The sequence below is a fragment of the Sminthopsis crassicaudata genome, chromosome 2 (genome assembly GCF_048593235.1).
Source record: "Sminthopsis crassicaudata isolate SCR6 chromosome 2, ASM4859323v1, whole genome shotgun sequence".
NCBI classification, from domain to species: domain Eukaryota; kingdom Metazoa; phylum Chordata; class Mammalia; order Dasyuromorphia; family Dasyuridae; genus Sminthopsis; species Sminthopsis crassicaudata.
In genome coordinates, this window is record NC_133618.1 from 446,648,621 (window position 1) to 446,720,709 (window position 72,089).

Genomic DNA, 72,089 nt, shown 5'->3' on the forward strand with positions numbered 1-72,089 from the left:
TTTCTTTCTTTCTTTCTTTCTTTCTTTCTTTCTTTCTTTCTTTCTTTCTTTCTTTCTTTCTCTTCTTTCTCCTCCCTCCCTCCTTCCCTCCCTTCCTGTCTCTCTTTCTTTCTTTCTCCTTTTTTTGTCCTCCTCCTCCTCCTCCTCCTCCTCCTCCTCCTCCCTCCTCCTCCTCCTCCTCCTCCTCCTCCTCCTCCTCCTCCTCCTCCTCCTCCTCCTCCTCCTCCTCCTCCTCCTCCTCCTCCTCCTCCTCCTCCTCCTCCTTCTTCTTCTTCTTCTTCTTCTTCTTCTTCTTCTTCTTCTTCTTCTTCTTCTTCTTCTTCTTCTTCTTCTTCTTCTTCTTCTTCTTTTCTTCCTGTCTATCACTGTATCTATCTCTCATTCTCTCTCTCTCTCAAACACTAAGAAGAATTGGAAATACTTTTTCCAATTATGTCCAATTATTGCCAAAATAGTATGTGTCAGAGCCTAAATCTGAGTCCAATTTTGTCACTAAAACCAGATCTCTACATAGTCTCTCTCTCTAGCAGAAGTTTTTCATCTTGCATGTACATGTGTGTGTGTGTGTGTGTGTGTGTGTGTGTGTGTGTGTGTGTGTGTTTCTTGAACTTTTCTGGCAGTCTGTTAAAGCCACTTCATTTATTTTATATTTATTTTAAATTTTCATTTCCTTTTAACACATGTTTCTTTATGAATCATGTTGGGGGGAGAAAAATCAGAGCTAAAGGGAAAAACATGGAAGAGATAAAAAAAACAGAAAAAAGAAGTGAACATAGCATGTATTGATTTACATTTAGTCTCCTTAGTTCTTTTTCAAGATACAGAGGCATTCTCTGTGCAAAGTCTATCATAATTGATCATCTCACATTCTTGCTATTATTTTATTCCTGGTTTTGCTTGTTTTACTCAGCATCAGTTCATGTAAATCTTTCTAGGTCTTTCTAAAATCTGCTTGGTCATTTTTTATAGAACAATTTACCATAACTCGTTTGGACATTACAAAATTGATGAGAATTCCAGTTCTTTGTTACCACAAAAAAAGCTGCTACAAACATTTTTTGCACATGTCAGTCCTTTTCCCACTTTTACTATTTCCTTGGGATGCAAAGTAATAGCACTGCTGGGTCAAAGGTTATGGACAGTTTTATAGACCTTTGGACATAGTTTCAGACTAATTTCCAGAATGGTTGGATCTTTTCACAATTCTACCAACAATGCATTAGTATCCCAGTTTTCTCACATCCCCTCCATTACTTATCATTATCATTTTCTGTCATCTTAGTCAATCTGAGAGTTATAAGGTGGTATTTGAGTTGTTTTAATTTGCTTTTCTCTAATCAATAGTGATTTAGAACATTTTTTTATTTTCATTTAGAACATTTTAAATGGCTTTAATTTCATCATCTGAAAATTGTATGTTCATATCATTTATCAATTTTGACCATTTATGAATTGGAGAATAACTTGTATTCTCATAAGTCTGACAAAACTCTTTACATGTATTAGAAATAACACCTTTATCAAAATATTATCTGTAAAGGTTTTTTTTTTCCTCAACTTCTCTTTAAATCTTGCTTCTGTTGGTTTTGTTTGTACAAAACCTTTTTTAATTTACTGCAATCAAAGTTGTTCATTTTCCCTTTTATAATGTTCTCTAGTTCTACTTTGGTCATAAATTCTTCCCTTTTCCAAAGATCTGATTGGTAAATTACTCCTTGTTCTAATTTGTTTATGGCATCATCCTTTATGCCTAAATCATGTATCCATTTTTACCTTATTTTGGGATCACATTTGGAATGTAAGTATATGCTGGGATTCTGACATATTATTTTCCAGTTTTCCCAGAAATTTTTGTCAAATAGTGAGTTTTATTCAGAAGCTGGAGTTTGGGTGCTTATTAAATACTAGTTTACTATAGGCCTTGATTATTGTGTCATGGGTATCTTATCCATTCCACTGATCCACTGCTCTATTTCTTAGCCAATACAAATAGTTTTGATGACTGCTACTTTATAATACAGTTTTAGGTTTGGTACTACTAAGCCACCATCCTTTGTATTTTTCTTTTCATTAACTCCCTTGATATTCTTGACCTTTTGTTCTTACAGATGAGTTTTGTTGTTATTATTTCTGGGTCAATAAAATAGTTTCTTAAGAATTTGATTGGTATAGCTCAAGCAATCATTTAGTTATTCATTCATTAAATATTTATTGAGCATCTATTCTAGGCTCAATGCTGGGACAAGGAATACCTTGAAACATCTGTACTTTCTACTCTACTAAATTTCACAATCTGGGATATGAAGGTGGGAAGGAGAAAGATGATATATATACAGAGATGTAACAATTATTCTTTAACTACTATTAATTGCAAAGAACATAAGTAAAAAAAGGACCATGAAGTAAAAAGTTAAAAATATATATTTCTTGATGTAAACGGGGGAAAGGAAATAAATCAGGAAAGGCTTCCTGAAAGAAATAGCTTTTGTGTTTCACTTTGAAGAATTAGTATGATTTCTGTGGATAAGGATGAAAAGTTTAGAAGCACAGAAAAAAGGAAAAGGATATACAATTAGAGAAAAGTCTATATGAGCCTTTTAAGAAAGAGTATTGCAGGGTTTCTGAAACTTTTTTCTACTTGCAAACCATTTTCACTCAAGAAAATTTTATGTAACACAGGTATATAAGCATATACAATAGGTATGCAAATAAAATATTTACTGATAATAAATCATAATTTCACAAGTCCCACATTGTTATAAGACTTTATATGGAGTGTTGAACCACAATTTGAGAACCTGAGCTACATAGGATGTAAAAGAACTAACTTGTTATCTTGCTCCTGCTACCTAATCATCAGATTTCATTGGTTTCAACTGTAAGGTAGGGGTGAGAAGGACATAGGCAACCACAGAATAATTTTGTTCATGAATCCTACAGCAAAAATTCACTTAACTCATTTTTATTGAAAGGTAAAACTTAAGGAATTAGGCAACCTGAAAGTTCAGTATTATAGTAAACCTGAATGAGAATTGTAAGAATAAGTCTGTGGTTGTGGTCACATGTCTATCCTTTTTCTGAGTCTCTTATTTACAAGTCAAAAGATTATTTTTTTCCCTAAGTACCTTACCATGGCTGCAAACTCACCCTGAGATCGGAAAATACAGCTGTGTTCTTTCTGCTCTATGCATTACAACGTTTCCGCAATCAAAGGAATTTCACTGATGAAGCTATTGATGATACATACATCAGGCGGATCTGAATTCCACTTTGCTCTCCCAAAGGTATGCAGACAAATGGAACCCAAGATGGAAGAATATCTGTATCTGTCATTTAAAAATGCATATCCAATTGGAAAAAAATAGATTGGGGAGAGATTTTGAAGGGGTGATTTTTCAGGAAAATAACCAAGCACTTAAAGTCTCTATTTTCCTGCCAGGTGAAAATCACCATATTTCAAGAGGGAAGTTGGGTATTGCAAATTGAAACACCAGTGCTCACTTTCTGTGACCTTTCCAAGGGAGGTGAGAACTGCCAACATGGCAGGGATAGATGCATTATGACATTGTACATACTTCATATTTTCTTTGGAAATGGTCATAAAATTAGGAAAGGAAATAGAAATTCACCATGTCTAACTGCAGAGAAATTCATCAGAATTAAGAATAAGTTTGGTTTAGGGAATATTTTAAAAGAGAATTTCACTTAAGTTACATATTATATTAGAAGGAGAAAGAAGATTAGATTCTTGGTTTGACAAAAGTAGAAGATAGAAGGAACTAATCTCTGACAGAGTAATAATTATGTTTCACTGCAACATATTGCTCTCTACTACAGATAGAGATAGTAGTAAAGTAGATATCTCACTGGAAATAACATCCCTAAAGCAATAGAATTAAAAATAACTTCCCTAATATTACCTGTATGATACCATGGAAATCAATTAACTTCTTTGGGACTAACCTTCTTCTGTTGAAAAAAAGGGGGAATTGGACTAGATGACCCCATTGCTCTCTGATATGCAGTCTTGACTGCCCCTACTATGCCATAGGACCTTTTCAACCAGGAAGTTCACTCCAGACCTGGAAATCACACATAGGAGTATCCTACACTTTTGAGTGCCTTTCTGTTTGGATATGTCTTCTGAGAACCTATATTTAACTAATATGCCCAGGCCAGCCATGTCTTGTTACTCTCTAAGTTTCACTCTGGACTTTGTAAGTGCCCCTCTCCTTTCATCCTAACTTTTCAACTCCCTTTTATTTGCTATCTTTTTCCTTAGATTATAAATTCCTTAAGGGTATCCTGTTTTTCTCTCTGCTTATAAATGTTTGCTATCCCATGGCTTATAGCACAATACCTGCTATTTAATATGTTTATTGACTTGTTGACTCTAAAGTTCTTTCCACATTTAAATCTGCAATTGAGTTTCCAGGAGTAAATAGCTTTCTCTAATAGAGATTTTTAATGGTTAGAAGAAAATATCAATATATCAATGGCTAAGTCATCCTAGAGAACAATTTTTAACCATGCTCAAAAAGTTATCAAATTCTGCATACCTTTTGATTCACCAGTGTCTCTAATGGGCTTATATCCCAAAGAGATCTTAAAGGAGGGAAAGGGACCCACATGCACAAAAAAGTTTATGACAACCCTTTTTAGTGCCAAGAAACTGGAAACCGAATGGCTGCCCATCTATTGGAGAATGGCTGAATTGGAGAATGGAGGATATGAATGTTATGGAATATTGTTGTTCTGTAAGAAACGATCACCAGGATGAATACAGAGAGGCCTGGGGAGACTTACATGAACTAATGCTAACTGAAATGAGCAGAACCAGGAGATCATTAGAGCAACAACAAGATTACATGATGATCAATTCTGATGGACATAGTTCTTTCAGATGATTCAGATCAGTTCCAATAATCTTGTGATGAAGAGAGCCCAGAAAGAGGACTGTGGAAACTGAGTATAGATCACAACATAGCATTTTCACTCTTTCTGTTGTTGTTTGCTTGCATTTTGTTTTCTTTGTCATGTTTTAATCCTTTACTATGGTAAAAGGGAGTGTAGTGCAGTGTAGGGAGCATCTAGAAAAATCAGAAGCATGCTAAAACCATGAAAGCCAACTTTAAAGCCTGAGTCCCAGAAAAAGTCTGAATCAAGGCCCTGTGGCCTTGGCCAAGCAGGTCAGTAACCATATCCTGCAGCCAAAATGCAGTAAGCCAGTGGTGAGGCCCTGGGCCTTTGGAGCAGCAAGTCAACAACAAGGATCCAACACAAAAAGCTTGCAGCTCAACTTTAAAAGTAATGAAATAGCAAAAATAAGCAAAAAGGGGGGGGGAAGGTTGATACACAAAATCAGAATAGGGAGACAATGTCAAAATATGTAAATGTAAAATTTCAAAGAAAAAAATGTGTATTGATCTTAAGCACAAAAAGAATCCCTGAAAGAGTTCAAAATTATAAAAATCATACAGAGAACATTCAAACATTCCTTATGAAATCACAGATGCACAGAAAAATTGATTTTCAAACCCAAGACTCAAGTGAAGCATAGAAAAGTAAATAGGGAAGAGAAAACATGAGGGATTCAATAAGGTGAAACTGTTTACATTCTACATAGGAAGATGATATTTGTACCTCTTAAGAACTTTATAACTATTACAACAGTTAGAAGGAGTATACATAGAGGGTGCAGATGAGCTGACTTGATAGGATAATATTCTAAAACAACCAAAGTATGAGAAAGAGGATTTCATTGGCATCAGAGTGAAAGGAAAAGTAGAATGAAATAAAGTGTCTCACATGAAAAGCCACTAAAAAAATCTATTACAATGAAGTGCAAGATTGAAAGATGGTCATGGTTTGAATTTTATTCTCATCAGAATTGATTCAAAATGGAAGAACATAAAATACCAGTTGCATATAGAAATCTATCTTACATTATAGAAAAGTAGGAGGGGAGAGACAATAACAAGATGAACTGATAGAAGAAAGGGCACATTGGAAGAGGAAATAGTCAAAAGCAAAACATTGGGGAGGAGAGATTGGGTAAAAGGAGAGAAAAAGAAAGATATGGGGAAAAAGACAAGATGGAGGAGGAGGAGAAGGAGAAGGAAAAGGAGGAAGAAGAAGAAGAAAAGAAGAAGAAGAAGGAGGAGGAGGAGGAGGAGGAGGAGGAGGAGGAGGAGGAGGAGGAGGAGGAGGAGGAGGAGGGGGAGGAGGAGGAGGAGGAGGAGGAGGAGGAGGAGGAGGAGGAGGAGAGGAAGGAAGGAAGGAAGAAAGAAAGAAAGAAAGAAAGAAAGAAAGAAAGAAAGAAAGAAAGAAAGAAAGAAAGAAAGAAAGAAAGAAAGAAAGAAAGAAAGAAAGAAAGAAAGAAAGAAAGAAAGAAAGAAAGAAAGAAAGAAAGAAAGAGAGGAGGGAGAGGAAGAAGAGGAGGAGGACAAGTAGTAGGGGAAGGAGGAGGAGGGAAAGGGGGAGAAGATGAAAAGGGGGTGGAAAAGGAGAACACAAAAAAATAAAGGTAGCAATCATGATCTCAGATGAAGCAAAAGCAAAAAGAGATCCAATTAAAAGAAATAAGGAAAGAAACTACATTTTGTCAAAAGATACCATAGACAATTAAGTAATGATATTATTAAATAAATACCAAAATTGAAGAGCATCCACCTTTTTAAAGAAGTTAAATGAATTATAGGAGGAAATAGGCAATAAATCTATACTAGTGCGGGACATCAACTTTTCCCCATCAGAACTAGATACATCTAACCCCCCAAAAAATGTTAAGAAGGTGGACAAAAGTTTAGAGAAGTTAGATATGCCAGATCTCTGGAGAAAACTAAATGGAGATTCCACCTTTCTTGGTGGTACATGATGCATGAGCAAAAAAAAAAAAAAAAACAAACAAACAAAAAAAAAAAACATTTATTAAGCATAAAAACCTCATAATCAAATGCAAAAAGGCAGAAATATTACTGGTATCCTTTTTGTATCATAATGCAATAAATATTACATTCAGTAAGAGGCTATGTAAATATAGATTAAAATTAATCTGATCCTAAAAAATGTGTGGATCACAGAACAAATCATAGAAACAATCAATAATTTCATTTAAAAAATCACAATAATGAGACAACATACCAAAATTTATGGGATGTAGCCAAAACAGAACTTAGGACAAAATTTAATATCTCTAAACACATCAATAAAATAGAGAAAGAACAAATCAATGAATTGGTTACACAACAACAACCAAAACAAATTAAGTCTTCAATTAAACACCAAATTGGAAATCCTGAAAAATCAAAGGAGAAAGTAATAAAATTGAAAGTGAAATACACACACACACATATATATATTCATATATATATACATATATATATTAATGAATAGAACTAGAATTGGTTTTGTGAAACAAAAAATCAATAAAATAGATAAATTATTTGGTTAATTTGATGAAAAATAAAGAAGAAAAACTAGTTATCTGTACCAAAAATGAAAAGCATGAATTTACAACCAAATAAAAATAAAATTAAAATAATTACTAGAAGCTATTTTGCACAAGTATATGCCAATAAATCTGACCATCTAAGCAAAAACAATATTTGCAAATATAAAAATTATTCAGATTAACATAAGAGAAAATAAAATTACATAATGCTGTTTTAGAAAAAGGAATTGAATGAGCCATCAATGAACTCTTTAAGAAAAATCACCAAGGTTATATGGATTTACAATTAAAGAGCAATAAATTTCAATAATATATAAATAATTTGGAAAAATATATGAAAAAAGTACTAGCAAATATTTTTATGACATAAATATGGTGTTGACATCTAAACCAAAAAATAGGAAAAAAAATAAGATCAATTTCCCTAATTTTTTTGATGCAAAATTTTTAAATTTCTAGCAAGGAGAAAACAATATATCACAAGGATCACACACTATGATCACATATAAAATTGCCCAGGAATACAAGGTTGGTTCTATATCACAACATAATTAACTATATCAATAACCAAACCAACAGAAATAATATGATTATTGTAACAGATGCAGAAAATGGTTTTGATAAATTACAGCACTCTTTCCTATTTAAAAAAAAGTGGAGAACATAAGAATAAATTGAGTTTTCCTTATCTAAAACTATCAGCAAGCATTATCTGTAACAGTAATGAAGTGGAAGCTTCCCAGCAAGATTGGAGTGAATCAAGAATGCCTATTATCACTACTTTTCAATATTGTACTAGAAATTTAGCTTCATCAATAAAGAAGAATTTAAGGAATTAGATTGGACAATGAGGAAACAAAAGGATTGCTCTTTGCTGACTATATGATGGTATACTAGAGAATCCTAGAAAATGAACTAAAAAGCCAGTCTAGATAATTAACAACTTTACCAAAGTTGCAACTTATAAAATAAGCCCACGTAAATCATTAACATTTCTATATATTACAACAAAGTTCCATAGCAACTGATAAAAAGAGAAATTCCATTTATAATAACTTTAGAAAATATAAAATATTTGGGAGACTACATGCCAAAACAAACTCAGAAACTATATGAGCACCATTTCACTTTTCAAACAGATAAAATCAAATCTAAACAATGGGGAAAATATCAATTGTTCATGGGTATGCTGAGGCAATGTAATAAAAAAGGACAACTCAAAATTAATTTACTTACTCAGTGACATAACAATCAAAGTATCAAGAAATTGTTTTATAGATGTAGAAGACTAATCTTAATCTGGAAGAACAAATAGTAAAAATATCTAATGAATCAATGGAGAAAATGTGAAGAAAGATGGCCTAGCAGTTATCAGACTCAGATCTATTACAAAGTAGTCATCATCAAAACAACCTCATATGGGCTAAGAAATAGTGGTGGAGCAGTGGAATAGATTAGGTACACAAGACACAGTAATAAATGACCATAGTAATATAGTATTTGATTAATCCAAAGACCCAAACTTTTGGGAGAAGAATTCACTTGACAAAAATTTCTGTGAAAATTGGAAAACAGGGGCGGAGCCAAGATGGCGGAGAAGAAACACACGATTCAGTGAACGTCCTCACTCCCTCACAACCAATTAGATAAATTAAGTCTCAAAATTAGCTCAGGACTGATAGATACCACAAGGACTGGAAGCACGACTTACCAGCTGAAGAGAATCTGGAGTTTCAACAGGAAAGGTCAGTTCTCAGGGGAGGAATAAGAAAGACCAGCACAGACGGTGGGGTAGGGGCACACTGCGCCCATTGCACTGGGAAGGGCTCTGGGATCAGAGAAGCCACTGAGGTAAAGGAATCTGGCACAGGCTGTTAGCTCTTCTCTGCTAATTATTTAGCAGTTCAGAAGAGAAAGCCAAAATATTTTAAAACTCAGATTAGATTTTCCCCGGACCCTGGGGGTGACTCAGGCACAGATCTTGGCACCAGGGGGTGTGGCCTCAGCTACCTCCTGAGAATAGTTAAGAGACTGACAAGTGGGTGGATACGGCCCAAGGCAACACACACTGCCTAGCTTAGCTGGAGGGAGTGGAACTCAGCTCCAGGAAGTCCCAGAGAAGCGGAACCTTTGAACTAGGGACCGCGGTTTCTGGCAGACACTTCCAGTTTGAGCACAGGGGCTTCTCACGTCACCTGCTGCAGACATCCACGCCCCACCCGGACACATAGGCTGGGCTTCTTGCTGTCTTCACTATTCTACGCCCTCGAAGCACAGTAGTGCTAATCACCTCTGAGGCACTTCCAGGGAGGGGGTGGGGAACTCTCTCCCAGAGCTCTCTCTTAGCTCAGGCTCAGGAGCCGCTGCATCCATCCGGTCTGGGAGGAAGCTGGTAAAGAAGTAAATAATTTCCTACCCCAGAGACAGACCCCAAAAGATTTTTTTTAAGTATGAGCAAAAAAGCTAGAAAAACCATAGATTCCTTCTATACAGAGAAAGAGCGGGTGTCCAACCCCGAGGAAGTTGACATCAGAGAATCAGATAACAACCTAAAGGGGAACGATTCCTGCCCCCCATCACATAACTCTCTCCTAGAAGAAGCTCTTAAAAAATTGAGGGAGATCGAAGAAAAATGGGGAAAAGAAAGGGAAGTTATGATAGAGAATAACAACGTCCTGAAATTGGAGTTGGAAAAAATAAAGAATTCACAGGAGATGCAGGGAAACAAAATTAGTGAATTAGAAAAGGTTAAAAAAACACAGGAAAGTAGGATTTCTGAATTGGAAAAGATAAAAAAGTCTCAAGAAAATAGAATTTCTGAATTGGAAAAAGAAAATAATTCTCAAAAAAAAAAAAATTAGGGAAATGGAAAAAAACTCAATAGAGCAAAATAATTCATTTAAAAACGAAATTGGGCATTTACAAAAAGAACTAAAAACTGTGAAAGAAGAAAATAACTCCTTAAAAGTCAGGATGGAACAAATAGAAATGAATGATTCACAGAGAACCCAAGAATCAGTCAAACAAAACAAAAAAAATGAGAAGCTGGAGAACAACGTCAAATACTTACTGGGAAAATCTATAGACCTGGAAAATAGATCTAGGAGAGATAATCTGCGGATTATTGGACTTCCAGAAAACTATGACCAAAAAAAGAGCCTAGATTCTATTTTACAGGAAATTATCAAAGAGAACTGTCCAGAGATAATAGAAACAGAAGGGAAAGTAGATGTGGAAAGAATTCATCGAACTCCTTCTGAAATAGACCCTAAAAAAAGAACACCACGGAATATTGTGGCTAAGCTGCAGAATTACCACACAAAGGAGAAAATCCTGCAAGCAGCTAGAAAAAAAACAATTTAAATACCAAGGTGCCACAATAAGGGTCACCCAAGATCTGGCTGCCTCCACATTAAAAGATAGAAGGGCCTGGAACCTGATATTCCGAAAGGCAAAAGATCAAGGACTGCAACCAAGAATGAACTACCCAGCTAAGTTTAGCATCTTTTTCCATGGAAGAAGATGGTCATTCAATGAAACAGAGGAATTCTATATGTTTCTAAGAAAAAAACCAGACTTAAACAAAAAATTTGATCTACATCCACAAGACTGAAGAGAAACAGAAAAAGGTACACAGAACCCTTGAGAACTGTAACTCTGTTGTGGGTATATAAAAAATACTCAAGGATAATTTGATTTTACTGATATAAAAGAAAAAAAAGGGGGGTGTGGTAAAGGGAAGGAGGTCGGTTCAGAAAAAGGGGAAGGAGTGATAAAAAGAGGGAAACTACATCCCAGGAAGAGACATAGAAAATACACCATATCTGAGGGAACTTAGTGAGGGGGAGAATCATTGTGTGAATCTTACTCTCATCAGAAGAGGCTCAAAGAGTAAATAATTAACATATTTGTTTTTCAGAGAATTTTCTCTCACCTCATTAAAAGGGGGGAGAGGAAAAGGGGAAAGGAAAAGGAGAATAAGTGAAGGGACTTGGAGGGAGGGGGGAGGGATCCTAAAAAAAAAAAAAAAAGAGGGAGGGTTGCGCGTCACAAGGGGGGTCTGTAAATTAAATATCGGGGAGGGGGATCAGGGGGGTCAAGGGAAAAAAGTATAATCTGGGGATAATACGATGGCAGGAAATACAGAATTAGTAATTTTAACTGTAAATGTAAATGGGATGAACGATCCCATCAAACGGAGACGGATAGCAGATTGGATCAAAAAGCAGAACCCTACAATATGTTGTCTACAGGAAACACACTTAAAGCAGGGAGATACATACAGAGTAAAGGTAAAAGGTTGGAACAGAGCCTATTATGCTTCAGGTAAAGCCAAAAAAGCAGGGGTAGCTATCCTTATCTCAGATCAAGCAAAAGCAGAAGTAGATCTCGTTAAAAAAGATAAGGAAGGAAACTATATCCTGCTGAAAGGTAGCATAAATAATGAAGCCATATCAATACTAAACATATATGCACCAAGTGGTATAGCATCTAACTTTCTAAAGGAAAAGTTAAGAGAACTGCAAGAAGAAATAGACAGTAAAACTATAATAGTGGGAGATCTCAACCTTGCACTCTCAGATTTAGACAAATCAAACCACAAAACAAACAAGAAAGAAATTAAAAAAGTAAATAGAACATTAGAAAAACTAGGTATGATAGACCTTTGGAGAAAACTGAATGGCAATAGGAAGGAATATACTTTCTTCTCAGCAGTTCATGGATCCTATACAAAAATTGACCATATATTAGGACATAAAGATCTCAAAATTAAATGTAGGAAGGCAGAAATAATAAATGCCTTCTTCTCAGATCACAATGCAATAAAAGCTACATTCAGTAAAAAGTTAGGGGTAAATAGACCAAAAAGTAATTGGAAACTAAATAATCTCATCTTAAAGAATGACTGGGTGAAAGAGCAAATTATAGAAACAATTAACAATTTCACCCAAGATAATGATAATGATGAGACATCATATCAAAATCTTTGGGATGCAGCTAAAGCAGTAATAAGGGGAAATTTTATATCTTTAGAGGCTTATTTGAAGAAAATTGAGAAAGAGAAGATTAACGAATTGGGCTTACAACTTAAAAGGCTAGAAAAAGACCAAATTATAAACCCCCAACCAAAAATTAAACTCGAAATACAAAAATTAAAAGGAGAAATCAATAAAATTGAAAGTAAAAAAACTATTGAATTAATAAATAAAACCAAGAGTTGGTTTTATGAAAAAGCCAATAAAATAGATAAACCTTTGGTAAATTTGATCAAAAAAAAGAAAGAGGAAAATCAAATTGATAGTCTTACAAATGAAAAGGGGGATCTTTCCACCAATGAAGAGGAAATTAGAGAAATAATAAGGAGTTACTTTGCCCAACTTTATGCCAATAAATTTGATAACTTAAGTGAAATGGATGACTTTCTCCAAAAATATAGGCTCCCTAGATTAACAGAGGAGGAGATAAATTGCTTAAATAGTCCCATTTCAGAAAAAGAAATAGAACAAGCTATTAATCAACTCCCCAGGAAAAAATCCCCAGGGCCAGATGGATTCACATGTGAATTCTACCAAACATTTAAAGAACAATTAGCCCCAATGTTATATAAATTATTTGAAAAAATAGGGGATGAAGGAGTCCTACCAAACTCCTTTTATGACACAGACATGGTACTGATACCTAAACCTGGTAGATTGAAAACTGAGAAAGAAAATTATAGACCAATCTCCTTAATGAATATTGATGCTAAAATCTTAAATAAGATATTAGCAAAAAGACTTCAGAAAATCATCTCCAAGATAATACACTATGATCAAGTAGGATTTATTCCAGGAATGCAGGGCTGGTTTAATATTAGGAAAACTATTAATATAATTGACCATATTAATAATCAAATTAATAAGAACCATATGATCATCTCAATAGATGCAGAAAAAGCATTTGACAAAATCCAACATCCATTCCTACTAAAAACTCTTGAGAGTATAGGAATAAATGGATTATTCCTTAGAATAATCAGGAGTATATATTTAAGACCGTCAGTAAGCATAATATGCAATAGAAATAAACTGCAACCTTTCCCAGTAAGATCAGGAGTGAAACAAGGTTGCCCACTATCACCATTACTATTCAATATAGTACTAGAAACGCTAGCCTCGGCAATAAGAGCCGAGAAAGAGATTCAAGGAATTAGAGTAGGAAATGAGGAAATCAAACTATCACTTTTTGCAGATGACATGATGGTATACTTAGAGAACCCCAAAGACTCTGCTAAAAAGCTACTAGAAATAATTCAAAATTTCAGCAAAGTGGCAGGATACAAAATAAATCCACATAAATCCTCGGCATTTTTATATATCACTAACAAAATGCAACAGCAAGAGATACAAAGAGAAATTCCATTCCAAACAAATGTTGAGAGTATAAAATATTTGGGAATCCATCTACCAAAGAAAAGTCAGGAATTATATGAGAAAAATTACAAAACATTTGCCACAAAAATAAAATCAGATTTAAATAATTGGAAAGACATTCAGTGCTCTTGGATAGGCCGAGCGAATATAATAAAGATGACAATACTCCCCAAACTAATCTATTTATTTAGTGCTATACCAATCAGACTCCCAAGAAACTATTTTGATGACCTAGAAAAAATAACAACAAAATTCATATGGAAGAATAAAAGGTCAAGAATTGCAAGGGCACTAATGAAAAAAAACTCAGAGGAAGGTGGTCTAAGTGTACCTGATCTAAAGCTATATTATATAGCAGCAGTCACCAAAACCATTTGGTATTGGCTACGAAATAGACCGGTAGATCAGTGGAACAGATTAGATACAAAGGACAAAAAAGGGTACATCTATAGCAATCTAATCTTTGACAAACCCAAAGATTCCAACATTAGGGATAAAAATTCATTATTCGGAAAAAACTGTTGGGAAAACTGGAAATTAGTATGGCAGAAATTAGATATGGATCCACACTTAACACCATATACCAAGATAAGATCAAAATGGGTCCATGATTTAGGCATAAAGAGGGAGATAATAAATAGATTAGAGGAACAGAGGATAATCTACCTCTCAGACTTGTGGAGGAGGAAGGAATTTATGACCAGAGGAGAACTAGAGATCATTATTGATCACAAAATAGAAGATTTTGATTACATCAAACTAAAAAGTTTCTGTACAAATAATACTAATGCAAACAAGATTAGAAGGGAAGTAACAAATTGGGAAAATATTTTTAAAAACAAAGGTTCTGACAAAGGTCTCATTTCCAAAATATATAGAGAACTGACCCTAATTTATAAGAAACCGAACCATTCTCCAATTGATAAGTGGTCAAAGGATATGAACAGACAATTCTCAGAGGAAGAAACTGAAACTATATCCACTCACATGAAAGAGTGTTCCAAATCACTACTGATCAGAGAAATGCAAATTAAGACCACTCTGAGATACCACTACACACCTGTCAGATTGGCTAAGATGACAGGAACAAATAATGACAAATGTTGGAGGGGATGTGGGGAAACTGGGACACTAATACATTGCTGGTGGAGTTGTGAAAGAATCCAGCCATTCTGGAGAGCAATCTGGAATTATGCCCAAAAAGTTATCAAACTGTACATACCCTTTGACCCAGCAGCGCTACTACTGGGATTATATCCCAAAGAAATACTAAAGAGCGGAAAGAGACATATATGTGCCAAAATGTTTGTGGCAGCTCTTTTTGTTGTAGCTAGAAACTGGAGGATGAATGGATGTCCATCAGTTGGAGAATGGTTGGGTAAATTGTGGTATATGAAGGTTATGGAATATTATTGCTCGGTAAGAAATGACCAGCAGGAGGAATATAGAGAGGCCTGGAGAGACTTAAATCAACTGATGCTGAGTGAAATGAGCAGAACCAGAAGATCACTGTACACCTCAACAACAATACTGTATGAGGATGTATTCTGATGGAAGTGGAAATCTTCAACATAAAGAAGATCCAACTCACTTCCAGTTGATCAATGATGGACAGAGGTAGCTGCACCCAGAGAAGAAACACTGGGAGGGGAATGAAAATTGTTAGCACTAATATCTGTCTGCCCAGGTTGCATGTACCTTCGGATTCTAATGTTTATTGTGCAACAAGAAAATGATATTCGCACACATGTATTGTACCTAGACTATATTGTAACACATGTAAAATGTATGATATTGCCTGTCGTCGGGGGGAGGGAATAGAGGGAGGGGGGGTAAATTGGAAAAATGAATACAAGGGATAATATTATAAAATATATATATATATATATATATATATATATATATATATATATATATATATATATATATATATATAATAAAAAAAAAAGAAAAAAGAAAATTGGAAAACAGTATGACAGAAACTAGGAATAAATCATTGTCATGATGTCTAGCAAGTTAAGATCAAAATGGTTACATGATTTAGATCTAAAAGATGAGATCAAAGACCAATTAGGAGAAAAGGGAAGGGAATATTTTACCTGTCAGATCTTTGGAAAGAGGAAGAATTTGTGACAAAACAGAGAATGTTTAAAAATGCAAAATAGATAATTTTCATTATTTATGAAAGCTTTTATACAAACAAAGTCAATGTAACCAAGATTAGAAAGAAAGCAGAAAGCTGGGAAACAATTTTTATAGCAAGTATCTCTTATCAAGGTCTCATTTCTTAAATATTTAGAGAAAAGAGTCAAATTTATAAGAATATAAGTCATACCCCAATTGATAAATGATCAAAGGATGAGAATATTCAGTTTTTCAGATGTAGAAATCAAACCTATGTATCATTATATGAAACATAAGTCCTCTAATTCACTACTGATTAGAGAAATCCAAATTAAAATACTCCATGTTCACACATCAGATTGTCTAATAAGATATAGAAAGAAAATGATAAATACTAGACAGGGATATGGAATAATTGGGACCCTAATGAACTATTGGTGAAGATATGAATTTATCAGACCATTTTGGAAAGCAATTTGGAATTATGCTGAAAGTGCTATCAAATTGTGCAGATTTTTTGATCCTGTAGTACCCTACTAGACTGTATCCTACAGATAAAGGAAAAGGAAGAAAGGACCTACATGTAACAAAATATTTAAAGCAGGCTCTTTTTTTGTGAGAACAAGAATTAGAAATTTAGGAGATACCCATCAATTAGGGAATGGTTAAACCAGTTGCAGCATATGATTGTAATGGATCATTACTGTGCTTTAAAAAATAGCAAGCAGGCAGATTTCAGAAAATCCTAGAAACATTTATATGAATTGAAACAAAGTGAAGTGCGCCAAATCAGAAGAACATCATACACAGCAGCATTAATATTGTAGGATGATCAATTTTGAACAACTTAACTATTCTCCGTAAAAATGATCCAAGACAATTTTTTTTTTTTTTTTTTGCTGAGGCAATTGGGGTTAAGTGACTTACCTAGGGTCACACACTTAGGAAGTGTTAAGTGTCTGAAGCCAGATTTGAACTCAGATCAGGGTTGGTGCTCTATTCACCACTCCAATTAGTTGCCCCTAGAAGTGTGTGTGTGTGTGTCTATATGTGTGTGTGTGTGTATGTGTGTGTTTTGGTTTGTGTCATCTTTAATAACATGAATAATATAGAACTATTTTGCATAATTATGCCTATATAATCTATATCAAGTTGCTTACCATTTCAGGGAGAAGTTAAGCAGGGAAGGAGAGAAGAAGGGAGAGAAACTACAACTCAACATTTTAAAAATTGAATACTACAAATTGTCTTTAAGTGTAATTGGGAAATATAAAATATTGTTTAAAAAAAGAAGCAAGCAAGATAATTTCATGAGCCAGACAGGTCAAATATTTAAAGCTAACAGTCATGTTCTTCCTAATTATATCTTCTCCAAACTTCATATTACCCAATTCCTTCCACTGATCTTTCTATGACATTATCTGTATTCCTCTCCAAGTAAATCAGCTTCAAGTATGAGTAGATAATTGAAATATTTCTTTGATGTTTAGAGTTTTCTCCTCCAATTCATTCACTCATTCAGTTAATTTAACCAACTGTTTTCTATGGCTAAAATTTTCTTTTACTCAGAGAAGTTTTTCTAGATGAAAAGAATAAGTAGTTCTAGTGTTCACTGTGTGACCCTGACCTTGTTTGGCAGATGACCTGGGATATGGAGGCCTTTGGGCACCTTAGGGGAAAAAACATTTAGCCTGAAGGAATTTATTCACAGAAGGACTCCTGCACAGTTTTTTAAACATCTGAAAGGCATCTTCCCTTTTTTGTATTTTCTCTATTTGGGTAAGCACTGTTCTTCTCTGTCAACTTCTCTTTTACCCTGACTTTGCCCTGGATGTCCTAATAAGTTATTGAGTACTAAACTAACTTTGGCTAAATAAAATTCACTATGAGCAAACCTATTTCTTACAGATAGAATCTGTCATTATTAGAGAAAAATCTTTTAGTACAGAGTATTCTAAAAAGAAGTAAAAAAATTTTTTAATTTTGTTATTCCCTTGTTTTTGTTTTAATCTTTCAATTACTTGAAGGTCTTACAACTAGAATAACTGATGATTAGTAATATGGTAAAAAAAAAAATTGGAATCATGTGAAGCCCTGTCATTTTATCTTCATAGAAAAATCTTGATTGGGGGTAAACTAGAAAGCCTATCTAGCATGCTAACTTTACCTCTTGTTACTTAACAAATACATCCTAGGGAGTAGACTGGGACTTAAAGGGGTTAAGTGCCTTCCCTAGGAGTCACAAATCTAGTGTCTAAGGCTAGACTTGATCTTAGGTCTTCTTGATCCCAGATCCATCACTGAATCATCTAAAGTTTACTTATATGAAAGAATGAATATGATTTGCTTTTCATTAATGTCTTCCCCTGGGTGTCTTATCATTTCACAGAAAGCCCTGGGATATACTGGAGCAGCACTACTTTGGCTAGCTTCTCCAAAACTGGAAAAAAGATTTATACAGACCTTGTTTTGGACTTTGCTTATGTCTGATACCTGGGGATCAACTTACATACATCTGGAAAACTAATCACCAGGCTGGACTCAAGGTGAAGACATTTTTGGCAAGAGGGTGGCTAGTAGGCAACTCTCAAAGACCAAAATTATTCACAGGCAGCTTTGAATAGTAGCTAGAACACAAGATTTGAAGTCAAGGTATCTGGGGCCAGATACTGCCACAGATCTTTTATTAGCTTTGGGACAAAAGGCAAGTCACTTAGTTCTCAGAGCTTCACTTCCATCATGTGTACAATAGAGATGATAATCCTTGTCTACCCTAACCAGAGGAACAAAGTGCTTGGTAAATTTATAGAACACTCTATAAGTGTGAATTATTATTATAAAATGATCTGGATCATTGCAGGGAATGAATACAGATAAAATTATTCTCATTGACTAATTCAAGTAAAAGTTCATCTTTGATGTCTCATGGTGATATGAATATGAATAGAGACTCTTGAAGCCTATTTGAGTAAAGTCCAAATTCTGAAGATTAACTCATTGTTGAGAAGCTTGACATCAAGGAACTTATTTTTATGACTACTCTGAGAAGATCTACCATTTCCTTTGGAGGAGTGAAAACCCACCTTGATAAAATCATGATTCTTTTGAAATACTGGTATCATAAGCTTATAGACTTAGAGTTGGGAGGGATCACAGAGATCATTTGGTCCAGATTCCTCCCTTTATAGATGAAGAAACTGAGACACAGAGTAATGTAGTGACTAGCCTAAGTTTGCACAGTTAATAATCATCAGAGATGGAATTTGAACCCAGAACCTCTGATTCTACAGTATTCTTTTCACTGTATCATTTGGTTTCCTCTTATTGAGAATTTGTTTTCATAACTGTTATAGCATTCATTTGATGGAAATCATCTTTCTGATATGTTTAAACTTGGGAAATACTTCCCAAGAATCCTCCAATTAACTATTGTTCCTCCATTAAGCTAAAACCTCCTTGAGGGTCAGGATGATCATTTTTCATCTTCATGACCTTAAACTAGAAGAGCAGGCTTTGTGCATAATAGAAGCTTAAAAATACTAATTGAATCTTTAATGTCCTTTAAAGCATAACTCTGGTGGTATTTTCTCTACAATGCCTTTCCTGAAGATTATCTTCCTCCTGGCTATTGACAGTGTCTCTCAAAATTATTTTGCATATTATTTTGAATTTGTTTATCTGTATATGTCTTGGAATCTCCCAAGAGCATGTGTATATGCACATGCCAATACATATATTTTATATATATATATATATATATATATATATATATATATATATATATATATATATACATTCATATAATATAAGCTACTCAAGGGTAATGACTTTTATTTTGGTGTCTGTATCCTCAAATCTCAAAACAATACATATTACGTAGTAGGTACTTTCCTTTAGAGAAAAAATAAATGCCTTCATTTTAAAATTACAGTCATTGCCAGATATAGTCCCTCATCCTCAAGTTTTCCCTATATACAAGAAATTTTCCCTTACATAATGGATATTTAATATATTCTCATTGATTTAAATTAAATTGTTCACTTTTTTAAACAATTCCATGAAGTTACTTATGTTAGTCCCAGAATACTCATTCCATTTGTAGATGTTTCAGTTCTACCTGGGATTGAATGTATTATTATTGTTCCTATAAACCTTGTTTACACTTGCAACCTATGGTCTAGCAGCTGCCACAGAATATGAATTCAAATACATTGGTTCACATCATGGAACAACTCAAGAAGAGTCATTTTCTTGATTTATCACCTCACCTAGAAGTAGTTCTAGGAAATATCTGAATTTAAGTTCATTTACATACCATGCAGCTAGGTTTCCCCAGATGTAAAAAACAAAATTAACAATTCCTTCATAAACACTAATAATTAATACAAATGGAAAGAGGACAGCTATTAGTTTAGCCCAGATAAATGCTATTGATGAGAAAGAGTCACAGGAGCCTATATATAAACAGATATTTCCAATATATGAGGCACTCAGAAAGATTCATATAAACAAATTTCTATGAATAAAAACAGTAAACACATTCTCAGTCAAATAATCTTCTGTCACAAAGGAAATATTCTTTTGGGAAAACCAAACAAACAATTTCTCTCCTTTTGGACAAGCACTGTCCAAATAACTCACCATAACTGTTGCAGACAGGGCTAATTCCAAATCTCATGCTTCATCAAACCAAGTGTCCCCTTCCTTACTCCTCCACTTAAAGATGCTCAAGTAGATGATCTTTTTCTTTCTCTAGGCAGTATGGTTACGCACAAAATTGCCTTCTTTCTCTAAAAGAACTGATTCAAACTTAGAAAGTCTTAACTCGAGGATTTTATGTAATGCAATTTTCACAGCAGTTGATGCTTTGGAAATATCTCTTATCTCACTAGACAGTGAGATTCTGATATATTACATGAAAGTGAAAATCCCTCTCTGCTTGACACAGAAAGTTGGGGTTTCAGGAACAATTCTTTACTGGGGCAGAGTGAACATGCACATGCCTCAGTTAGCCATGTGCTTCTTCAAGAGATCTCTTAGGATTTCAGATGTGACTGCACTGTAAGAAAAAGATAAATATGAAGAATTTAGAGACCCATGGGAAAACAAATGTAAACTAAGGCAGAGTGGAATAAGTGGAGTTAGTTAGAAAAATATTATACACAATCAATAAGTAAAAAATTTTAAGTCTTGTCATGCATCAGGAATTGTGCTAAGCATTTCTGAGATAGAGACAAATAAAAACAACCATTTTCTTCAAAAAGTTTATATTCTAACAAGAAGGCAACATGTATAAATATAAGTATATACAAGTGCAAAGGACTGAAGAGTTTGATTCCATCCCAGATATATAAAACAATTGCAAACATTTGACATATATTGAATTGCTTGCTTGCTGTTAAGGGGAGGGAGATGGGAAAAATTTTGGAACAAAAGGTCTTACAAGAGTGAAGACTGAGAATTATCTTCTCATGTATTTGGAAAATAAAAAGCTATTATTCAAAAAATAAAATAAAGGTCCCTTTCTAATCAGTTGAAGGCAGTCCTGGTAAAATTCAGCTAAAAAGGAGAAATCCAGCTCTTGAGAGGGAATCACTGGGTGGAGTAGAGTGGAGGATTTCTCTTTCATCTTCCATCCATTGGCTATGTCATCTAGCAGACCTGCTTAAAGAGAGAGAGAAAGAGAGAGATGGTAAGAGAGAGAGATACATAGAGACAGAGACAGAGAGAAAGATAGAAAAATACAGAGACAGAGAGCTCATCTATCAGTTGGAAAGAGTTAAAGTCACAGGTAAAAGATATTAAAGATTGTCTTCAGAGAAGCAAGAATAGGGGCAATTAGGTGGTACCAGAGCACCAGCCCTGAAGTCAGGTGGACCTGAGTTCAAAATGTGACCTCAGACAGTTAACACTTCCTAGCTATGTGACCCTGGGCAAGTCACTTAATTCCAATTGCCTCAGGGGGGAAAAAAAGCAAGACAAAACAGAGAAGCAAGGATAAAGAAAAACAGTCATTTCAAACAGGATGTAACTTCAAAGAGTATGACCTCTGGCAGCAAAAAAAGAGAGTAGATTATGGACTCAAGAAAAAGCTAGCCTGGCAGTTATGAGTTGGGCTGCTGATATGACTGTACAAGGTGAGAAAGGAAATGGCGGTATGGTAGAAGCAGAAGAATAAATAGTCTTAATCACTTGTGTTCCCTACATATTTACCACCACAGAGGTCATCCATCCCAAGAATTATATGGGTATTAGTGGAAAGTATGTCCCAGCTTTATGAGGAAAATGTTTTCTCTATACTGTTTTTATTAGCTTATCTTAGTAAATGCCTTTGCAGAGAGCTAATTGTGTTTACTGCTTATCTGTTGGGGAAAGCACAATAGTATGACATAATGTGTTATACCCTTGAACTGGAAATAGTAGCTGTCCTCTTCAGGTTACAGCTACACCAGAGAGGATGATACATCAGATAAACATAAAGTATCTATTGCCATTAGATGAGAAACAACAAGAAACAATAAAGGCCTTTGTAAAAGATACATTTATGAAGGAAACTAGAAATTGCAAAAGGTATACAGTGAAAGCAATCTAGGAATATGAGAAGAACAAAGATAGAAGAAGGGAACAGAGATAGAAGATCTTGGGAGGAAGAAGAATAGCTGGATCATTGGATTAATGGAGGGGAATAATGTGAGGGAAAAAGACAATAGTAAGGATGAGCTGTAAACACTTAACAGAGGAGTCTATATTTTTTATCTTAGAAACAACATGGAGCTGCCAGGACTTTTTGACTTTGGGGAGATAGGAAGAGGAAATGGCCTGCACTTAAAGAATGAATCTCTTTGGCAGCTTAGTGAAACATAGATTAAACTGGTGGGAAATAAGAGACTAGGCAGAGAAAGAGACTGAGGCAGAGAGATAGATTTAGGCAAAGACAGACAGAGACAGAGAGATAACCTGAGTTAGAGAAACAGATGGAGACAGAGAAACAAACTGAAGAGACTGTGGAGAAACAGAGGGACAGACAGAGAGAGAAACTGATGCAGAGAAAGAATAGATGGAGAAATAGAAACAGACAGAAAATGGGCCACTGAAGTAGCTACTGAAGTGATCTAGGCAAGAGGTGATGATGGCTGAACCAAGGTATTGACTCCAACAGTGTAAATTGAAAGAACCATTACAATAAAATATGTTATATAATGTTGTGTAATATTAATATCCAAGAGTTTTCTAAGAGATAAGGAAATGCATCTCCCTTCCATTCTTATAGCTGATTATGTGTATGGAATATTGCATAAACTATCAGACTCCATTGAGGTCAGAACATGGGGAAGCCAGAGGAAGTGCCCCTGTACCAGAAGTACTTCTTCCAATTTTTTCCTTCCTCCAAAGCAAGTCTCTCCAGAATTTTAGAGAACAGAAGAGACTTGAAAATCAAATATTTCAGCTTTCCCCATCAGTATTCTTCCTTCCTGAGTAGACAATGACTTCTTCAACCCTAAGCTCTTCAAGAAAGAATCCTAAAACTTAATTCTCAATGGGCCTTCAGACCAACTACATTCTTCCAATGGTGATTATCTGGGCCTTTATAGATTTTCCCCACTCTGCAGAGTGGCTATGACTGCTCACACTATTTGAATAAGGTAGGAATTACCATCTACATCATTCTAGTAAGATGAAGATCATCCTGTTCTTAAATTTCCTCTTTCTCAGGGCTCTCAATGTATTCTTCTCACTCTTTAACTTTTCAGTTTACCTCACTGAAAAAAATGAAGTAATTTACCAAAGGCTTGCTCTTTTCCCCTTCTCATGTCATATTCCTTTGATACTTCCTTCACTATCCTCTCCTCTCCTGTCTCACATGAAGAAGAAACCCAAGAAGTTTGAAGAAATTTGATGTTTGAAAAAGTTTGGCAAGACAAACTCCTGTACAGAAATTCTTGATCACATCCCATCAATTCTTCTCCAGAAAATTGGTCATTTGGCCACCTCTACTCCAAATAGTCAAATTGTTCCACTTTTTTTCTATTTAGAGTTATTATTACACAAAAATTATGATAATTAATTTCAACCCAATGACATGTGCAATGGAATTTTATAAAATAATTTAATCAGTTTATTGACATAACAGTAAAGAATAAGAAAATTATAATCCTGATTCAATTCAGGTTTAATACAAACTTTATAGAAAGTAAAATAAAATATTTAAAACCTAAAGATTATGCCTGAAGATAAACCTAGCCTGATATAATGGAAATTAATATATATATGTTATATACATATATATTAATATATAAGCATATGTGTATATATACATGTATATGTATGTGTGTATGTGTATGTGTATATAGAGTTCATTTTTTATATATTGTCTTCTCCATTAAAATATAAGCTCCATGAAGATGGATCCATGTGTCTGCCCCCTTTTTTGTACCCCCTAAAATTTAGTACAGTGTCTAGCAATTTGGTAATAGTTAATAAATGTTAACTGGGGACTTGTGTTCAACTCCTGCCTCTGATACATTCTCTGAGTGACTTTAGTTAAAGTATGAAATCTCTTTAGGTCTCAGTTTGTTCACTATAAGATAAGGGAGTTGGATGGAAAGTCTGGTAGCGCTTTATTTTCATACTATCAATTTTATGATAGTATAATTCTTCACACATCCCTATAAACCTTTGTATTTTAAGTCCATTTAGAAGTTCATCAGAATAAAAGGTCACACAAATACACATTTTTATCTTCTAGTTCTTTTTCACTAAATTTCTCTGATATGACCTCCAGCTTACCTTCTCCACTCAGAATAAAGCCTATCAGAAAAAATAAACATTATTCAAAATGGAGAAAATATAATCCAGCTCTTCTTTTCCTCCATAAGTAGGTTCTTCTCTTAAGAAGCCTAAGTATAAACATTTTAAAAAATTATAAAGAAGCTGATTATACATAGGAAGCCCAGGAAGAGTTCCCACCCCTTCCCCTATGTGGGACCATCAGTGTCTAGCAAGGAAATCTACAGGACTGGTGTGGCAACTTCATCATAGTGATGTGGATGCAGAGTTGACCAGCTGGGAAAATACTAAGGGCCAAGTTCCATAATCATTATGAGACTGACACAAAATCTTTCCCTTTCCCTCCCAGCTCTCCCTCTCGCCCTCTTTCTCTCTGTGTGTCTCTCTGTCTCTGAGTATGTCTCTCTCTATCTCTGTCTCTCTTTGTGTCTCTCTATCTCTGTCTCTATCTCTTTCTGTTTCTTTGTCTCTGTCTCTGTTCTCTGTGTCTGTGGCTGTCTTTTTGTGTCCCTTTCTCTCTCCCTCTCTCTTTCTTCATGTGTATGTATGTCTGGGTCTGTCTGTGCCTTTGTCTCTGTCTTTTCCTCCCCTAGTGATAGGCTTACTAACTCTCTTTTCTCCCTCCCTCAATCTGGACCATTTTCAAAATTGTTTGTAGGAGGCAAATGCCACTTGGCTTGAGTCTTATCAACCTTTGAGGCTAGTAGAAATTGACCAACTTAGACTATGCAACCTTCCAAGCAAGGAATATCTTTTCACTGTGTATAGAAAGTATGTGTAACACACTGGATTTGAAATCATAAGATCAGGGCTTGAATTCCAATTCTGCTACTTTCTAGCTGAGGCAACCTAAAATAATAGCTTCCTCTCTTAAGCCTCAGTTTTGTTTTTGTTTTTTTTTTTTTTTTTTGTTTTTTTTTTTCCCCATATGTAAAAGGGAGGGGGTGAACTAAATGTTCTCTAAGGTCCCTTCCAGCTCTAAACTCTATGACCCCACCAGAATGAAGTGATTCCAAATCTTCCCCCACATCTTACTAGGTCTCCTACAGCAAACCCTCAGAGCAGTCTCACAGACTCATCAGAAAGTGAAGCCTAAGTATTAATTGGTTTCCATTTTCCCTAATTAGCTTGTCATCCTCCTGGATGGCTGCTTTGTAGCTGGTTGGCAGACCTAGTGCCTTCCCAGCAGATTTCACAACTCCAGAGTTAGCAGTTTAGAAGTGTGATTGTAATGACAATTCAGGATGGGTGTGTACATGCATGCACGAACACACACACTTGAACCCACACAGACACAGACACACATACACACACCTTCATATGAAGATATAGCATATATAGCATATTCTCACAGTGTTACTAACAATCTCATTAGGCTATATTGTGTTGAGAAGCAAGAGATTTTTTTCTAACTTTGCTGTAATAATATCTATGCCAACTCCAAACGTACATCCTCTTTCAGAGTTGGCTGGCAAAATTCTGGGAAGAAGAAGCCAAGTTTCTGTTCCTAGCTCTGAGGTCTCTGCATTTGTGGCAATCCCACCCATTGCTAAAGATTTAGTGACCATAGAGCAGGCCCTCAAGGAGACCAGCCTTCTGCCCATCTATGCATGGCTGGCTAAGACAGACTCATCAATCACTAGAACCTCTCCCTTTAACCTGCCTAAAATTTCATGGAACTTAGAGTGGTCTCTCTCTCTCTCTCTCTCTCTCTCTCTCTCTCTCTCTCTCTCTCTCTCTCTCTCTCTCTCTCTCTCTTTCTCTCTCTTTTTCTGTGTGTGTGTGTGTGTGTGTGCACGTGTGTCTTTGCTGTTTAATAAATTGGAATAGATATCTCAATCCCTTCATTTTACAGAGTAGGTAACCAAGATCTGAGAAAGGAGCAGGGATCAATCCCAGATTGCCTTGGTAAAGTGGAATGATGGATTAACCATCAAAGAACCTGGACAAAAATATCATCTGTATTTTTAGTACCATTTAGTTATTTTTGTGACCTTTAGAATGTCCCTTAACATTTCTGGGCCTCAGTTTCCTCATCTATAATATCAAAAGGTTGTGCTAAATGACATCAAAGATTTCTCCAAATTCTAAATCCATGATCCTCACATTACAGTGACACTGAGTAAGGACTGATCTTAAGATTCTCACAATTTAACTAAGGAAGCTTGGATATGGCCCTGGAAGGAAGATCCCAAATAGAGTATGGAGATGAAGTAGACCAAGGATCTGAATGGGAAAGTTTAGATATGACTTATAAAGTTTTTTTTGGACTAACCTTCATTCAGTCTGCAGCAAAGTTAGGATTAGAATCTTGTACTACTTAGCAAATCTATTTTTTTAAGTTTTTATGCTGTTAGTAGTTTCTTCCCTCTATCTCTTTCTATTTCTTACTAAATTCCTCATGGCAAATTGGAGTCTGCTTTGGCTACATCAAAAGAAGTAATATATGTACACGTGACCCCAGCTTCCCCAGCTGAAGAAAAGGAGAGAGCAGCACAGTCCTATGGACTTGGGGTGGTCAGAGCTTATAACCTCAGTGTGTGAGTGGGAACTTTTATTTCTGCCAAGGGTCATTTGGATATTTATGACATCATTCAAAGGCCATATAAAATTATCAACTTACAGAACTCAAGTAGTGGGAAGGTTTTGTACCCAGATTTCAGTTCATCATTGCTTGAAATTAATCATGCAAATAATTTTTGGGCCTTATATGGCCCATGGCAGATTCCTCATTCTTGCCTTAGTACCTATAGATATAGCCTGCTTTTAGAACCAGAAAACTCCAATTCACATCCCACTACTTCTTACTCCCTATGTGACCTTGAACAAATTGTGATCTTTCTGGTTCTATTTTTTCCTCTATAAAATGAAGAGTTCAGATTACATGACGTAAAACATCCCTCTCAGCTTTGTATTTATGACTCTCCTTTTGAAAAAGCCAGGTGGAAGGAGTTCTGGTGGTGAGAGAAGTTTCAGGATATTTGTGACTTTAAGTGGGGACAATGGGGAGATAACATTTTCATTTCAGAAAAGTTGTTTTCCTTTATAATCCCATATATTTTGTTCCATGAATTTTAATATTTTTCTGAGAAGGGATTATGACATAAAGGCTAAGAATCTCTGCTCTAGCAGAATTCAAAGTCTTGGATATCCCTGAGAAAGTTGAGGCAGCAACAGTGAGAGCTTTCCCAGAAACAATGGAGTTGGAGGCCTCACTCTGCTGGAGGCTGAAGCCCTTTTTTTGCCTGGATGAAATCCTCTCCATTTCCTGATTCAGCTAGTTAAACTTCCTGACCCACAGAAGTGGGCTGGTGCCAGGGCTGATTTAGGCCCCCTTTCTGCCAAGGCAGGTGACTCATTCTACTGGATCAGTAATTGGGGGGAAGGGGGTAGAGCTGGGAGAGACTTCATCAGAACTAAAGCCAGACCCCTTGCTGAGCAGAGAAAATAAGCTTGATCAGCTATTGTTTTTCTAAGTGCCTGTGTCCCACATAGAGAACTCCATTTCTACCTGTACCTATTTAAATTAAAGTTCATTGAGCAATTCAGTCTATTTCTTGTATTTAGGTGCTGAATGCTTTTGATTTGTTTTTTAAGAATCCTATTTCTGGGTGTGGTGACACATATCTATAATTCTAGCTACCAGGATGACTAAAAAAGGAGGAAAGGAAGGAAGGGAGAAAAAGAAAGAGAAACAGAGAGATAAATAGGAAGACACAGAGAAAGAAAACAACAGGAAGAAGAAAAGAAGAGAGATAGAATGAAACAAGAAAAAAAGAAGGAAAAACAAATTGGAAGGAAAAAGAGGAAGAAAGAAAGAAAGAAAGAAAGAAAGAAAGAAAGAAAGAAAGAAAGAAAGAAAGAAAGAAAGAAAGAAAGAAAGAAAGAAAGAAAGAAAGAAAGGAAGGAAGGAAGGAAGGAAGGAAGGAAGGAAGGAAGGAAGGAAGGAAGGAAGGAAGGAAGGAAGGAAGGAAGGAAGGAAGGAAGGAAGGAAGGAAGGAAAGAAGGAAGGAAGGAAGGAAGGAAGGAAGGAAAGAAGGAAGGAAGGAAGGAAGGAAGGAAGGAAGGAAGGAAGGAAGGAAGGAAGGAAGGAAGGAAGGAAGGAAGAAGAAAGGAAGGAAGGAAGGAAGGAAGGAAGGAAGGAAGGAAGGAAGGAAGAGAGAGAGAAAGAAAGAAAGAGAGAAAGAGAGAGAGAGAGAGGGAGGAAGGGAGGAAGGAAGGAAGGAAGGAAGGAAGGAAGGAAGGAAGGAAGGAAGGAAGGAAGGAAGGAAGGAAGGAAGGAAGGAAGGAAGGAAGGAAGGAAGGAAGGAAGGAGGGAAGAGAAGGGAGGAAGAGAAGGGAGGGAGAGAAGGAAGGAAGGAAGGAAGGGAAAAGGAAAAGGAAAGGAAAAGAAAAGAAAAAAGGAGGAAAAGGGAAGAGAAATAAGAGAGAAAAGTGAATATAAATAATCCTTTAATAGATTGAAATGAATTATAATAACAATTTATATTGCTAAGGTGTTTAATTATGTAAAAGTAAAGTTCTATACTCTACCAGGGGAGAATGGACATTGTGTTCTCAATTATACATGTTAAACTGAGTCTAAGAGAATTAGGGATTTCCACAAGATAATATGAGAGTAATATTGATTGGTCCTGAATCTAAGAATGTGTTTATTCTAGTCTCTGGCTCTTCACATACTTGGGGTTAGGAAGACCCAAGTTTAAATTTTACCTCAAACACTTAATAATTGTTGGATTCCAGCCCAATCACTTAGCCCCTTTAAACCCCAATTCCCTCAACTCTGAGAGATCTACCTCTAGCTTGAATGACCTCTATGATTCATCTTAATTCTAACTCTATAATTCAATGCTTTTATGATCTTCCCCTAATCCTTATACCCCCAGGCAATCATCTCTGAAGTAAGCAAGTAACACATTTGGCTGCTGGGTCACTTGGCTCCTTGTGAGCTTTGGCCTATGCAACCAAATGGTTATTCCATCCTAGAAGAATGCATACTACCCTGTGTAACCCCCTCACCCTCCCCTTTTCCTCCAGCACACACACACACACACACACACACACACACACAGAGCTGGAGAATTAGAGCCCTGGGTCAGATTTGGTCTTATGATTGAGGGGTCACTTGCTCCTGATGAAGTAGCCAAGTCCCAGAGAGGAAACAGACCATTACTAGATCTGTCCAAGTCAGTAACTTGGGCTCAAATGTGGTTAAATTAAAGTTTTCCTCATTCCTGTAGGAAGTTAGTGAGGTTATGGAAAAGATGACTTGGAAAACATTAGATTTTTCTAGCTGGATGGCTGTCAAAGGCAGACAAAGCAGGCGTGCAATACAGTGGAAAGAGCTTTAGATTTGCTATCAGAGGACCTGAGTTTGAATCCCAATTTCAACACTTTCTAACAGCATCACTTAGGGTCACATCAATTAGTTTATAAGGCTCAGTGTCCTCATATGTAAAATGAGAAGGATGTCCGAGGTGATCCCAGAGGTATAAGCCAGTTCTACATTGTAGGAGCAAATGAGGAAGAGAATTTACTCAATTCTGTGATTTGAAACTTTTTTTTTTCTCTCTGTATTAAGTGGGAATACACCAGTAATAGATAAACCCAAAACTGCCCTCAGGCTTCAGACTTGAAGAGTAGGATACTTTAAACAGAAACAGATTTAATGGCTGAATATTACTGGGCTGTACAAATATGGACTGAAGTAGAGTGAAGTGAACAGAACTAGGAAAATGATATATGTGATTTCTACAACAATGTAAATAAATACAAGAATAACAAACTAAAAAGGAGGTCAAATATAATTAAAATGACAAAACTTTACCCCAGAAAAGAATTTTTAAAGTTTGTTTCTCTCTTTTCATTGTAGGAGTGGAGGACTACAGGTACACAACATTGCATACACCATCAAATGCAGGAAAGGTGAGAGTTTTATTACATTTTTTAAAATCTTTGTTATAAGGGATAGTTTCCTGGGCATGGGAGGTAAGCCTGGAAATACCTATATGTAACAATAAAAGGCATAAATTAAAATATTTTAAAAATAAAAATAAAGTAAAATTTCTGGGTTTACTAGTAGGATCAGATCATCCATTTCTGGAAGGATTAGATAGTGTCTTAGGCTGTGAAAAGATGGTAGATTTTATCCATGTTGACAAGCACTTCGTAAATACAATACTTGTGAGTTTCAAGTCATAGAAAATGGGAGTGACAAGAGGCTTCTCCTCCATTGGTTAAGAAAGATGGCTATAATCCCACACATTTATAAATGCACTTAATTTGCCATGAGTTTAGTCCATCGAATAGTCTTTTCTCTCTTGAATAATAATGATTAGCATCTATATTAGTTTTCAAGTTTACAAAGCACTTTATACACATTATCTCATTTTTACTTCATAACAACCCTGTCATTGTTATTACAAGTATTAATATTCCCATTTTAGAGAGAAGTATACCAAGGTTCAGATAATTTAATGGGTTTGCCCAGTGTCAAACAACTAATCACTATCTGAAGTGAGATTTGAATGAAGATCTCTTTGGCTCCAAGTTGAGTACTTGATCCACTATTCGATGTACTTCAGCATCCCCTGTGAAAATTAATTGATCAATCAATAAAAACACTTACTACATGATAAGGCATTGTGTAAAGCCCTGGAGATACAAGTGGCAAAAGACAATTCCTGTGAAGTGTAAATCTTGGCATAGACTTGTGCTTTTTTGTTTGTTTGTTTGTTTGTTTGTTTTTCAGTCTCAAGACCACTGATTGCCTGCAACCTCTGACATAGATATGTACCTAAAATTGGGAAGACTTCAGAAATTATTGTAAAGGTTGTAACTCAAAAAAAAAAAAAGGTTGTAACTCTTCTTCACCTTCTTAAAGAGTCATCACTTCTTAGTCTTCTGGTATATTAGGTTCTTGACTACCCCCAGACAACTGAAGGAAGCATAAACACAGAAATACTAGGAAAGCTGTCTAGGTAATCAGACTCCCCAGAGCCATCTATGGATCTCATCTGTGCCTCTTGTTCTCCTTTCTCCCAAAATACATAACTCAACTACTATAGTTACAGTAAAAAAAAAAAAAAAAAAAAAAAAAAAAACATTAGCTCAAACACTTAAGCTTTTCTTGCTTTTATAAAAGCAGCTTCAGAATGGAAGAAAAGAGGCCTTTCTTAAGAATATTGGCAACTATTAACTGCCTTCTTGACTTGTCACAGGTCAGCTGCCCTGACTCTGTTTATAACAACATTCAAAATCCTTCTTCTTCTTCCCCTTCCTCTTTCTCTTGTTTCCATAAAAGACTTTCTTTGGATGCATGTAGAACTGCCTAGTGTGGCATGGGAACTTTTTAATTTTTCTGTTTTCTTCATCAAAATGTACCTATTCTTTGATCCACTTCCCTAATCCAATTCAATGCAATTTAGCAAACTGGCCAACAATGTTCTGACAAACTGATCCAAAATGTTTTAAAATGGCTCTACTCACCCTAATTTGTTTCCCTCTCAGTGGCATATAAAAAAAGAAGAATCCACCATACACTAAATGTTGAGGTACAAACAAAAAAGTAACAAGAGCTTTTGCCCTCAGAGAACTTATATTCTAATAAGGGACCACATAAAGAAAGTTTTGGTCTGGGGATTCACAGAAATGGTGGGTACAATCCTAGGAGAGTCAGTAGTGATGGCTTTTCCAAAAACAATGGTAAGATTGATTTTATGACCATTTGCAGAAGGGTGTGTGTGTGTGTGTGTGTGTGTGTGTGTGTGTGTGCACATTCCAACAGGGACTTTCAATCCCTGGACCTAAATGACTAATGGGAAACATTTTCAGGCTTTTTGAAATGGTAGCATTTCAAGATACCAGAAGAGTAAAGAGTAGGAAGGGAGGAACAAAGCATGTCTGTATGGAGAATCTCAACTCACTGAATATAGGAGGCAACTAACTCCTACTATATGTAGGCTGCCCCTTTCCCCTGCCCCATTTTTCCCTTATTTACACAGATGGCAGAAGTGAATATGTAAAAACAAAACAAAACAAAACAAACAAACAAAAAAAAAACCATTGCATGATACCTGGTGGGAAAAATTAAGCAGGTTAAGTTTGAAACAGATCCTCATAGATCCAAGAATGGGATACAGGAGTATTCCTGTTATTCTTGCTTCTCTTTTCCTAATGGAACTTATCTCTATTTCCCATTTCTATCTTAAGCCACAAAAATTCATAATTAGACACTGTGACTAATAAATAGATATTAACAGTGGAGAGTCAAGACTGACTATAATCTACAGGTAGTAGATTCAATATGCCCTAACTTAATTAAATTAATCATCCTGATTTGAATCTATAAGATTCCAAAAGTGAAGTACTCATAGGGAGGCCATGAAATAAGCCATTTTGTCAATATCTATATCACTATATTTCACTATATTTTCCCCTTTCTCTTGAATATTTCAATGGCTCATTGTCTCCCTCCTCATTCAGTTCTATGGGTCTTCACAGGTTAGTTCTCCTTTCTGGTAACTGAAATGACTAAACCTGGAATTCAGTGTAGAAATATAAGATGAGAACTGCCATTTTGGCTCCTCAGATCCTATCTCAAGGTATTCAGACCTGTTTTCTATCTAGGGGAAGTAACTAAGGCTGATCACTTTGGTTCTGTTAGCCTTAGACCTAAGGTCCTTTCCCAGTGAGCCTGCTGAATAATCCATCTCTGGATAGGATGATGTAGTCCATGGAGAATTCCTGGCCTGTATAAATGCATCTGGTGAAGGCCTGGGCTCTGAGTGGAAAATGAGATGATCATGAGTCAACCATGGAGCCCTATTATTTTTATATGTGTGTATTAAAAAGGCTTGATTCTGAGATGCAGAATAAGAAGCAGACCATGTATGAGCCATGAGGTAATTCTCCCATTGAACTCCTGGCCACATCCTTAGAAGCAGAGTACAGTACTGAAGTGGAGAAATTAGGAATAGAGGCATGAAGCCCAGTCTCAGTTCTGCCATTCGCTATCTAGGTGACCCTAAATTAAACAGTCCCTCCCTAAAATGGAGTGGATCTTAGGTGGTCAATGACTTAAAGAGCATGTCAGAGCCGAATGGACTTGAGAGAGTCCTGAAAATTGCATCCAGTTCTTCTCCCGTAGAGGGGGATAATGGAAGAGAGCATAAAAATGATTACAGGGTTGGATAATATGATGTATGAAGAGAGATAAAATAATAACAGTTTCTTTCAACTAGGATTATTAATCCAAAAAGCCAATAAGGGTTGAAGTGGAATACCATACTTAAAGTAGTTAAAAAGCTAATATGGTAAATGAGGTATGTCTTTACTCCACCTCTCCTAAGTCCAGTATAATTGAGAATGGAATTAAATAAACTGTATTGGGAAGGATTGGAGAGAAAATAAACTAAAATTACTAAGACTTTCCAAATACAACTGAAAAGTAATGAATGGTGTTGCTTGCTTTTAAAAGGAATTTGATTGAACTTTTGGGGCAGAAATATCAGATTAGAAACTTTGCCTTAAAATAAGTTTAACCCAAATTGTGACCCAGCATTGCTTCTCTAATGAAAAATTCAAATTCTCTCCCTCCTCCTTTCTCCTCCTTCCTTTCTTCTGTTCTTTTTTGTATCTGTTTGTCTTTATCTTCTCCTCTCCTCTCTTGTCTTCTTTTCTCTCTTCTCTTCTGCTCTCACCTCTTCTCTCCTCACATCTCCTAACTTCATTTTCTCTCTTCCCTTCTTTTCCCCTTCCTCCTCTTTTCTCTATTCCTTTTTCTGCTCTCCATTTCCTTTTTCCTCTTTTATCTCTTTTCCTGTGCTCTCCTGCCCTCTCTTCCTTTCTAATCTTCTTATCCTCTGATCCCTTTCTTTAGTTGACAAATGGAGATCTCTGGCTGTTTCTTGTCACTGTGTTATGTCATGTACAGAAAGTGGAAATTGAAATGAGCCTTTAATCTGGTTGAAATAAGTCTGAATTTAGCAATGGATCAGTCAGTGAATCCAGAAATGTCTGGGAGGCAAATTGACAATTGGATACAGGAATATTAGAAACTTGGAAATAGTTAAAAGCAGGGAGGCATGAAATTTTCAATAGGTTCCTCCTTTATATTTGAAAAGTCATTATTGGAAAATATAGATTGCTTAAATTAACAAAGGAGGAAATAAATTATTTTAAAATCCCATTTTAGAAAAAGAAACTGAACAAGGTAGTAATGAACTCCCTAAGAAAAATAAAATCTCTAAGGCCAGATGGATTTACAAGTGAATTCTACCAAACATTGAAAGGACAATTAATTCCAATACTATGCAAACTATTCAGAAAAATAGGAGAATGAGCCCTACCAAATTCCTTTTATGACATAGATATGATGCTGATACCTAAACCAGGAAGGGTCAAAACAGAGAAAGAAAATTATAGACCAATTTCTTTAGTGAATTTTGATGTAAAATTATTAAATAAAATATTATCAAAGAAATTACAATAAATTTTCATCAGAATAATATACCATGACCAAATAAGATTTGTACTACCAATGCAAGGCTAGTTCAATATGAGGAAAACTATTAGCATAATTAACTATATCAATAACCAAACTAACAGAAATCACATGATTATACTAGATATAAAAAAGCATTTAACAAGTACAACATCCTTTCCTATTAAAAACACTAGAGAACAAAGGAATAAAGGGAGTTATCTCTCTGCCATTTAGGGTCAGAGTGAGGAAGACATCACATTTGAGACCAATAAGAACAAGTTAAGGAAAGAAGTTTCTGTGTAGTTTCCATTTATGTTTTTAAAATTCCTAAAAAAGAAGTTTGTCCTTGGAATATGTGCTCTTGGTGTGTCCCCAATATTCTAATCTCTATTGTTAATTAACCTGGCACAACTTCATGGCAACTTAAGAACTGATAACAAGCTATAAATAGCATTCAACACGATGTTTTCTTATTCAGATTGTGCCAAAGTATTTAATCTTGGTTCCTTCTCATTGTATGTGAAGGTGGAAACAACAGAATCATGGAGTAATGGAAAGAACACTGAATCTGGAGACTCATCTGTACAGAAAGGAGATAGCATTAGATCAAGTGGTCTTAACCTCTGATCCATGAACTGTTTACAAAAATATTTTTATAACTGTATTCAAATATAATTGATGTTATTCATATTTCAATGTATTTTATTTACTACATTTAAATCATGTTATTGGTACATGGCTGTGAAAAGACACACAAATGCTTGAGCTCTGTGTTTTCTCTCAGAATTTACTTCATGACAAGCCTTGGAATTAATGCTTGACCAGAAAAAAAAAACCCACAAATAATTACCAACAGAAGACATCCTTGAAATTCACCAGAAAAGGTCTGTGTTTGCTTGGGGGAGGAGACAAACATTCTGGGCACAGACTGAGGGCAAGCAGCAAGAGCAGGGCAGGCAGCTCAAACTGCTCAGACCGGAGGGGAGAGGGGTGCAATTTCTTCCGTTTCTGTGAAACGACCTTTACCCCAGTGTGGATATTCTATCTTGGCAGCAAGTCAGGAGCAGCAGAGAAGGTATAAACACTGGAGGTAAAGAATAAAACCCCAGAAAGTTAGAGTCTCTCCAGACCTGGCTACCCCCACCCCCACCTGAATTGGCTCAGCACATTCTTAAAGCCTCAGAGCACAGACTCAGTGCAGCCATTACTGTCCTGTTAGTACCTTCCTGCTGTCTCCCGCAGTCTGTAAAGTAAGTCTGGAAACACCATCCAGCCCCATTCCCCCCCCCCCAGAAAGAGACCAATTATTTCTCTTGTCAATTTGTTTTCTTCAATTCCCACTCTGACAAAATGAACAAAAATTTTAAAAGGGCTCTAACCATTGACAGCTTCTGTATGGATAGAGAGCAGACTCCAAACCCTGAGGAGATTAAAAGCAGATTGTCTCCACAGGAATCCCCTAAGGGGGATATGATCTGCTCCTCAATACACAAGATTCTCATAAAGGAAATCAAAAAGGCTCTCACAAGAGAGCTAGAAGAGAAATTGGAAAAGGAAAGGGAAGCTTGGCAAGAGAGTCTGGAGAAGTCATCCAGAGTGGATAAAGAGATCAAATCATTTAAAAATAAAATTAGTGAGTTGGAAAAAAAAAACAGCTCTCTAAAAAATAAAATTAACAAAATGGGAAAAAAAAATTCCATAGAAGATAAAAACTCAATTGGACAATTACAAAAAAGATTTTAAAAAAAGTGAGTGAGGAAAATACACCATTGTAAATTAGAATTGAACAAGTAGAAATGAATGACTCAAGGAGAAACCAAGAAGTAGTCCAGCAAAACCAGAAAAATGAAAAAATTGAAAAGAATGCCAAGTACCTTATTGGAATAACAACAGACCTGGAAAACAGATCCAGAAGAGACAATTTGAGAATAATCGGACTCCCTGAGAAATGTGAGGAAAAAAAGAGCCTGGACACTATTTTCCAGGAAATTATTAAAGAGAACTGCCCAGACATTTTAGAAACAGAGGGTAAAATAGACATTGAAAAAAATTCATCAATCACCTGCTGAAAGGGACCCTAAAATTAAAACACCAAGAAATATAGTGGCCAAGTTCAAGAACCATCAGACAAAGGAAAAAATATTGGAAGCTGTTAGAAAAAAGCAATTCAGATGTGGAGGAGCCACAATAAGGATAACCCAGCATCTAGCAGCATCCACATTAAAGGAACGAAGGGCCTGGAATATGCTATTCCAAAAGGCTAAGGAACTTGGTATTCAGCCAAGAATAACTTACCCAGCAATAAGGAGCATAGTTTTCCAGGGAAGAAGATGGACATTTAATGAAATAAATGAATTCCATCTATTCTTGATGAAAAAATCAGATCTACACAAAATGTTTGATCTTCAAATACAGTGCTCAAGAGATTTCTAAAAAGGTAAAAAGAAATCTTGAGAACTACATTTGTGCCATAAAGATATGTAAAGAACACATGTATAATTTGTCCTAGAAACTAGAGGTGGAAAGGAAATTATATCATAAAAAAGGGTAAAGTGGTGGTACTATATCTCATGAAGAGGCAAAGGTAACCTATTATATCTGAGAGAAAGAAAGGAGGGGGATGAATATAGTGTGTATCAATAGACATATTCGATTTATGGTGAAACTTCTACTTCATTGAAAAGTGGGAGGGAAGGAGTAAGCTAAGGGGAAGGGAATACATAAATTGTGAGGAAAAGGAGTAAAATAGGGGGAGGAACTTTAAGGTGGGGGAGGGATACTAAAAAAGGAGGGCTGTGAAAAGCAAGTGGTGCTCACAAGTTTAATGCTGGGGAGGGGGTAAGAGGGAAAGAAAGTAGAAAAGCATAAGCAGGGGTTAACAGCTTGGCAAGCAATATAGAATTAATCATTCTAACCATAAATGTGAATGAGGTAAACTCCCCCGTAAAGAGGAAGCAGTTAGCAGACTAGATTAAAAGCCAGAATCCTACTATATGTTGTTTACAGATAAATACACCTGAAACAGAGTGATACATATAAAATAAAAGTAAAAGAGTAGAGCAGAATCTACTATGCTTCAGGTGAAGCCAAAAAAGCAGGAGTAGCCATCCTCATCTCAGATCATGCAAAAAAAAAAATTGATCTAATTAAAAGAGATAAGGAAGGGCATTAAATCTTGATAAAGGGTAGGATAGATAATGAAGCAGTATCAATATTAAACATATATGCACCAAGTGGTGCAGCATCTAAATTCTTAAAAGAGAAATTAAGAGAGCTGCAAAAAGAAATAGATAGCAAAACTATAATAGTGGGAGATCTCAAACTTGCACTCTCAGAATTAGATAAATCAAACCACAAAATAAATAAGAAAGAAGTCAAAGAGGTAAATAGAATACTAGAAAAGTTTGATATGATAGATCTTTGGCGAAAGCTAAATGGAGAAAGAAAGGAGTATGCTTTCTTCTCAGCAGTTCATGGAACCTATACAAAAATTGATCATATACTAGGGCATAAAAACCTCAGAATCAAAGGCAGTAAGGCAGAAATAGTAAATGCATCCTTTTCAGACCACAATGCAATGAAAATTACATTCAATAAAAAGCCAGGTGAAAATAGACCAAAAAATAATTGGAAACTATATAATCTCATACTAAAGAATGATTGGGTGAAACAGCAAATCATAGACATAATTAATAACTTCACCCAAGAAAATGACAATAATGAGACATCATAACAAAATGTGCGAGATACAGCCAAAGCAGTAATAAGGGGAAGTTTTATATCTCTAGGGGCCTACTTGCATAAAATAAAGAAAAATAAGGTCAACGAATTGGGCTTACAACTAAAAATGCTAGAAAAGGAACAAATTAAAACCCCCCAGAAAAACATAAAACTAGAAATTCTAAAAGTTAAAGGTGAGATTAATAAAATTGAAAGTAAAAAAACTATTTAATTAATTAATAAAAATAAGAGTTGGTTCTATGAAAAAACCAACAAAATAGACAAACCCTTAATAAATCTGATTGAACAAAGGAAAGAGGAAAAACCAATTGTTAGTTTTAAAAATGAAAAGGGAGAACTCACCACTAATGAAGAGGAGATTAGAACAATAGTTAGGAGCTACTTTGCCCAACTTTATACCAATAAATTCAATAACTTAAACTTAAGAATACCTTCAAAAATATAGCTTGCTCAGATTAACAGAGGAAGAAGTAAATAGTCTAAATAGTCCCATTTCAGAAAAAGAAATAGAACAAGCTATTAAGCAACTCCCTAAGAAAAAACACCCAATACCAGATGGATTTACATGTGAATTCTACCAAACATTTAAAGAACAACTAACTTCAATGCTATATAAACTATTTGAAAAAATAGGGATTGAAGGAGTCCTACTAAATTCCTTTTATGACACAGACACTGATACCTAAACCAGGTAGATCAAAAACTGAGAAAGAAAATTATAGACCAATCTCCCTAATGAATATTGATGCTAAAATCTTAAATAAATATTAGCAAAAAGACAACAGAAAATCATCCCCAGGATAATACACTATGATCAAGTGGGATTTATACCAGGAATGCAGGGCTGGTTCAATATTAGGAAAACTATTAGCATAATCGACTATATCAATAACCAAATTAACAAAAACCATATGATCATCTCAATAGATGCAGAAAAGCATTTGATAAAATCCAACATCCATTCCTACTAAAAACACTTGAGAGTATAGGAATAAATGGACTATTCCTTAAAATAATAAGGAGGATATATTTAAAACCTTCAGTAAACATCATATGTAATGGTGATAAACTGGAACTTTTCCCAGTAAGATCAGGAGTGAAACAAGGTTGCCCACTATCACCATTACTATTTAATATTGTACTAGAAATGCTAGCCTCGGCAATAAGAGCTGAGAAAGAGATTCAAGGAATTAGAGTAGGTAATGAGGAAATCAAACAATCACTCTTTGCAGATGATATGATGGTATGCTTAGAAAACCCCAAAGACTCTGCTAAAAAGCTATTAGAAATAATTCAGAACTTTAGCAAAGTAGCAGGATACAAAATAAATTCACATAAATTCTCATCATTTTTATTCATTACCAACACAATCCAACAGCAAGAGATATAAAGAGAAATTCCATTCAAAATAACAGTTGATAGTATAAAATATTTGGGAATATATCTACCACAGAAACATCAGGAATTATATGAGCAAAATTGCAAAACATTTGCCACAAAAATAAAGTCAGATTTAAATAATTGGAAAGACATTAAGTTCTCGGATAGGCTGAGGAATATAATCAAGATGGCAATAGTCCCTAAACTAATCTATTTATTTAGTGCTATACCAATCAGACTCCCAAGAAACTATTTTAATGAACTAGAAAAAATAACAACAAAATTCATATGGAAGAACAAAAGGTCGAGAATTTCAAGGGAAGGAATGAAAAAAAAAAAATCAAATGAAGGTGGCCTAGCTGTACCTGATCTAGAACTATATTATAAAGCAGTAGTCACCAAAACCATTTGGTATTGGCTAAGAAATAGACTAGTTGATCAGTGGAATAGGTTAGGTTCACAAGACAAGATAGTGAATAAAAATAGCAATCTAGTGTTTGAAAAACCCAAAGATCCCAACTTTTTGGATAAGAATTCATTATTTGACAAATACTACTGGGAAAACTGGAAATTAGTATGGCAGAAACTAGGCATGAACCCACACTTAACACCACATACTAAGATAAGATCAAAATAGATCCATGATTTAAGAATAAAGAACAACATCATAAATAAATTAGAGGAACATAGGATAGTTTACCTCTCAGACTTGTGGAGGAGCAAGGAATTTGTGACCAAAGGAGAACTAGAGATCATTATTGATCACAAAATAGAAAATTTTGATTACATCAAATGAAGAAGCTTTTGTACAAACAAAACTAGTGCAAACAAGATTAGAAGGGAAGTAACAAATTGGGAAAACATTTTTACAGTTAAAAGTTCTGATAAAGACCTCATCTCCAAAATATACAGAGAATTGACTCTAATTTATAAGAAATCAAGCCATTCTCCAATTGATAAATGGCCAAAGGATATGAACAGACAATTTTCAGATGATGAAATTGAAACTATTTCCACTCATATGAAAGTGTTCCAAATCACTATTGATCAGAGAAATGCAAATTAAGACAACTCTGAGATACCACTACACACCTTTCAGATTGGCTAAGATGACAGGAAAAGATAATCATGAATGTTGGAGGGGATGTGGGAAAACTGGGACACTGATGCATTGTTGGTGGAGTTGTGAAAAAAATGCAACCATTCTGGAGAGCAATCTGGAATTATGCCCAAAAAGTTATCAAACCGTGCATACCCTTTAATCCAGAAGTGCTACTACTGGGCTTATATCCCAAGGAAATACTAAAGAAGGGAAAGGGACCTGTTTGTGCCAAAATGTTTGTGGCAGCCCTTTTTTTAGTGGCTAGAAACTGGAAAATGAATGGAAGCCCATCAATTGGAGAATGGTTGGGTGAATTATGGTATATGAATGTTATAGAATATTATTGTTCTGTAAGAAATGACCAACAGGTGGAATACAGAGAGGCTTGGAGAGACTTACATCAACTGATGCTGAGTGAAATGAGCAGAACTAGGAGATCATTATACACTTCAATAATACTATATGAGGATGTATTCTGATGGAAGTGCATATCTTCAACTTAGAGAAGAGCTAATCCAATTCCAATTGATCAATGATGGACAGAATCAGCTATACCCAGAGAAGGAACACTGGGAAATGAGTGTAAACTGTTAGCATTTTTTGTTTTTCTCCCCAGGTTATTTTTTACTTCTGAATCCAATTCTTCCTTTGCAACAACAATAACAACAACAAAATTCAGTTCTGCACATATATATTGTACCTAGGCTATACTATAACATATTTAATATGTATGGGAATGCCTGCCATCTAGGGCAGGGGGTAAAGGGAAGGAGGGGAAAAATTCGGAAAAGAAGGGAGTACAAAGGATAATGTTGTAAAAAAAAATTACCTATGCATATGTACTGTCAAAAATGTTATAATTATAAAATTAATTAAAAAATTTTAAAAATAAAAAAATTAAAATAAAAATAAAAAATATAAATAAATAAATCATGCCATTGTGAGAAGGGTTCCACAGCTTCACCAGAGTGCCAAGGGATCCCATGACACAAAGAATGTTAAGAATCCCTGGACTAAATAATCTCTAAGATCCCTCTGGCTCTAAGTCCTACAATTCTTAGAGATAAAAGACCCATGGTAAAATTCAATTTGTGGAAGAAAAGGTGAAGGAAATAAACATGATAAAAGCCAGGACACTAGCAAATTTCAAGTGGAATATTGGATTTGGACCTCACTGAACAGAACCAACTGCAGAAAACTCACTGCTGACATGCTTCTTTTTAGAGTAAGTAATTTTGTGGACATCTTTCTCTTATTAATGTACTCTGTGCAGTTTAAGAGTAGTAGATTGGATAGGATATTTCAGTTCAGACTTTGCAACTGTTACTTACAGCCTCTTTTAGATTTGAATATAGGACAGTTTCTTTCCCATGGGAAAGTCAACAGGAATGTTGCTTCAGAATGACAAGAGTACCCATCATTGGTTCTAAGCATATCTATGCTGAATGTGTGACCTTGCCCAATTCATTTAAATTCTTTGAATTTTTTCTGCAAGATAAAAATAAAAATAGAACCTACCCACCATGGATGTTGTTAGGATCAAGAATTATAATAATAATAGCATACACACACACACACACACACACACACACACACACATATGCTATACCAAACACCATGCTAAATGCTTTGTAATTTTTTCCTGTCTGATCCTCACAACAGCTTCAGGAGATCAGTGTTATTATTATAACCATTTTTAAAAACAGGAAACTGAGAGAGAAAAAAGAGAGAGAAAGGTTAAATGGCCAGATTATCCACCCAGAAAGTATCTGAGGCTATATTGAACTTCAATCTTCCTAACTCCAGGTGCAACTTGTTATTCACAGTATCATCTAGCTATCCATCAAATGATACTTTGTAGAAAATTGTTTAGAACTGTGTCTGGCATGTACTAGGTGCTCAATAAATACTTAATCCCGGGGGGCGGAGCCAAGATGGCGGAGAAGAAAAACACGTCTCTGTGAACGTCCTCACTCCCTCACAACCAATTAGATAAATTAAGTCTCAGAATTAGCTCAGGACTGACAGATACCACAAGGACTGGAAGCACGACTTACCAGTTGAACAGAATCTGGAGTTTCAACAGGAAAGGTCAGTTCTCAGGGGAGGAAGAAGAGAGACCAGCACAGACGATGGGGTAGGGGCACACTGCGCCCATTGCGCTGGGAAGGGCTCTGGGATCAGAGAAGCCACTGAGGTAAAGGAATCTGGCACAGGCTGTTAGCTCTTCTCTGCTAATTATTTAGCAGTTCAGAAGAGAAAGCCAAAATATTTTAAAACTCAGATTAGATTTTCCCCGACCCGGGGGGTGACTCAGCAGAGAATCGGCACCAGGGGGTGTGGCCTCAGCTACCACCTGAGAATAGTTAAGAGACTGACAAGTGGGTGGATACGGCCCAAGGCAACACACACTGCCTAGCTTAGCTGGAGGGAGTGGAACTCAGCTCCAGGAAGTCCCAGAGAAGCGGAACCTTTGAACTAGGGACCGCGGTTTCTGGCAGACACTTCCAGTATGAGCACAGGGGCTTTTCACCTCACCTGCTGCAGACATCCACGCCCAACCCGGACACATAGGCTGGGCTTCATGCTGTCTTTACTATTCTACGCCCTCGAAGCACAGTAGTGCTAATCACCTCTGAGGCACTTCCAGGGAGGGGGTGGGGAACTCTCTCCCAAAGCTCTATCTTAGCTCAGGCTCAGGAGCCGCTGCATCCATCCGGTCTGGGAGGAAGCTGGTAAAGAAGTAAATAATTTCCTACCCCAGGGACAGACCCCAAAAGATTTTTTTAAATATGAGCAAAAAAGCTAGAAAAACCATAGATTCCTTCTATACAGAGAAAGAGCGGGTATCCAACCCCGAGGAAGATAACAGCAGAGAGTCAGCAGATAACAACCTAAAGGGGAACGATTCCTGCCTCCCATCACATAACTCTCTCCTAGAAGAAGCTCTTAAAAAATTAAGGGAGTTTGAAGAAAAATGGGGAAAGAAAAGGGAAGCTATGATAGAGAATAACAACGTCCTGAAATTGGAGTTGGAAAAAATAAAGAATTCACAGGAGATGCAGGGAAACAAAATTTATGAATTAGAAAAGGTTAAAAGACACAGGAAAGTAGGATTTCTGAATTGGAAAAGATAAAAAAGTCTCAAGAAAATAGAATTTCTGAATTGGAAAAAGAAAATAATTCTCAAAAAAAAAATTAGGGAAATGGAAAAAAACTCAATAGAGCAAAATAATTCATTTAAAAACGAAATTGGGCATTTACAAAAAGAACTAAAAACTGTGAAAGAAGAAAATAACTCCTTAAAAGTCAGGATGGAACAAATAGAAATGAATGATTCACAGAGAACCCAAGAATCAGTCAAACAAAACAAAAAAAATGAGAAGCTGGAGAACAACGTCAAATACTTACTGGGAAAATCTATAGACCTGGAAAATAGATCTAGGAGAGATAATCTGCGGATTATTGGACTTCCAGAAAACTATGACCAAAAAAAGAGCCTAGATTCTATTTTACAGGAAATTATCAAAGAGAACTGTCCAGAGATAATAGAAACAGAAGGGAAAGTAGATGTGGAAAGAATTCATCGAACTCCTTCTGAAATAGACCCTAAAAAAAGAACACCACGGAATATTGTGGCTAAGCTGCAGAATTACCACACAAAGGAGAAAATCCTGCAAGCAGCTAGAAAAAAACAATTTAAATACCAAGGTGCCACAATAAGGGTCACCCAAGATCTGGCTGCCTCCACATTAAAAGATAGAAGGGCCTGGAACCTGATATTCCGAAAGGCAAAAGATCAAGGACTGCAACCAAGAATGAACTACCCAGCTAAGTTTAGCATCTTTTTCCATGGAAGAAGATGGTCATTCAATGAAACAGAGGAATTCTATATGTTTCTAAGAAAAAAACCAGACTTAAACAAAAAATTTGATCTACATCCACAAGACTGAAGAGAAACAGAAAAAGGTACACAGAACCCTTGAGAACTGTAACTCTGTTGTGGGTATATAAAAAATACTCAAGGATAATTTGATTTTACTGATATAAAAGAAAAAAAAGGGGGGTGTGGTAAAGGGAAGGAGGTCGGTTCAGAAAAAGGGGAAGGAGTGATAAAAAGAGGGAAACTACATCCCAGGAAGAGACATAGAAAATACACCATATCTGAGGGAACTTAGTGAGGGGGAGAATCATTGTGTGAATATTACTCTCATCAGAAGAGGCTCAAAGAGTAAATAATTAACATATTTGTTTTTCAGAGAATTTTCTCTCACCTCATTAAAAGGGGGGAGAGGAAAAGGGAAAAGGAAAAGGAGAATAAGTGAAGGGACTTGGAGGGAGGGGGGAGGGATCCTAAAAAAAAAAAAAAAAAAAAAAAAGAGGGAGGGTTGCACATCACAAGGGGGGTCTGTAAATTAAATATCGGGGAGGGGGATCAGGGGGGTCAAGGGAAAAAAAGCATAATCTGGGGATAATACGATGGCAGGAAATACAGAATTAGTAATTTTAACTGTAAATGTAAATGGGATGAACGATCCCATCAAACGGAGACGGATAGCAGATTGGATCAAAAAGCAGAACCCTACAATATGTTGCCTACAGGAAACACACTTAAAGCAGGGAGATACATACAGAGTAAAGGTAAAAGGTTGGAGTAGAGCCTATTATGCTTCAGGTAAAGCCAAAAAAGCAGGGGTAGCTATCCTTATCTCAGATCAAGCAAAAGCAGAAGTAGATCTCGTTAAAAAAGATAAGGAAGGAAACTATATCCTGCTGAAAGGTAGCATAAATAATGAAGCCATATCAATACTAAACATATATGCACCAAGTGGTATAGCATCTAACTTTCTAAAGGAAAAGTTAAGAGAACTGCAAGAAGAAATAGACAGTAAAACTATAATAGTGGGAGATCTCAACCTTGCACTCTCAGATTTAGACAAATCAAACCACAAAACAAACAAGAAAGAAATTAAAAAAGTAAATAGAACATTAGAAAAACTAGGTATGATAGACCTTTGGAGAAAACTGAATGGCAATAGGAAGGAATATACTTTCTTCTCAGCAGTTCATGGATCCTATACAAAAATTGACCATATATTAGGACATAAAGATCTCAAAATTAAATGTAGGAAGGCAGAAATAATAAGTGCCTTCTTCTCAGATCACAATGCAATAAAAGCTACATTCAGTAAAAAGTTAGGGGTAAATAGACCAAAAAGTAATTGGAAACTGAATAATCTCATCTTAAAGAATGACTGGGTGAAAGAGCAAATTATAGAAACAATTAACAATTTCACCCAAGATAATGATAATGATGAGACATCATATCAAAATCTTTGGGATGCAGCTAAAGCAGTAATAAGGGGAAATTTTATATCTTTAGAGGCTTATTTGAAGAAAATTGAGAAAGAGAAGATTAACGAATTGGGCTTACAACTTAAAAGGCTAGAAAAAGACCAAATTATAAACCCCCAACCAAAAATTAAACTTGAAATACAAAAATTAAAAGGAGAAATCAATAAAATTGAAAGTAAAAAAACTATTGAATTAATAAATAAAACCAAGAGTTGGTTTTATGAAAAAGCCAATAAAATAGATAAACCTTTGGTAAATTTGATCAAAAAAAAAGAAAGAGGAAAATCAAATTGATAGTCTTACAAATGAAAAGGGGGATCTTTCCACCAATGAAGAGGAAATTAGAGAAATAATAAGGAGTTACTTTGCCCAACTTTATGCCAATAAATTTGATAACTTAAGTGAAATGGATGACTTTCTCCAAAAATATAGGCTCCCTAGATTAACAGAGGAGGAGATAAATTGCTTAAATAGTCCCATTTCAGAAAAAGAAATAGAACAAGCTATTAATCAACTCCCCAGGAAAAAATCCCCAGGGCCAGATGGATTCACATGTGAATTCTACCAAACATTTAAAGAACAATTAGCCCCAATGTTATATAAATTATTTGAAAAAATAGGGGATGAAGGAGTCCTACCAAACTCCTTTTATGACACAGACATGGTACTGATACCTAAACCTGGTAGATCGAAAACTGAGAAAGAAAATTATAGACCAATCTCCTTAATGAATATTGATGCTAAAATCTTAAATAAGATATTAGCAAAAAGACTTCAGAAAATCATCTCCAAGATAATACACTATGATCAAGTAGGATTTATTCCAGGAATGCAGGGCTGGTTTAATATTAGGAAAACTATTAATATAATTGACCATATTAATAATCAAATTAATAAGAACCATATGATCATCTCAATAGATGCAGAAAAAGCATTTGACAAAATCCAACATCCATTCCTACTAAAAACTCTTGAGAGTATAGGAATAAATGGATTATTCCTTAGAATAATCAGGAGTATATATTTAAGACCGTCAGTAAGCATAATATGCAATAGAAATAAACTGCAACCTTTCCCAGTAAGATCAGGAGTGAAACAAGGTTGCCCACTATCACCATTACTATTCAATATAGTACTAGAAACGCTAGCCTCGGCAATAAGAGCCGAGAAAGAGATTCAAGGAATTAGAGTAGGAAATGAGGAAATCAAACTATCACTTTTTGCAGATGACATGATGGTATACTTAGAGAACCCCAAAGACTCTGCTAAAAAGCTACTAGAAATAATTCAAAATTTCAGCAAAGTGGCAGGATACAAAATAAATCCACATAAATCCTCGGCATTTTTATATATCACTAACAAAATGCAACAGCAAGAGATACAAAGAGAAATTCCATTCCAAACAAATGTTGAGAGTATAAAATATTTGGGAACCCATCTACCAAAGAAAAGTCAGGAATTATATGAGAAAAATTACAAAACACTTGCCACAAAAATAAAATCAGATTTAAATAATTGGAAAGACATTCAGTGCTCTTGGATAGGCCGAGCGAATATAATAAAGATGACAATACTCCCCAAACTAATCTATTTATTTAGTGCTATACCAATCAGACTCCCAAGAAACTATTTTAATGACCTAGAAAAAATAAAAACAAAATTCATATGGAAGAATAAAAGGTCAAGAATTGCAAGGGCACTAATGAAAAAAAACTCAGAGGAAGGTGGTCTAAGTGTACCTGATCTAAAGCTATATTATGTAGCAGCAGTCACCAAAACCATTTGGTATTGGCTACGAAATAGACCGGTAGATCAGTGGAATAGATTAGATACAAAGGACAAAAAAGGATACATCTATAGCAATCTAATCTTTGACAAACCCAAAGATTCCAACATTAGGGATAAAAATTCATTATTTGGAAAAAACTGTTGGGAAAACTGGAAATTAGTATGGCAGAAATTAGATATGGATCCACACTTAACACCATATACCAAGATAAGATCAAAATGGGTCCATGATTTAGGCATAAAGAGAGAGATAATAAATAGATTAGAGGAACAGAGGATAATCTACCTCTCAGACTTGTGGAGGAGGAAGGAATTTATGACCAGAGGAGAACTAGAGATCATTATTGATCACAAAATAGAAGATTTTGATTACATCAAACTAAAAAGTTTCTGTACAAATAATACTAATGCAAACAAGATTAGAAGGGAAGTAACAAATTGGGAAAATATTTTTAAAAACAAAGGTTCTGACAAAGGTCTCATTTCCAAAATATATAGAGAACTGACCCTAATTTATAAGAAACCGAACCATTCTCCAATTGATAAATGGTCAAAGGATATGAACAGACAATTCTCAGAGGAAGAAATTGAAACTATATCCACTCACATGAAAGAGTGTTCCAAATCACTACTGATCAGAGAAATGCAAATTAAGACCACTCTGAGATACCACTACACACCTGTCAGATTAGCTAAGATGACAGGAACAAATAATGACAAATGTTGGAGGGGATGTGGGGAAACTGGGACACTAATACATTGCTGGTGGAGTTGTGAAAGAATCCAGCCATTCTGGAGAGCAATCTGGAATTATGCCCAAAAAGTTATCAAACTGTGCATACCCTTTGACCCAGCAGCGCTACTACTGGGATTATATCCCAAAGAAATACTAAAGAGCGGAAAGAGTCATATATGTGCCAAAATGTTTGTGGCAGCTCTTTTTGTTGTAGCTAGAAACTGGAGGATGAATGGATGTCCATCAGTTGGAGAATGGTTGGGTAAATTGTGGTATATGAAGGTTATGGAATATTATTGCTCGGTAAGAAATGACCAGCAGGAGGAATATAGAGAGGCCTGGAGAGACTTAAATCAACTGATGCTGAGTGAAATGAGCAGAACCAGAAGATCACTGTACACTTCAACAACAATGCTGTATGAGGATGTATTCTGATGGAAGTGGAAATCTTCAACATAAAGAAGATCCAACTCACTTCCAGTTGATCAATGATGGACAGAGGTAGCTGCACCCAGAGAAGAAACACTGGGAGGGGAATGAAAATTGTTAGCACTAATATCTGTCTGCCCAGGTTGCATGTACCTTCGGATTCTAATGTTTATTGTGCAACAAGAAAGTGATATTCGCACACATGTATTGTACCTAGACTATATTGTAACACATGTAAAATGTATGGTATTGCCTGTCGTTGGGGGGAGGGAATAGAGGGAGGGGGGGTAAATTGGAAAAATGAATACAAGGGATAATATTATAAAATATATATATATATATATATATATATATATATATATATAAAATAAAAAAAAAAAAGAAAAAAAAAAGAAATTAAACTATCACTTTTTGCAGATGACATGATGGTATACTTAGAGAACCCCAAAGACTCTGCTAAAAAGCTACTAGAAATAATTCAAAATTTCAGCAAAGTGGCAGGATACAAAATAAATCCACATAAATCCTCGGCATTTTTATATATCACTAACAAAATGCAACAGCAAGAGATACAAAGAGAAATTCCATTCCAAACAAATGTTGAGAGTATAAAGTATTTGGGAATCCATCTACCAAAGAAAAGTCAGGAATTATATGAGAAAAATTACAAAACACTTGCCACAAAAATAAAATCAGATTTAAATAATTGGAAACACATTTAGTGCTCTTGGATAGGCCGAGCGAATATAATAAAGATGACAATACTCCCCAAACTAATCTATTTATTTAGTGCTATACCAATCAGACTCCCAAGAAACTATTTTAATGACCTAGAAAAAATAACAACAAAATTCATATGGAAGAATAAAAGGTCAAGAATTGCAAGGGAACTAATGAAAAAAAACTCAGAGGAAGGTGGTCTAAGTGTACCTGATCTAAAGCTAGATTATATAGCAGCAGTCACCAAAACCATTTGGTATTGGCTAAGAAATAGATCGGTAGATCAGTGGAACAGATTAGATACAAAGGACAAAAAAGGGTACATCTATAGCAATCTAATCTTTGACAAACCCAAAGATTCCAACATTAGGGATAAAAATTCATTATTCGGAAAAAACTGTTGGGAAAACTGGAAATTAGTATGGCAGAAATTAGATATGGATCACTTAACACCATATACCAAGATAAGATCAAAATGGGTCCATGATTTAGGCATAAAGAGGGAGATAATAAATAGATTAGAGGAACAGAAGATAATCTACCTCTCAGACTTGTGGAGGAGGAAGGAATTTATGACCAGAGGAGAACTAGAGATCATTATTGATCACAAAATAGAAGATTTTGATTACATCAAATTAAAAAGTTTCTGTATAAATAATACTAATGCAAACAAGATTAGAAGGGAAGTAACAAATTGGGAAAATATTTTTAAAAACAAAGGTTCTGACAAAGGTCTCATTTCCAAAATATATAGAGAACTGACCATAATTTATAAGAAACCGAACCATTCTCCAATTGATAAATGGTCAAGGGATATGAACAGACAATTCTCAGAGGAAGAAATTGAAACTATATCCACTCACATGAAAGAGTGTTCCAAATCACTACTGATCAGAGAAATGCAAATTAAGACCACTCTGAGATACCACTACAAACCTGTCAGATTGGCTAAGATGACAGGAACAAATAATGACAAATGTTGGAGGGGATGTGGGGAAACTGGGACACTAATACATTGCTGGTGGAGTTGCGAAAGAATCCAGCCATTCTGGAGAGCAATCTGGAATTATGCCCAAAAAGTTATCAAACTGTGCATACCCTTTGACCCAGCAGCGCTACTACTGGGATTATATCCCAAAGAAATACTAAAGAGCGGAAAGAAACATATATGTGCCAAAATGTTTGTGGCAGCTCTTTTTGTTGTAGCTAGAAACTGGAAGATGAATGGATGTCCATCAGTTGGAGAATGGTTGGGTAAATTGTGGTATATGAAGGTTATGGAATATTATTGCTCGGTAAGAAATGACCAGCAGGAGGAATATAGAGAGGCCTGGAGAGACTTAAATCAACTGATGCTGAGTGAAATGAGCAGAACCAGAAGATCACTGTACACTTCAACAACAATACTGTATGAGGATGTATTCTGATGGAAGTGGAAATCTTCAACATAAAGAAGATCCAACTCACTTCCAGTTGATCAATGATGGACAGAGGTAGCTACACCCAGAGAAGAAACACTGGGAGGGGAATGTAAATTGTTAGCACTAATATCTGTCTGCCCAGGTTGCAAGTACCTTCGGATTCTAATGTTTATTGTGCAACAAGAAAATGATATTCACACACATGTATTGTACCTAGACTATACTGTAACACATGTAAAATGTATGGGATTGCCTGTCGTCGGGGGGGAGGGAATAGAGGGAGGGGGGGTAAATTGGAAAAATGAATACAAGGGATAATATATATATATATATATAAAATATAAAAAAAAACTTAATCCCATCCTGATCTTTCCTCTATTTAGCCCCACCAGAGATCATTTTCTAGCTCTTTAATTCTCCTGAGTGACATAATTTTTATTTTCCCAATTTGGATTTTAAGTGAGGAAAGGAGAGAGAAAATGGTTATGACAATCAAGACAATCAAGAATTAACTACCCAATGAGATTGAGCATCATCTTTCAGGAGAAGCAATGGATTTTCAGTGAAGTAAGAGACTTTCAATCATTTCTATTAAAAGAAAAAAACAGAACTAAACACAAAATTTTATCTTCAAACACATGACTCAACAGAAGCATAGAAAGCTAAACATGGGGGGGATATATATTATTTAAAGATTAAATGTTTACATGCCCAGATGGGAAAATGATATCTGAAACTCTTGAGAACTGTATCTATTATTGGGGAAGACAGAAGGGGACATCACATGGACAGAGAGGATGGTTCTGAATGGACTCAGATATGATGATGCCAAAGGGAAAGATATTAAGGGGTAGAAAAAGGTCTCTTGTGTAAGAAGAGGAAAGAGGAGATTTAATGGGACAAATCATAACTGGGAATGGGAATAGGATGAATTGTACCATTAAAATGAAGTAAATATCAGAGTGCCTTAAAAAGAGAACTTTGGAGGTAGCTAGATGGCACAGTAGATAGAGCACTGGCCCTGAAATCAGGAGGACCTGAGTTCATACCTGGCTTCAGACATTTAATACTTCCTAACTCTGTGCAAGTCACTAAACCCAATTGCCTCAACAAAAAATAACAACAACAACAACAACAACAACAATAAAAAGAGTGAAAATGCCTTGTTCTGAACTACACTCAGTTACCACAGTCCTCTTTCTGGGTGTAGATGGCTCTTTTCATTAATGAACAATTGGAACTGGTTTCAATCATCTCATTATTGAAGAGAGCCATGTCCATAAGAATTGACTATCATATAATCTTGTTGTTGCCCTGTATAATGATCTCCCTGGTTCTGCTCATTTCACTTAGCTTGAGTTCATATAAGTCTCTTCAAGTCTCTCTGAAATCATCCAGCTGGTCGTCTCTTACAGAAAATAATATTCCATAACATTTATATACTATAATTTATTCAACCATTCTTCAATTAGGGGGGCATCCATTCAGTTCCCAGTTTCTTGCCACTATAAAAAGAACTGTCACAAATATATGTGCACATATGGGTCCTTTTCCCTTCTTTAAGATATCGTTGGGATACAGGCCTGGTAGAAACATTGCTGAATAAAAGGGTATGCACAGTTTGATAACTTTTTTAGCATAGTTCCAAACTGCTCTCCAGAATGGCTGGATGTATTCACAATTCCACCAACAATGTATCAGTGTCCCAGTTTTCCCACATCTCCTCCAACATTCAGCATTATCTTTTCCTGTCATCCTAGACAATCTGAGAGGTGTATAGTTGTCTTAATTTGCATTTCTCTGATTAATAATGATTTGAAGCATCTTTTCATATGGCTAGAAATAGTTTCAATTTCTTCATCTGAAAATTGTTTGTTCATATCCTTTGACCATTTGTCAATTGGAGAATGGCTTGAATTCTTATAAATTTGAGTCAATTCTCTCTATATTTTGGATATAAGGCCTTTGTCAGAATCTTTGAGTATAAGAATGTTTTCCCAGTTTATTGCTTCCCTTCTAATCTTGTTTGCATTAGTTTTGTTTATACAAAAACTTTTTAAATTTAATTTTATCAAAAGTATCTATTTTGTGATCAATAATGACCTCCAGTTCTTCTTTGGTCACAAACTCCTTCCTTCTCCACAGATCTGAGAGATAAAATATCCTATATTCTTCTAATTTATTTATAATCTCTTTCTTTATGTCTAGATCATGAACCCATTTCAACTTTATCTTGGTATATGGTATTAGGTGTGGGTCAATGCCTAGTTTTTGCTTGCTTTCCATTTTTCCCAGTAGTTTTTGTTAAATAGTAAGCTCTTATTCTAAAAGCTGGGGTCTTTAGGTTTGTTAATCACTATATGGCTATAGTCATTGACTATTTTGTTCTGTGAACCTAACCTATTCCACTTATCGACTACTATTATCCAGTACCAAGTGGTTTTGATGACCACTGCTTTATAATGTAGTTTTAGACCTATTAAGATCTAAAACTTCTCAAACCACAAAACAAACAAGAAAGAAATTAAAAAAGTAAATAGAACATTAGAAAAACTAGGTATGATAGACCTTTGGAGAAAACTGAATGGCAATAGGAAGGAATATACTTTCTTCTCAGCAGTTCATGGATCCTATACAAAAATTGACCATATATTAGGACATAAAGATCTCAAAATTAAATGTAGGAAGGCAGAAATAATAAATGCCTTCTTCTCAGATCACAATGCAATAAAAGCTACATTCAGTAAAAAGTTAGGGGTAAATAGACCAAAAAGTAATTGGAAACTGAATAATCTCATCTTAAAGAATGACTGGGTGAAAGAGCAAATTATAGAAACAATTAACAATTTCACCCAAGATAATGATAATGATGAGACATCATATCAAAATCTTTGGGATGCAGCTAAAGCAGTAATAAGGGGAAATTTTATATCTTTAGAGGCTTATTTGAAGAAAATTGAGAAAGAGAAGATTAACGAATTGGGCTTACAACTTAAAAGGCTAGAAAAAGACCAAATTATAAACCCCCAACCAAAAATTAAACTTGAAATACAAAAATTAAAAGGAGAAATCAATAAAATTGAAAGTAAAAAAACTATTGAATTAATAAATAAAACCAAGAGTTGGTTTTATGAAAAAGCCAATAAAATAGATAAACCTTTGGTAAATTTGATCAAAAAAAAAGAAAGAGGAAAATCAAATTGATAGTCTTACAAATGAAAAGGGGGATCTTTCCACCAATGAAGAGGAAATTAGAGAAATAATAAGGAGTTACTTTGCCCAACTTTATGCCAATAAATTTGATAACTTAAGTGAAATGGATGACTTTCTCCAAAAATATAGGCTCCCTAGATTAACAGAGGAGGAGATAAATTGCTTAAATAGTCCCATTTCAGAAAAAGAAATAGAACAAGCTATTAATCAACTCCCCAGGAAAAAATCCCCAGGGCCAGATGGATTCACATGTGAATTCTACCAAACATTTAAAGAACAATTAGCCCCAATGTTATATAAATTATTTGAAAAAATAGGGGATGAAGGAGTCCTACCAAACTCCTTTTATGACACAGACATGGTACTGATACCTAAACCTGGTAGATCGAAAACTGAGAAAGAAAATTATAGACCAATCTCCTTAATGAATATTGATGCTAAAATCTTAAATAAGATATTAGCAAAAAGACTTCAGAAAATCATCTCCAAGATAATACACTATGATCAAGTAGGATTTATTCCAGGAATGCAGGGCTGGTTTAATATTAGGAAAACTATTAATATAATTGACCATATTAATAATCAAATTAATAAGAACCATATGATCATCTCAATAGATGCAGAAAAAGCATTTGACAAAATCCAACATCCATTCCTACTAAAAACTCTTGAGAGTATAGGAATAAATGGATTATTCCTTAGAATAATCAGGAGTATATATTTAAGACCGTCAGTAAGCATAATATGCAATAGAAATAAACTGCAACCTTTCCCAGTAAGATCAGGAGTGAAACAAGGTTGCCCACTATCACCATTACTATTCAATATAGTACTAGAAACGCTAGCCTCGGCAATAAGAGCCGAGAAAGAGATTCAAGGAATTAGAGTAGGAAATGAGGAAATCAAACTATCACTTTTTGCAGATGACATGATGGTATACTTAGAGAACCCCAAAGACTCTGCTAAAAAGCTACTAGAAATAATTCAAAATTTCAGCAAAGTGGCAGGATACAAAATAAATCCACATAAATCCTCGGCATTTTTATATATCACTAACAAAATGCAACAGCAAGAGATACAAAGAGAATTTCCATTCCAAACAAATGTTGAGAGTATAAAATATTTGGGAATCCATCTACCAAAGAAAAGTCAGGAATTATATGAGAAAAATTACAAAACACTTGCCACAAAAATAAAATCAGATTTAAATAATTGGAAAGACATTCAGTGCTCTTGGATAGGCCGAGCGAATATAATAAAGATGACAATACTCCCCAAACTAATCTATTTATTTAGTGCTATACCAATCAGACTCCCAAGAAACTATTTTAATGACCTAGAAAAAATAACAACAAAATTCATATGGAAGAATAAAAGGTCAAGAATTGCAAGGGCACTAATGAAAAAAAACTCAGAGGAAGGTGGTCTAAGTGTACCTGATCTAAAGCTATATTATATAGCAGCAGTCACCAAAACCATTTGGTATTGGCTACGAAATAGACCGGTAGATCAGTGGAACAGATTAGATACAAAGGACAAAAAAGGGTACATCTATAGCAATCTAATCTTTGACAAACCCAAAGATTCCAACATTAGGGATAAAAATTCATTATTCGGAAAAAACTGTTGGGAAAACTGGAAATTAGTATGGCAGAAATTAGATATGGATCCACACTTAACACCATATACCAAGATAAGATCAAAATGGGTCCATGATTTAGGCATAAAGAGGGAGATAATAAATAGATTAGAGGAACAGAGGATAATCTACCTCTCAGACTTGTGGAGGAGGAAGGAATTTATGACCAGAGGAGAACTAGAGATCATTATTGATCACAAAATAGAAGATTTTGATTACATCAAACTAAAAAGTTTCTGTACAAATAATACTAATGCAAACAAGATTAGAAGGGAAGTAACAAATTGGGAAAATATTTTTAAAAACAAAGGTTCTGACAAAGGTCTCATTTCCAAAATATATAGAGAACTGACCCTAATTTATAAGAAACCGAACCATTCTCCAATTGATAAATGGTCAAAGGATATGAACAGACAATTCTCAGAGGAAGAAATTGAAACTATATCCACTCACATGAAAGAGTGTTCCAAATCACTACTGATCAGAGAAATGCAAATTAAGACCACTCTGAGATACCACTACACACCTGTCAGATTGGCTAAGATGACAGGAACAAATAATGACAAATGTTGGAGGGGATGTGGGGAAACTGGGACACTAATACATTGCTGGTGGAGTTGTGAAAGAATCCAGCCATTCTGGAGAGCAATCTGGAATTATGCCCAAAAAGTTATCAAACTGTGCATACCCTTTGACCCAGCAGCGCTACTACTGGGATTATATCCCAAAGAAATACTAAAGAGCAGAAAGAGACATATATGTGCCAAAATGTTTGTGGCAGCTCTTTTTGTTGTAGCTAGAAACTGGAGGATGAATGGATGTCCATCAGTTGGAGAATGGTTGGGTAAATTGTGGTATATGAAGGTTATGGAATATTATTGCTCGGTAAGAAATGACCAGCAGGAGGAATACAGAGAGGCCTGGAGAGACTTAAATCAACTGATGCTGAGTGAAATGAGCAGAACCAGAAGATCACTGTACACTTCAACAACAATACTGTATGAGGATGTATTCTGATGGAAGTGGAAATCTTCAACATAAAGAAGATCCAACTCACTTCCAGTTGATCAATGATGGACAGAGGTAGCTGCACCCAGAGAAGAAACACTGGGAGGGGAATGAAAATTGTTAGCACTAATATCTGTCTGCCCAGGTTGCATGTACCTTCGGATTCTAATGTTTATTGTGCAACAAGAAAATGATATTCGCACACATGTATTGTACCTAGACTATATTGTAACACATGTAAAATGTATGGTATTGCCTGTCGTCGGGGGGAGGGAATAGAGGGAGGGGGGGTAAATTGGAAAAATGAATACAAGGGATAATATTATAAAATATATATATATATATATAATAATAAAAAAAAAAAAAAAAAAAGATCTAAAACTTCATTTTTTTTCATTAATTCCCTTGAAATTCTTGACCTTTTGTTCTTTCACATGAATTTTGTTATTATATTTTCTAGGTCAGTAAAATAGTTTCTTGGGAGTTTGATTGGAATAGTACTAAATAAATAGGTTCTTTAGATAGTATTATCATGTTTATTATATTATATATTATATTCATTTGACCTATCCAAGATCACTTGATATTTTCGCACTTATTTAGATCTGATTTTATTTGTGTGTAAAGTGTTTTGTAGATTTGCTCATATAGTTCCTGAATTTCCCTTGGCAGATAGATTCCCAAATACTTTATACTATCAACATTTATTTTAAATGGAATTTCATTTTGTAACTCTTGCTATTGGATTTTGTAAGTGATGCATTTATATAGATTTATTTTGTATCCCGCAACTTTGCTAAAGTTGTGTATTATTTCTAATAGTTTTTTAGTTTATTTTCTAGGGTTCTCTAAGTATAGCATCATATCATCTGCAAAGAATAATAATTTGGTTTCCTCATTACCTACTCTAATTCCCTTAATCTCTTTTTCTTTTTTTATTGCCGAAGCTACCATTTCTAATACAATATTGAATAGTAATGATGATAGTGGGCAAACTTCTTTTACTCCTGATCTTATTGGGAATGGTTCCAGTTTATCCCTATTACATTATGATGCTTGCTGATGGTTTCAAATACTTGCTACTGACTGTTTTAAGAAAAAGTCCTTTTATTCCTGTACTCTCTGGTGTTTTTAATAGGAATGGAAGTTGGATTTTATCAAATTTTTTTTCTGCATCTATTGAGATAATTATATGGTTTTTGTTAGTGTGGTTATTGATATAGTCAATTATGTGAATAGTTTTCTTAATATTGAACCAACCCTCCATTCCTGATATAAAACTTACTTGGTCATGATGTATTATCCTGGGGATGACTTTCTATAATTTCTTTGCTAATATTTTATTTTAAATGTTTGTATCAGTATTCATTAGGGAAATTGGTCTATAATATTCTTTCTTAGTTTTCATCCTACCTGGTTTAGGTATCAGTCCCATGTCTATGCCATAAAACAAGTTTGGTAGGAATCCTTTTCCTATTTTTTTCAAATAGTTTATATAGTATTGGAAATAATTGTTCTTTAAATGTTTGGTAGAGTTCACATGTAAGTCCATCTGGCCCTGGAGATTTTTTCTTAGAGAGGTGATTAATAACTTGTCCTATTTCTTTTTCTTTTTTTTTTTGCATTAGTTACTTTCTTATGTTATTTTTTTAATAATTTTTATTATATATTTTTATAATATTATCCCTTGTATTCATTTTTCCAAATTATTCCCCCCTCCCTCTATTCCCTCCCCCCGATGACAGGTAATCCCATACATTTTACTTGTGTTACAATATAACCTAGATACAATACATGTGTGTAAATACCATTTTCTTGTTGCACAATAAGCATTAGATTCCGAAGGTACATGTAACCTGGGCAGACAGATATTAGTGCTAACAATTTACATTCATTTCCCAGTGTTTCTTCTCTGGGTGTAGCTACCTCTGTCCATCATTGATCAACTGGAAGTGAGTTGGCTCTTCTTTATGTTGAAGATTTCCACTTCCATCAGAATACATCCTCATACAGTATTGTTGTTGAAATGTACAGTGATCTTCTGGTTCTGCTCATTTCACTCAGCAACAGTTGATGTAAGTCTCTCCAAGCCTCTCTGTATTCCTCCCGCTGGTCATTTCTTACAGAGCAATAAAATTCCATAACCTTCATATACCATAATTTACCCAACCATTCTCCAACTGATGGACATCCATTCATCTTCCAGTTTCTAGCTACAACAAAAAGAGCTGCCACAAACATTTTGGCACATATATGTCTCTTTCTGCTCTTTAATATTTCTTTGGGATATAATCCCAATAACAGCAATGCTGGGTCAAAGGGTATGCACAGTTTGATAACTTTTTGGGCATAGTTCCAAATTGCTCTCCAGAATGGCTGGATTCTTTCACAACTCCACCAGCAATGTATTAGTGTCCCAGTTTTCCCACATCCTCTCCAACATTCATCATTATTTGTTCCTGTCATCTTAGCCAATCTGACAGGTGTGTAGTGGTATCTCAGAGTTGTCTTAATTTGCATTTCTCTAATCAGTAGTGATTTGGAACACTCTTTCATGTGAGTGGATATAGTTTCAATTTCTTCATCTGAGAATTGTCTGTTCATATCCTTTGACCATTTATCAATTGGAGAATGGTTCGGTTTCTTATAAATTAGGGTCAGTTCTCTATATATTTTGGAAATGAGACCTTTGTCAGAACCTTTGCTTTTAAAAATATTTTCCCAATATGTTACTTCCCTTCTAATCTTGTTTGCATTAGTATTATTTGTACAGAAACTTTTTAGTTTGATGTAATCAAAATCTTCTATTTTGTGATCAATAATGATCTCTAGTTCTCCTCTGGTCATAAATTCCTTCCTCCTCCACAGGTCTGAGAGGTAGACTATCCTCTGTTCCTCTAATCTATTTATTATCTCCCTCTTTATGCCTAAATCATGGACCCATTTTGATCTTATCTTGGTATATGGTGTTAAGTGTGGATCCATATCTAATTTCTGCCATATTAATTTCCAGTTTTCCCAACAGTTTTTTCCAAATAATGAATTTTTATCCCTAATGTTGGTATCTTTGGGTTTGTCAAAGATTAGATTGCTATAGATGTACCCTTTTTTGTCCTTTGTATCTAATCTGTTCCACTGATCTACCGGTCTATTTCTTAGCCAATACCAAATGGTTTTGGTGACTGCTGCTATATAATCTAGCTTTAGATCAGGTACACTTAGACCACCTTCCTCTGAGTTTTTTTTTTTATTAGATCCCTTGCAATTCTCGACCTTTTATTCTTCCATATGAATTTTGTTGTTATTTTTTCTAGGTCATTGAAATAGTTTCTTGGGAGTCTGATTGGTATAGCACTAAATAAATAAATTAGTTTGGGGAGTATTGTCATCTTTATTATATTCGCTCGGCCTATCCAAGAGCACTGAATGTCTTTCCAATTATTTAAATCTGACTTTATTTTTGTGGCAAGTGTTTTGTAATTTTTCTCATATAATTCCTGACTTTTCTTTGGTAGATGGATTCCCAAATACTTTATACTCTCAACATTTGTTTGGAATGGAATTTCTCTTTGTATCTGTTGCTGTTGCATTTTGTTAGTGATATATAAAAATGCTGAGGATTTATGTGGATTTATTTTGTATCCTGCCACTTTGCTGAAATTTTGAATTATTTCTAGTAGCTTTTTAGCAGAGTCTTTGGGGTTCTCTAAGTATACCATCATGTCATCTGCAAAAAGTGATAGCTTGATTTCCTCATTTCCTACTCTACCTATTTCTTTTTCTAAAATGGGATTACTTAAATAATTTATTTCCTCTTCTGTTAATCTGTGCAATCTGTATTTTGTAAGTATTCATCCATTTCACTTAGGTTGTCAAATTTATTGGCATAAAGTTGGGCAAAATAACTCCTAATTAGTGCTCTAATTTCCTCTTCATTGGTGAAAAATTCTCCATTTTCATTTGTGACACTAACAATATTATTTTTCTCTTTCCTTTATCTAATCAAATTAACTAAAAGTTTATCTATTTATTTTTTTTCATAAAACCAACTCTTAGTTTTATTTATTATTTCAATAGTTTTTTTTTACTTTCAATTTTATTAATCTCTTTTTAGGGATTTTTAGAAGTTCAAGTTTGTTATTTGATTGGGGTTTTCAAATTTGTTCCTTTTCTAGCTTTTTAGTTGCAAGCCCAATTCATTAATCTTCTCTTTCTCTATTTTATGCAAGTAAGCTTCTAGAGATATAAATTTTTTTCCTTAATACTACTTTGGCTGCAGGCCACAAATTTTGGTCTCATTATTTTCATTCTGTTAGATGAAATTATTAATTTTGTCTATGTTTTGCTGTTTCACCCATTCATTCTTTAGGATGAGATTATTTACTTTCCACTTAATTTTGGTCTATATTCCCCTTTTATTGAATATAAATTTTATTGCATTGTGATCTGAAAAAAATCCATTTATAATCTCTGCTTCTCTGCATTTTGAGGTTTTATGTACTGATATATGGCCAATTTTTGTATAAGTTCCATGAACTGCTGAAAAGTAAGTGTCCTCCTTTCTGTCTCCATTCAATTTTCTCCAAAAGTCTATTATTCCTAACTTTTCTAGTATTCTATTTACCTCCTTAACTTCTTTCTTGTTGATTTTGTGGTTTGATTTATCTAGTTCTGCAAGAGCAAGGTTGAGTGCAACAAGAAAATTGGATTTACACACATGTATTATATCTAGGTTATACTGTAACACATGTAAAATGTATGAGATTGCCTGTTGTCTAGGGGAGGGAGTAGAGGGAGAGAGGGGAAAATCTGGAAAAATGAATACAAGGGATAATGTTATTAAAAAATTACTCATGCATATATACTGTCAAAAATATATAATTATAAAATTAATTTTTAAAAAAAGAGCAAGGTTGAGATCTCCCACTCTTAATAGTTTTGCTGTCTATTTCTTCTTGCAGCTCTTTTAAAGTATCCTTTGGTAATTTAAATGTCATACCACTTGGTACATATAAGTTTAGTACTGACATTGCTTAATTATCTATAGTACACTTTAGAAAGATATAATTTCCTTCCTTATCTGTTTTAATTAAATCAATTTTTGCTTTTGCTTGATCTGAGATCAAGATGGCTACCCCTGTTTTTTTTTAATTTTATTTCACCTGAAGCATGATAGATTCTACTCCAGCCTTTTACCTTTACTCTGTATGCATCACTCTGCTTTAAATGTATTTCTTGTAAACAATATATTGTAGGTTTCTTTCTTTTAATCCAGTGCAGACTGGATTAGCAGTATCTGCTTCCACTTTATGGGAGAGTTCACCAAATTCACATTTATGGTTAAAACTACTAATTCTGTATTTACAACCTTCTTATTTACCCTAAATATATTTTTCTCTTTCTTTTTCTTCTTTTCCTCCTTCCCAGCATTTTACTTATGAACATCACTTGCCTCAAGTAGCCCTACCCTTTTAGGACTGCTCCCCCTTTCTTATACCTTTCCCCTATTATTTCTGTTTTCCCTCCTATTACCTTACCCCTTCCTTTGTCGCTTTTCCCCTCCCACTTTTCTGTGAGAAGTTTCTCTCTGAAACCAAACATGTCTAATATTCTCTCTGAGCCAAATCTGATGAGAGTAAGATTCACACAATGTTTATTCCCCTACCTTAATTCCCTCAATTATAATAGGTTTTCTTTGCCTCTTTGTGAGGCATTTTATCTCCACTTTCCTTCCCTTTTATCCAGCACAATCCTCTTTCCACCTCTAGTTTCTTTTTTATATTGTAACACTAAAATCAAATTATACATGCACTCTCTATGTATACCCATAACAGAGATGCAGTTCCCAAGAATTCTTTTCTTTTTGTTTTTAAATGCTTCTCTCAGAAACTGGAAAATGTACAGATGCCCATCAATTGGAGAATGGTTGGGTAAATTATGGTATATGAATGTTATGGAATATTATTGTCCTGTAAGAAATGACCAACAGGAGGAATACAGAGAGGCTTGGAGAGACTTACATCAACTGATGCTCAGTGAAACGAGCAGAACCAGAAGATCATTATACACTTCAACAAGGATACTGTATGAGGATGTATTCTGATGGAAGTGGATATCTTCAACATAAGGAAGAGCTAATACAATTCCAATTGATCAATGATGGACAGAATCAGCTACATCCAGAAAAGGAACACTGGGAAATGAGTGTAAACTGTGAGCATTATTATTATTTTTTGTTTTTGTTTTTCTCCCCAGATTATTTTTACCTTCCAAATACAATTCTTCCTTTGCAACAATAACAACAACAAAATTCGGTTCTGCACATATATATTGTACCTAGGATATACTATAACATATTTAATATGTATGGGAATGCTTGCCATCTTGGGGAGGGGGTGGAGAGAAGGAGGGGAAAAATTCAGAACAGAAGGGTGTACAAGGGATAATGTTGTTTTAAAAAATTGCCTATGCATATGTACTGTCAAAAAATGTTATAATTATAAAAATTAATTAAAAAATTGGAAGAAAAAAAATGCTTCTCTCAAGTTCTATATTTGGAGGTCAAATTTTTTATTCAGTTCTGGTCTTTTTATCAGAAATAAATGGAATTTACCTTTTTATCGAATGTCCATCTTCTTCCCTGAAAGAAAATGCTCAATTTTGCAGGGTAGTTTATTCTTGGCTGCATTCCAAGTTCTTTGACCTTTTGGAATATCAGATTCCAAGCCCTTAGATCCTTTAAGGTGGGTGCTGCTAAGACCTGGGTAATCCTTATTTCGGCTCCTCAGTATTTGAATTGTTTCTTTCTGGCTGCTTGCAATAATAACTATTTTGATAGTTATGAAATTTAGCCACAATATTTTTTTGAGTTTTAATTTTGGGTTCTCTTTCAGGAGGTGTTAGGTGAATTCTATCAATGGCTATTGTACCTTCTGATCCTAGGACATCAGGGCAGTTCTCTTTGATGATTTCCAGAAAAATAATGTCTAGGCTCTTTTTTTCATCATGGTTTTCAGGAAATCCAATAATTCTTAGATTGTCTCTCATAGATCTATTTTCCAGGTCAATTGTTTTCCCAGGTTGGTATTTTACATTTTTTTTCTATATTTTTTTCTGTTTTTGGTTTTGCTTGACTGATTCTTGATGTCTCATTGAGTCATTTATTTCCATGAGTTCTGATTTTTAGTAAATTATTTCTTCATTTACTTTTTTTAGTTCTTTTTATATTTGCCCAGTTGAATTTTTAATTGAGTTGCTTTGTTCTATGGAATTTTTTCCATTTCATAAATTCTATTTTTAAGGCATTATTTTTTTCCATTTCACAACTTCTGTTTTCAGGAGGTTGTTTTCTTTTTGCATTTCAGAAATTCTGTTTTTCAGGGAGTTGTTTTTTTTTCCATTTTGTCAAATCTATTTTTAAAGAGTTATATGCTTTTTCTTCTTCACTACATCTATTTTGTAATGAATTTTCTTCAGATAATTTCTATGTTTCTTTTTCCAAACTCTCTTGCAAAATTCTCATTTCCCTTTTCCATTTTTCTTCTAGCTCTCTTTTAAGATCCTTTTTGATTTATTCTAGGAAAGCCTGTGTGATGGGGACCAATTTATATCACCTTTGGGGTTTCATCTGGAGAGGATCTGCTTTTAGTCTCCTCAAGATTTGAAATCAGTTCTTCTCTTTCACCATACAAACTTTCTAGGATTAGATTTCTTTTTGCTTTGCTACTCATTTAAAAAAAAATTGAGATCTGCTTTTAAGGCAAGGGAGATTATCTAAGCTTCCTCTACAGCAGCAGTTGTGCCGAGTCAGTGCTGACTGACTTCCAATGCTGGGTGGGTATCACCAGGTCTCATGAAATTCTGGCATTTGAGTGTTCATTATTTATTTTTGTGTTTGTGTTGGATGTTTTATAATTTCTCTGCTGATCTATTGGCTTGCAACCAGGGCAGAGTAGCTAACACTGCTGTATATTCCTTCCCAGAGATTCTCCAGTGGGCAGAGCTTACACTGCCACAGGATTGTATACTGCCTGCATTTACATCTATGCTCAGCCTGCTTGTGCTTGGCCCACCTCCCTCCATGACTGATGGAAACAGACCTATTCTGGAGATCTTTGAAATTATCTTCTGCTGCTAATTTGTTACACTCCCAAAATTTGTGAGTTCTGCCAGTCCAGAACTAATCAAAGTTTGGATTTGCTAGTTATTCTGAAGTTCATAAGAAGAGGTCAGAAAAAAACAAACAAACAAAAAAAAAAAAACATGTGTCCTCTCCACCATCTTGACTCTGCCCCTCTAAATAGTCCCAGCTTAGAAAAAGAAATTGAACAAGTCATTAGTGAACTGCCTAAGGAAAAATCTTTAGGACCAGATGGATTCGCAAATGAATTCTACCACATATTTAAAGAACAATTAATTCCAATACTATGTTAACTACTTAGAAAAATAGGTAAAGAAAGAGTCCTGCCAATATGATACAAATATGACACTGATACATAAACCAGGAAGAGACAAAACAAAACAAAAAAAATAACAGACCAATCTCCTTAATGAATCACCATTGTACTAGAAATGCTGGCTATCGCAATAAAAAAAGAAAAATAAATTAAAGGAATTAGAATAGGCAACGAGGAAATAAAGCTATCACTCCTTGTAGATAATATGATGATATAGATAGAGAACTCTAGAAAATCATGCAACAATCTACTCAAAATAATTTACACCTTTAGCAGAGTTACAAGATGTAAAATAAACCCACAAATCATCATCATTTTCATATATTACTAACAAAGCCCTTCAGCAAGAGAAAGAAAGAGAATTTCCATCTAAAATTATTGTAGACAAAATAAAATATTTTGGGGTCTACCTGCCAAGACAAACCCAAGAACTTTATGAACACAATTACAAAACATTTCTCATATAACTGAAGTCACATATAAATAATTAGAAAAATAGCAATTGCTCATGGCTGGGCTGAACTAATATAATAAAAATGACAACTCTGCCTAAATTATGCTGTATCATACCATTTATACTACCAAAACATTAAGTTATTTAATTATACAATTAATAACAAAATTCATCTGGAAAAAAACAAAAAGTCAAGAATACAAAGGGAATTCATGGGGGAAAAAATGGTAGCTTAACAGTACTAAACCTAAAATTATATTATAGAGCAGCAGTCATCAAAACCATTTACTGGCTAAGAAATAAAGTGGTGAATCAGTGGAATAGGTTAGATAGACATGACACAATAATCAAGACCAATACTAATATAGTATTTGATAAATCCCTATACTCCAGTTTCTGTAATAAAGAATTCTATTTGACAATAAAATATCAAACTGGACAATAATATATCAAAAACTCAGCATAACCCTAACTCTCATACCCCATACCAAAATAAGGCCAAAAATGAGTCCATGATTTGGGCATAAAGGTATAAAATATATAAACAAATTAGGAGAACAAGGGATAATTTATCTATCAGATTTTTGGAAAAGGGATGAATTTATGATCAAAGAAGAACTGAAGAACATGGTGAAATAAAAAAAATGGACAACTTTGATCACATTAAATTTTAAAAGATTTTTCACAAACAAATCCAACAGAAACAAGATTAAAAGGTAAGTACAAAACTGGGGAAAAAAATTTACAGACAGTGTTTCTAATAAACATCTCCTTTCTAAGGTAAGTAAAGAATTGCATCAAATTTAAAATAATACAAATTATTCCCCAATTGATAAATGGTCAGAGGATATGAATAGACAATTTTCAGAAGATGAAATCAATGCTATATATAGTCATATAGAAAAAAAATGTTCTAAGTCATTCTTGATTTTAAAAATGCTAATTAAAATAACTCTGAGGTACCACTTCACACTTTTCAGATTGGCTAAGACCATGAAAACTGGGACACTAATGCATTGTTGGTGGAGTTATGAAAAGATCCAATCATTCTGGAGAGAAATCTGGAATTATGCCCAAAGAACTATCAAACTATGGGTACTCTTTGACACAGCAATGCAATTATTGGGTCTATATGCCAAGAAAATCATAAAGGAGGGGAAAAGATCAACATGTGCAAAAATGTTTGTAGCAGCTATTTTATGGTAGCAAAGAATTGGAAAGTGAGTAGATTCCCATCAATTGGGAATTGGAGAATGGCTGAATAAGTTGTGGTATAAGATGATAATAGAATATTATTGCTCTATAAAAATGATGAACAAGCTAATTTTAGAAAGACCTGGAAAGATTTACATGAACTGATGCTGAGCAAAACAAGCACAATAAGGAATACATTATACACAATAAAAGAAGAATGTGAGATGATCATCTATTAAAAAGACTTGGTTCCTCTTAGTGGATCAGTGATCCCAAGCAGTCCTATTAGACTTTGGACAGAAAATGCCATATTTATCCAAAGAGAGAATACTATGAAGACTGAATGTAAATCAATACATGCTATGTTCACTTCTTTTACTGTTTTTTTTTATCTCTCCCATAATTTTTTTTTATTTTGCTCTGATTTTTCTCTCCCAATGTGATTCATAAAGCAATTTGTATTAAAATAAATAATTTTTAAAAAAGAAATGGAGTTCTCAAAATATTATAGAAAATGAAAATAAGTACATGGACTCCAGGTTAGGAACCTTTTTTCAAGAATTACTAACTTCTTTCAAAGTTTATCTGAGATACTAATTCCTATATAATGCTTTCTAAATTTTCCTCCTCCCAAGATATTAATACCATTGCCCCTCCCAATTATTTTCATTTACTAGTGAGCATGTTGTATTCCCTTGGTGAAGGGTATTTTTTTTTGCTTTTATCTATTCTCAGAATCTAGTAAAGTACCTAACCTGAATGTTTTTAGGGTTTCAAATCTGCATCTTTATCTATACAAGGAGCTCTACATAGCAAATTTCCCTTACCCACACCAAGATTTCTCTTCAAATTATATTCTAAATCAAATTGAATTATTGAGTTTCTTGTGAACTGAGGGATTAGGTGACTTGCTCAGTCATATATCCAATATGTGTCATATTAGAGAATCTTGGCCCCAACTCTATGTTCATTTCAGCATACTGCCTCTTGATTGTACGAAATTCTTGAAGTTTGTTGAATTAAAGTGTAAAAATTCCACTTGAAAGTCATGAACTCACTAATATAGATCATCCCCCTCTCCTTTCTGCCCACTCCATCCTAATTTTCTTTTGTCCATGTTAAACATACTCAATTACTTTGACTGATCTTCACATAGAGAGGTGCCTTATGCCCATATCCTTTGATCACACTATTTTAGTCCATTCTAAAATATAGAGTTCCAATTGGTAAAAGAGGCAATACAAAAATAGGTAAAAATCATTAAATAACTTTGTTGTAGCCAGAGTTGAAATATATTTCTTCAAATAAGGACAATCAAATTGATCAAGTATAAAAAACACATGGCATGGGATCTGGCCTGAAAGAATTAATTCAATAGTAATATCTCACTAATAAAGTAATAAAAAAAAATTCATCAGTGCTTAATCCCCTTTGTTTAAATCAACAAAATGAAGGACAAAATTAATCTCCCAGTTTGTTTTTCTAAAACAAAGACACCAAGTAAATTTTGAGAAAGCACATCAAAAAAATTTTCAGACACAGGTATTTTTATGAGAAAGCAGTAAATGCAAGATAAAAAAATAATTTTCTTTGATTTGAGGAAGTTGTAGCAACCTGTAGGAATTGGGCATTATTCCACAAAGAAGACTTGAGTGACAATACTTCATCCTTGAATTTCATTTTACACCCAAAGTGAGAAGGTGCTAAGTGACTGTGTGTGAAACAATTTGCACCAAGCTTATATGGTTCCCTCTCTGCTGGATTTTCCTTCCCTTCAATTTTCCAGTATAGCTCAACATTTAAGTATGAAAAAACAAAACCTTCTTGAATCTTTGCTCATTTGATCTTTCTCTTTCTCTTAAGACTCATTTCATTAGATCCCTTAATGCCAAAATGCAGAAGGAACCTTTTTGATAAAGAAGGAAAGAATGGCATACAAATTCAGATCTATATTATAAATCTTGTTCTGTCACTTATTCCATTTGTAAAGCTCAAAGCAGTAAATGGATGTGTTAATTCCATGTTTCCGTAAAATGGGTATAACAGATGTATTGCATATCTTACAGGGATGTATCTTAGAAAGCTTTATAGGTTGTTTCTAAACTGTGGTATAAGAAAAGAATTATTAGGAGCAGAAGGAAGACAAGTGAATGAATTATTTTTAATTACTTTTTATTGACAGAACATATGCATGGGTAATTTTTTACAACATTATCCCTTGCACTCACTTCTGTTCTGACTTTTCCCTTCCCTCCTTCCACCCCCTCCCATATTTGGCAGGAAGGCTTATACATGTTAAATATGTTATAATATATCCTAGATACAATATATGTGTGCAGAACTGTATCGTTCTCTTGTTGCACAAGAATTGGATTCAGAAGGTAAAAATAATCTGGGAAGGAAAACAAAAATGCAAGTAGTCCACATTCATTTCCCATTGTTCCTTCTCTGTGTGTAGCTGATTCTATCCATCATTGATCAATTGGAACTGAATTAGATTTTCTCTTTGTCAAATATATCCACTTCCATCAGAGTACATCCTCATACAGTAATGTTGTTTTAGAGTATAATAATTTCCTGGTTCTGCTCATTTCACTCAGCATCAGTTCATGTAAGTCTTTCCAAGACTCTCTGTATTCATCCTGCTAGTTATTTCTTACAGAACAATAATATTCCATAACATTTGTATACCACAATTTACCCAATCATATTCCAGTTGATGAGCATTCATTCATTTTCCAGTTTCTAGACACTACAAAAAGGGCTGCCACAAATATTTTTGCACATAGAGGTTCCTTTCCCTTCTTTAATATCTCTTTGGGATATAGATGCAGTAGTAACACTGCTGGATCAAAGGATATGCATAGTTTGATAGCTTTTGGGGCATAATTCCAAATTGCTCTCCAGAATGGAGAGCTTCATTCACAACTCTACCAACAGTGTATCAGTGTCCCAATTTTCCTGCATCCCGTCCAACATTCATCATTATCTTTTCCTTTCATCTTAACCAATCTGACAGATGTATCTCAGAGTTGTTTTAATTTGCATTTCTCTGATCAATAATGATTTGGAACACTCTTTCCATATGAGTGGAAATAGTTCAATTTCATCATCTAAAATTTATCTGTTCATATCCTTTGACCATTTATCAATTGGAGAATGGTTTGATTTCTTATAAAGTTAAGTCAGTTCTCTATATATTTTGGAAATGAGAACTTTATCAGAACTTTTAACTGTCAAAATATTTTCCCAGTTGGTTGCTTCCCTTCTAATCTTGTTTGCATGTGTTTTGTTTGTACAAGGGCTATTTACTTTGATATAATCAAAATTTTCTATTTTGTGATCAATAATGATCTCTAGTTCTTCTATGGCCACAAATTCCTTCCTCCTTTACAGGTCTTAGAGGTAAACTATCCTATGTTCCTCTAATTTATTTATAATCTTGTTCTTTATGCCTAAATCATGCCATTTTGATCTTATCTTGGTGTACAGTGTTAAGTGTGGGTCCATGATTAATTTCTGCCATATTAATTTACAGTTTTCCCAGCAGTTTTTGTCAAATAGTGCATTCTTATCCAAGAAGTTGGGATTTTGGGGTTTGTCACACACTAGATTGCTTTAGTTATTGACTATTTTGTCCTGTGAACTTAACCTATTCCATTGGTAAACTAAACTATTTCTTAGCTAATACCAAATGGTTGTGGTGACCACTGTTTTATAATATAGTTTTAGATCAGGAACAATTATGCCACCATCATTTAATTTTTTTTCATTAATTCCCTCGAAATCTTGACCTTTTGTTCTTCCATATAAGTTTTGTTGTTATTTTTTCTAGATCATTCAAATAGTTTCTTGGGCATATGATTGGTGGAGCACTAAATAAATAGATTAGTTTAGGTAGTATTGCCATCTTTATTATATTCACTCGGCCTAACCAAGAACTTAATATATTTCCAATTATTTACATCTGACTTTATTTGTAATTTTGCTCATATAATTCTTGACTTTCCTTTAGTAGATAGATTCCCAAATATTTTATGCTATGGAATTTCTCTTTGTATATCTTGATGTTGCATTTTGTTGGTGATGTATAAAAATGCTAAAGATTCATGTGGATTTATTTTGTATCCTGCAACTTTGCTAAAGTTGTGAATTATTTCTAATAGCTTTTTAATATAATCTCTTGGCTT